Source organism: Rhododendron vialii, chromosome 11a (genome assembly GCF_030253575.1).
Source record: "Rhododendron vialii isolate Sample 1 chromosome 11a, ASM3025357v1".
NCBI lineage: Eukaryota > Viridiplantae > Streptophyta > Magnoliopsida > Ericales > Ericaceae > Rhododendron > Rhododendron vialii.
The window spans coordinates 21155209-21227142 of NC_080567.1; the positions used below are offsets into that span (position 1 = coordinate 21155209).

At 37.9% G+C, this 71934-nt stretch overlaps 5 protein-coding genes and 1 pseudogene across 5 annotated transcripts; 3 read left to right on the top strand and 3 right to left on the bottom strand.

Moving 5' to 3' along the window:
• The first annotated feature begins 13279 nt into the window (after positions 1-13279).
• Positions 13280-14380, top strand: LOC131307429 (uncharacterized). The gene has a single exon (XM_058333925.1). It carries the CDS (start codon positions 13364-13366, stop codon positions 13883-13885), a length of 522 nt encoding a protein of 173 aa, XP_058189908.1. The 5' UTR covers positions 13280-13363; the 3' UTR covers positions 13886-14380.
• Positions 14381-24587: 10207 nt separating this feature from the next.
• LOC131307430 (subtilisin-like protease SBT3.9) lies at positions 24588-28219 on the bottom strand. Its single transcript, XM_058333926.1, has 3 exons — positions 28000-28219; positions 27237-27334; positions 24588-24824 (listed from the first exon to the last, which is right to left on the bottom strand). Exons 1-3 carry the CDS (start codon positions 28170-28172, stop codon positions 24748-24750), a joined length of 348 nt encoding a protein of 115 aa, XP_058189909.1. The 5' UTR covers positions 28173-28219; the 3' UTR covers positions 24588-24747.
• Positions 28220-34679: 6460 nt separating this feature from the next.
• LOC131307434 (uncharacterized membrane protein At4g09580-like) lies at positions 34680-40501 on the top strand. Its single transcript, XM_058333931.1, has 4 exons — positions 34680-35292; positions 38239-38509; positions 38626-38796; positions 39841-40501. The coding sequence occupies exons 1-4, from the start codon at positions 35027-35029 to the stop codon at positions 39970-39972; spliced, it is 840 nt and encodes a 279-aa protein (XP_058189914.1). The 5' UTR covers positions 34680-35026; the 3' UTR covers positions 39973-40501.
• Positions 40502-41733: 1232 nt separating this feature from the next.
• On the bottom strand, positions 41734-50372 carry LOC131307435 (large ribosomal subunit protein bL21c). Its single transcript, XM_058333932.1, has 5 exons — positions 49977-50372; positions 48114-48194; positions 43518-43619; positions 43353-43427; positions 41734-42122 (listed from the first exon to the last, which is right to left on the bottom strand). Exons 1-5 carry the CDS (start codon positions 50283-50285, stop codon positions 42030-42032), a joined length of 660 nt encoding a protein of 219 aa, XP_058189915.1. The 5' UTR covers positions 50286-50372; the 3' UTR covers positions 41734-42029.
• Positions 50373-53195: 2823 nt separating this feature from the next.
• Positions 53196-59544, bottom strand: LOC131307432 (calcium-dependent protein kinase 11). Its single transcript, XM_058333929.1, has 7 exons — positions 58563-59544; positions 56229-56372; positions 55949-56101; positions 55711-55826; positions 55092-55259; positions 54743-54967; positions 53196-53755 (listed from the first exon to the last, which is right to left on the bottom strand). Exons 1-7 carry the CDS (start codon positions 59194-59196, stop codon positions 53612-53614), a joined length of 1584 nt encoding a protein of 527 aa, XP_058189912.1. The 5' UTR covers positions 59197-59544; the 3' UTR covers positions 53196-53611.
• Positions 59545-64430: 4886 nt separating this feature from the next.
• LOC131306989 (12-oxophytodienoate reductase 1-like) lies at positions 64431-71021 on the top strand (annotated as a pseudogene).
• The last annotated feature ends 913 nt before the right edge of the window (positions 71022-71934 follow it).

Consider the following 71934-nt stretch of genomic DNA (forward strand, 5'->3'; position numbering starts at 1 on the left):
CTTTTGCACACATGCAGCACAAGATGGAACCATGTCACAAGAGTCCAATAATGCTTAGCTTAGCATACACGAGCACGCAAACAAACTACTACTACTACTACTACTCCGTAGATTTGCCTTGCTTCTCGTCCAAAAAAGAAAAAGAAAAAGAAGAAGAATGGGAGTGAATTGATAAAGGGAGTATCACTTCTCTCGCTTTGTGAAATTTACTACTCCAATCATTAATGCCCATGATTATTTACTTACCAGCTACACCAGTAAACATAAAAAGGGATAAGAAAGAGCTAAGAAAAATGGGAGAAGCAGTCAATACTACCGAGAAAACAGAGCAAGAGAGATGCTGCTCTCTGGAAAGCAGGGGAAAAAGAAACGTGAAATGACGAATTTTTATCATCAACATGCCGACCATGTAATTTTCTGGTAATTTTACACCAGATGCCTCTGTGTGTGTAGCTTATGCTGTAAAAATTTCAGAATTTTCTGATAAGTGTGGAAAAAGATAAAAATCATAAACCGAGCTGCTGTCAGATTCGCTTATGTGCTGACAGCACAGACACATCTTGAAGAAACGGTCATATCTTCTAGCTCGGGTATCGGTTTTACAAACCGTTTCTTGATTCTAAAACTAGACTTACATACCTTTCTGAATATGTAAGGTTTGTGCCTTAGTTCCTTTTAGGCAAAATCAGTTTTTGTTCCGAAGTTGATGGTTTGGTAATTCTGGAATTCTGGGCAGCTTTTGGAGTTGTGTTTTTCATCAAATTTATCATAGTTGATTGTGTTACTGACTATGGGTTCACATGAGTCTTAGACATTGATCAATTGGTGATGTTTTGGTGTTGGAATCATTAGAAAATATTGAGTAGGTGATTTTTAATGAGCTTTCGACCGCAGCCTGTTCTGCTAGAAACTGTTATTTCTGCTTTAATTGTGTAACTTCTGTTGAGCGTATTTTGTCATTTGGACTCTGATTAGGGCAAATTTAATTGTGCCCGGTGATTGGCTTTTATGCTTTAAGTTATTGGCTTTGTGCCCGGTGATTGGTTTAATGCCAAAAGGCTTTTATGCTTTAAATTATTGGTTGTGTACCCGATGTTGCTTTTAATTGCTTGGTTTACTGGTTGACAAGTTGAGATTATCTTTTAGCTATACCTTTAACATGGAATTGCATCCATGTCTCATAAACACTCCCGGATTCCATTTTAGAATCTAGTTTTGCAGGCGTTTTAAATATCCACTGCTGATCGTCGTGTGGACACCCTCGCTTAGGGTAGCGCTTTGGGGAGGTTGGACTAGTTTTGGCAAAATATTGTAGATAGAGATGTAGTTGCAGCCTATGTTAATATCTAGTTTATTGTATAATTGATATTTTTTCTTAAGACTTCCGCTATGTTTGTAGGAACGATATGTTTTGCGTTATCAATAAAATGACTGTTGATTAACTTAATTTCTAGAACTTCAATCTTAGGGTTGGATTGGTAGTTGATGTTGCACCCTCACATCGGTTTGGGCTCATTTGAGTGCTGGCCGGGGTGGGGTGTGACACTTATTAAAACGTCTCTCTCGTTTGGTAACTTCAAATACTTTCTTCTTTTTTATCAGCAAAAAAAATTATTAACCAAAGGAAATGAGTCAAGTAGAATGATTAAAAGGACCATGCGAGTGGAGGACTACGTTGGCACATATGTCAAGGACATTCAGAAGCCTCTTATAATCTCAAAGGAAGAAGGATAGCAAGATACCAACCTAAAACCTAAAGAGGAGCAAAAACATTCTTGTCCAAAACATAAAAACATAACAACTTACAATCCTAAAAACATGCCAGAGTCAACACTGAGATACAAAAGCATAAGTAATAGCAGCAGCTAGCTAAAAGGATGGCCTAAGCTTGCATGATTGTTAGCACTAGCATACAAGGATGGCCTAACAACAGAAGCAAAAAAAACATACGAGATCATTGCATTCATGGTATTTCACTCTCAGAGCTCTGGCCATCTGATTCTTCTTCTTGTCTATTATTGCATAAATCATAACGGTTCTAGCTGGTTGTATTGTTATTGCAGGTTCCTAGACAGAGATTGACAAATCCACTCCCAAGTTCTTCTCACGAGGATTACTAGTTTACCAAAAAAAAAACTAGTTGCATGTAGATTGAAAGCAAAACATAAAAGTAGAAATGCAAATGTAATTCCCAGAACTAATCAAGTTAGCACTCAAAATCCAAATCTCAGTATGAAATTATCCTAGCATTATTGCTATTTTATAATCTTGAAACTCCAAAAAATCTTTAAAAACACACCTATAAATTGGCAGCTATAAAGAGCAAAGTTTCGTCCACACGCCCTAGGATCATCTATTCATGCATCTACTCTTCGAGAATCTTGACTCTATATCATCCCCTATTCATGCATCTACTCTTCGAGAATCTTGACTCTATATCATCAACGCCCTTAAATTTTAACCCAATTTCTTTTGAATCCCACATAATACTCCACGATCTTTAAACCCGTTTTAATTTTCATGTGATAGTTATCTTCTTTAATTTCACTCAATCTCAAAATGCACAATAACGAATGACTCAGGTCTCACATTTACTCTCAGAGTCACCATAACAAAAGTGAAAAAACCAAATACAGCAATAATGCATTTTCTTCTTCTCCACCTTCAACCCTCCCAGGGTTTCAATTCTTTCGAAACCCCGTTCATCCCGTCACTGCAACAAAAACACCCAACAGAGCATCGTCCGCTTCCCCAACCCAAAATTCAACCAATTTCAGCAAATGGGTCGCCGATTTTGGATCCAAATCTTGCAATTTCGCATTGAAAATTAAGGGACAAAATTAATTCACATTGAAAACGAGTTTTTTCGAGTTGAAAAGATGGAACCCTATTTACCTTATCAAAGCTCCGTTCTCGGTAGAAGGGAGAAGTTTTGATTCTCTGAACTGCACAGTAGATTTTGAATGTGAAAAATTCTATAGCCACCATTGCAATACCCATGCAGGAAACGAGAGAGAGAGAGAGAGAGAGTTAAGAGGTAGACCTGAGATGTGAAGGCACGGCCGGACTCCTCCACGCTCAAATTCACTTCTTCTTAAGGGGAGAGCCGGAGAGGGAGGCGGTGATGGCAGGGGTCAGGTGTGGAAACTGAGATGGTAATGGTGGGCGGCGAGAGAGAGCTGGGTAAATGACGAAGTGAGGCGCAGGGGGGAATGTAAGGGGGTGTTTAGATCAGGTGTGGAAAACGGTGTCGGGAAGTAAAAACCCCGCCTTTTTTTTTCGTGAAAATTGAAATCCGCGGAATTTTAATCTTCTCCGACCAAAATTGATTTGATCGGCAAATGTCTTATTCCAGAATTTAGGAAGAAATATTTAGTGTGCTCTAATTGAGTCAATATTGCATAAAAACTCTAAAATTTATCACTATGGATGTTTTTACAATGCTCAATCCGAATCGTTAGAATTTTACATCTTATCGATTATAGCATTGCCACCAAAATCGGAGATCTTTTAATATCAGCAACCACGTGATTGGAAGACTTCTGCTGCGTCGAGAATCATTAAAGTCTTATAGCACACCACCCGAGTCCCACTTGTGGTATTTCGTCGCGATCAGAAGCATCTATTTTTTATCGATTATAGGTTCAATCATTCTTACCCAAATTATAGTTGATCACTTTTCGTTAAACAATTGATCAAATGAAAAATGCTACGTTTCTAATGAGTTCATGTCTCGATAAAGGAACTTTTTTAAACTTGATCGAATCGCAAATTTACAAGAATGAGCTAACCAACAAGTACAACAATATCAACGGTATCGATCATCACGATTGTCTCACGATCATGTGGCTACTGCAACAATGAATACAACACAAGACTTAGTTGGCTATATCAAGTATATTAGAAGTTTAGATTTTAAAGCTAGATGCCAAGTCATTTTTTATATTGCTCCATCTAAACCATTAGGATTTAACGTTTTACTGATTATAGTATTACCACCAAAATCAGAGATCATTTGATACCACCCGCCGTGTCATCGAAAGACATTTAATGCATCCAGAGGCATTTCAAGTGTTACAGTGTACTTCTCAACTCCGCCTGAGGTCTTTTCTGGCAATCGAAACCATCTATCTTTGAGGTAATACAAAATAGATCATTCGTACTAAGAATGAAGTTTACCGTATATGGATAGACACTAGATCAACCAACAAAATTCTTCTTATTTTGAAATTTGTGTATCGATGAAGAGCTTTCTGAACCCGCTCGAGCCAAACTTTCATGAGAATCTTTTGATTACGAAGGGAAAAAAAAAAGAACGGTTTCGATCGAAAAGTTTGCGTAGTGCTCAATGTATTCAGAACAAATATTGATATCTTAACCGATTGGCAAAAAAATTAATTTCCTTTATTGATTTTTTTAAGGAAAATTTTTGTCCCGAACCAAATATTGCTTTGTCAAAAATCGTGGTCAATGTACCCCGACTAAATATAATTTTAGCCGGCATTTAATAGAATTTACTGACTAAAATATTTAATCGGCATATTTATTTCATTTATTGGTATTTTAAGTTTTTGGAAAAATAGATATTCCCCGACTAATTATGGTTTTAGTCGGTATTTATTAAAATTTCCCGACTAAAATATTTAGTCGGCACATTTATTTCATTTATTGGTTTTTTAAGTTTTTGGAAAAATAGATATTCCCCGACTAAATATTATTTTAGTCGGTATTTATTACATTTCCCGACTAAAATATTTAGTCGGTAAAATCATTTCATTTATTGGTTTTTAATTTCGGGGAAAAATAGATATTCCCCGACTAAATATTGTTTTAGTCGGTATTTATTACATTTCCCGACTAAAATATTTAGTCGGTAAAATCATTTCATTTATAGGTTTTTAATTTCGGGGAAAAATAGATATTCCCCGACTAATTATTGTTTTAGTCGGTATTTATTAAAATTTCCCGACTAAAATATTTAGTTGGCACATTTATTTCATTTATTGGTTTTTTAAGTTTTTGGAAAAATAGATATTCCCCGACTAAATTTTTTTTTAGTCGGAATTTATTAATATTTCCCGACTAAAATTTATTTAGTCGGTGTTAGAATTTACATTTACCAACTAAAACAAGTTTAGTCGGTAATGGTTCGACCATTTCCGACTAAATTTGATTTAGTCGGGAATGTTAGTCGGCAATTGTGTAATTTCTTGTAGTGGCTATACTAGACCGTTGAAAGTGAAAACGAAATGAAAGAGAGAAAAAGAGTGTGACAATGAGTGAAAGAGAAAGAAAATATGTTCATCCACATGATGGTTTCGAATTATTATCATGCCATTAAGAACTAATATAATGAACATAACACCACATGCTACACTCTTTGCCAAGAATTGAACTCGACCATGCCACAAGATAAGATACTTTGAGTAAAGCAATTGCCGAATTCGTTTTAAAAACTTAAGTTCCACCAAGTGCATAGCCCAAATCAAATCAATTTTCAATTTGTTGACAAAATCTACAATATAAGGATGATAAACCACAAGAAAATTGTCAATACCAAGAAAATCAATTGGTTCTATGATTGGTAACTTCTTAAGAATAGGCTTACATGCATCTTGCTTTTCTAACAAAGAGTGTGAGAAATCTACCTTGCCATCCATTTCTTTAGTGGTGAGAGGATCAAGGCACGGAGAATTCAAAGGGACAGTTGTAGCTTCCATGGGCTCTAACTCTTCAAAGATTGGTCCATAAGCATCCTGTTTAGCCAACAACGAATACAAGTAATCCACTTCGGCATCCATTTCCTTAGCGGTGAGAGGTCTTTCCAACAGATCTTCATAGTAGCCGCCCGACGTTTCAAGCATGTTCATCTCGTGAGTAAGGAGTAAGTCCTCCGGGGAAGAATCAAGATACGGGAGATCGGAAAGGATAACTTTAGCGGTGAGCCGCTTCCCCCCTGGATCATCATGTAGAGGAGGATCCGCAAGAGAAGGAAGAACCTTCTTCTCTATCGAAGGTAGTTCTTCAAACTCTTCAAATTTTGGGGTCCAAGTGTTCATAGCACAAGCTTCATCCCCGTCTTTGAGCAAGGAATACAAATAACTGACGTCAGAAGATTCGAGAAATTTAGCCTCTTCGGCTGTAAGAGCAACTTCCAAAGGATCACTATAGAGCAACTCGTCCACATGTTCTTCCACAAGAGTATCAATAAGGCTCACTTCATGTATATTCTCGTCATCCCCTATTTGACTGCCCACATTAAAAACATTGACCTCCATCTTCATGTTACCGAAAGTCATATTAAGAAGTCCGTTTCGACAGTTGATGATTGCATCCGCCGTGGCTAGAAAAGGTCTCCCAAGAATAACTGGAGTAGAAGTAGCTAAAGAGTCAGTCGGATTGGTGTCAAGAATGACAAAATCCACCGGATAAACGAATTGGCCAACTTGCACTAAAACATCTTCTACTACTCCCCTCGGTGTACGAACACTCCGATCGGCCAACTGTAGAGTGACACGAGTAGGCTTCATCTCTCCCAAACCAAGTTCTTGATAAACAGAAAACGGAAGCAGGTTGACACTTGCACCAAGATCAAGGAAAGCTTGTTCGATATGCTTCCCTCCAATGGTGACCGCGATAGTAGGGCTCCCCGGATCCTTGTACTTAGGCGCGATATTCGTCTGGATGATGGAACTCACTTGCTCAGTAAGGAATATCTTCTTTTGAACATTAAGCTTGCGCTTCCGAGTGCATAGATCTTTAAGAAACTTGGCATATGACGGAATCTGCTTAATTGCACCCATAAGAGGAATGTTAATCTTCACTTGATTGAATAACTCATGCAACTCTGCATTCAAATTTGGTTTCGCCAAAGCCCTCAAACGGTTGGGAAATGGTGCAGGTGTTAGAATAACTCGAGGATCCGGTACACTTTGTTCCTTCGCCTTACCCTTACCATTTTCCTTTGAAACCTCTTTGCTTGCCTCCTTGGGAGATTCCCCAAGGGTTGATGTTGGAATTGAACGATCGATAGGAGGAGGCAAATAAGATGGTTCCGGAGGCATCACCACTTGATTGTCAACTGTGTTTCCACTCCGAAGTGAAATAATAGCCTTTGCTTGCTCGGGGAAAGTCACCGAAGAGCTAGCAAAGTGGAGATCTTGAGAATTTGGCGGAGTAGATGTCGTTTGCGGGTTGGGTTGAGGTTGCGTTGGAAACTTCCCCTTCTCTTGCTGAAGCATACCCACGGTAGTTGTCAACTTGCCCAACTGATTTCTGATATCATTCATCATTTGAGTTTGTTGCTCATTGATTGCAGTTTGACTTTGCAAGAGAGCACTGAATTGATCTTCCCAAGAATGCTTTAGTGGTTGTTGAAACTGTGCTGGTGCTTGCTGAAATTGGTTTGGATGTGGGAACGAACCAGAAGAAGCAAATCCCGGCGGACCTTGAGCTTGAGGGAAACGGAAAGCATTTTGAGGTTGCTTCCAAGGCATTTGAGGAGCTTGCGGTGGAGCTTGAGAAGAACCCCCCTCAACAGGTTGACTCCAACGGAAAGCCGGATGTTGCCTTGTCCCCGGATTATAAGATTGAGAACAAGGGTCAAAACGTTGCACTGCATGTACTTCTTCTGGAGCAATTCCATTAATCACATTCTTCAAAGCAGAAATGTTTGGACAAGCATCGGTAGCATGGCCCACCATCTCGCAAATGACACAAACTTCCTCCATTTGGCGTACTGCTTTCACTTCTTGAGACTGAGCACTTTTAAGCTCCAACTTGTCAAGTTTTCGGGCTATCTCTTCCAATCGGGTTTCAACAGCTGTATGCTCCGCAATAGAGAATTTTCCTGAGCCCGTAGGACCTTGGGAAAACATCGCTCTATCCCCTGGATTTGTGAACTGCCAAGACTGAGTCTTCTCAGCTAAGGTCTCATAGTAATCCCAAGCATCCTCCGGTGTCTTTCCCATAAAATCACCTCCACCCATAGTATCCAGAAGTTGTTTACTCTCTTGAGAACACCCTGTGTAGACATAGTTGACTCTGAGATACAACGGAAGGTTGTGATGAGGAACCGACATAAGCAAATCTTTGTAGCGCTCCCAATACTTGTGGTAAGTCTCTCCATCCCTTTGCTTGAAACATTGAATCTGATCGATAAGTAATTTTGTCCTGCTGGCTAGAAAGAACTTAGTGGTGAAAGCATCCTAAACTTCTCTCCAGTTATGCAGAGATTGAGGCTTCAAAGAATTGAACCATTGTTTTGCCTTGTCTTTGAGAGTGAATGGGAACAACTTCAAGCGAGCTTGGTCAAGTTGCCCTGGAACTGTAACAAAAGAGTGTAGAATATTCTCAAACTCCCGGATATGCAAATAAGGATCCTCCAGTTCTCGCCCCCGAAATTCTGGAATTATCCGAAGGTATTCAGCCTTGAATTCAAATGTATTCCCAGCGGTCGGAGTCGGAATAACGATAGGAGATCCTTGAGGAGCCCGTTCTGGATTCAGATAATCACGCAGAGTACGAACTGGAACTTCTTCGGCCATTGGGCCTTTGCTATTGCGTTTTAATTTGCGAAATAATTTGCGAGGCAGAGAGTAGGCAGGATACGCCCTGGCAATGCTACAGATTCTTGGCGGTGAAGAAGAACGATGAAGCCGATTGGAAATTGGGCTTCGATAAACATGCATAAACTAAAGCAACTACTAACTAACTACCAGTAAACTACCAGACTGGAGGGGCTATGCCGCCACCTCAACTCAGCAAACAGAATATGCGAGGGGTTATGCCACCACCTCGGCTAAGCAATGCAATCAAATTTAAGCTAACTAACTAAATTAATTATGCTAAACTAACTAAGAACAAACTCGATATTTAGCCTGGCTTCGTTACACCTCAAGTTAGTAGAACTAGGTTAGAGGTATCCACCAAACTAAATACGAACTACTAACACATAAACTACTAAACTACTACCACTACTACTTAACGAAAGCGGGATACTTACAGTGGTTTGTCGAACCTCCAAGAAAGCCATAATAAGAAATCCCTGGCAACGGCGCTAAAAATGCTTCGTTTGCTCCGATATAAGAGATAATGCCCCAAGCGTAGGGCTTAATACGTCAGTTGAAGCACGATAATTCGGAAATCCGGGATCGTACCCAAGGGAATAATTATATGGCTTGGTCGGATTTGTAGATGCAAGTAAGGGCTTTCGGCCTTTAGACAACCAACTTTGTTTTACTTTAAACGGTGGAAATAAAAGGCTAAATTAAAAACGAATTAACTAGAGAAAAGATAGGCTAGGTTCAGGAATTATTAACACCCAAGACTCGAGCTAAATCACACTCTTCACCCAATTATACAATTTAAGATACTTGATTATAGTTCTCAAATCGGAAGATAAAATGATTTGAGAACCAAGCTAGCTCTAGAATTCATTTGGCAAATACCTCAAGCGACAGAGCTCTAAGCATCATGTGTGGTGGGTAGGCGATGCTCCCACCTACACATGATCAAAGAGGTTAACACCTCGGTAATTTGTCAAACAAACCCGAACCCCACATCAATTTTCAAATCAAAGTTTAAAGCTTTATTGGGTGCAAAATGTAATTTTCGCCCGAGCCATGAGAAGCTAATTATCCCATGACCTAACCCTTGAAACTACTCACCCATATCTAGAGAGATAAGAGCAAGCAAAAATCTACTTAACATAATGAAATAACAAGACTTGAAATAAACTAGAGATTAAGATAGATCGGGAGAAAATAAACAACTTTAATTAAAGAGACAATGTCAAAAATTAACAACTAAGGGCAGAAATTGAAATATTTAAAACTGAAAAATGAAGAACACTCAAGAACAATTTGAATTGCAAAGAAATTTAATCTAGATCTAGAAAATTGTACTACTTGAATCTATGCTACTTGTTTGTACAAAAAATGACATAAGCTTTTATATCCTGAAGATCCGCGCTTGGAATATTCCCAAGATGCTCAGAAAATTCGCTCTTAAGTCCCTCGGCATCGATGGCAACGGCCTTAGAGTGCTCTACTATGGGGCTCGGCATCGATGTAACACAATACATCCCATCGATGCCGAGGTGGTTAAGGGACTGGACCACTAAGGGGCTCGGCATCGATGGACCTTCTCCCTTGACATCAATGCCGAGCTCAATAGCTCGATGCTTGGCCGTCATCCTCTACCTTGGCTGCCTGCCTCTTGCTCGGGCAATTCAGCTTCTGCTCGGGCAAATCAGCTTCTACTCGGGCAATGACATGCCTTATGCCTCGAAAACTCCCCTGTTTGGCGATCCACCTATAAAACAGAACTAGAACACTATACAAGCAAACAACGTTAACAATAACTAATTAGTAATTAAATTAAACTAAAATTAAACACTAGCGCACCCTACATTACATTCTCGGGTGCGTATCAAGAGGAACAAGAACAATGTCACATTTGAAATTAATGTGTGCCTATGCTATCGATGTACATGTTTGCTTTTTTCTATTTTATCCGAATCACATTTCATTAAAGCCAAAATTGGCAAATTACAGCGAATCCATCCGAAAACAGAGAAAGGGCAAACGTGCAACAAGCCATCACAGAAGAAAAGCTAAGAAAATAGGTAACATAGGGACACCGGCAAAACCGATGTAAACTAAAGACATGCCTTAGCACGTCTCACCACCTCAAAGGGTTGGGTCACGGGGGCCCTCAGCATATCCCCTAGCTGCCCCGGCCTGAAGCACGCATCCAGTTAGAGACAAACTAAACCGAACCGATGGAAACAAGAATAAACCACAAACAAGGAAATAAACACAACCACCATGGATAACTACCACTGATGCATGTTGGCCAAACCCTGGCCGAGGAAAAACTACCCGCCACAAACGATGGAGGCATCGATTGGATCTTGAACCGAAGCAGTGGAGAAAACATCTCCGGCAAGCCCCCGCTAACACGAGCAGGCTCCGGGCACGGAGAAACGAAGAAGAAATTCGCCCGGGCTAAAACTCCGAAACACCGGCCCGCGACGCCGATGACTGTGAATCTCCCTTGCGTAGATACTCCCTAAAGCTGAAAATTGGAACGCCGGACACCCATCACCTCTACCCACCAGATTTGAGGAAGCCTCGAATTGGTAACAAAACCGAACTGGGGAAACCAGTCTATGAGAATCGGCAACGCCGGAGAAAAGAAAAAAAAATGCAGCAAACAAAAAACGCCCAACACCTCTCACCTCCTCCACCAAAAACCCCAAACCCTCACCACCCCACAACCCACATCCCAGCGCCACCACCAACACCCAGCAGATTTGAAAGGCCCGGAGGGAACCAAGCAACCGGAGGATCACTGGCATAAGCCATGACCACCACGCTGGTCACACCGGCACAAAACCCCCAAATCAAAGGGTGAAAAACAACGGCAAATAGGAGAAGAGAGGAGAGAAAGAGAGAGATGGAAGAGACGAGGAGGAGAGATAGGAGAGAAGGGGAGACCAGGGGAAGGAGGCGGAGCCTCCCCAAACCCTAACTAGAGGCATCTGTTGTTTCTAGAGAGAGAGGGAAGATTTCTAGAGAGAGGAAAAAAGAGCGGTTAAGTTTTTCCACCCATGTACATGTTTACTTAGCTCACCGACAAAATAGACCCCGGCTTGATTGGGAGTACATCACGCCAATTTGCAATTAATTATTCAAGGTAACAACGTTAGATTGGAGAAGTACAATACATAAAAAGCAGACTTATATTGTGAATCTGGACGGTTCATTTGTTTTCCTGGACAATTTCTTGAATTGGTTTCATGTATCCTAACATTTTTGTTTGGGTGTTTATTGAATTTATATAGAAATGAGTGGTTATTAGGCTACGGGAACAATAAAAATTGGAGTAGGAGACGGCTTGTCTCTAGCTATTTTTGACTTCATTTCAGTTCCGCTTTCATGGTCGGATCATTTCTGTTGTAGAACTCGTAGAGTAGAACAATCATGTTAAAGATAATATTGATTTGGTATAAATCGATAGCTCATCAAAGTACATGTATTTCGTAAAAATTGTGTTCTTGAAGTTGAAATCCATTGTGTCCAACTCAATTTTTTTTCAAAATAGCTATACTCCAATCAGGTATTGATCATTATATGATCAACAAGAATTTTTACATGATTGTTCTGCTCGATGAGTTCTATAACATGAACGAGTCCGATCATAAAAGCAAAACCGAATGAAGTCAGAAACGGCTGGACTGCATGGCTTTCAATAAAACCAAAGACAATCCGTCATCACAAATTTAGTTCATCAGAATTTGAAGCATTAGTGCTTGCAAATTTTGAAGTAACTGTCCCAAATTGTGTGAAAACTGGCAACCCTCAATTCTGAAATCCTGGTGTGAAGACTTGGAAAGCCAGACCTCTCGCTTAATTATTGGGTTCGATAGAATGTGATAATCATCTTTCTTAACTATTGGTTTCATTGTTATCAATTAATAATAACAAGAAGGTATCCATATCCCACAGCTATTATGATAGGAGAAAAAAAGTCTATTGCATACAAAAGAGAGCATCGAAAACCCGGTAATATGAATGATAATACCAAAACTATTTTTGTTCGTGCCAAAATTATGGTGCACAAAAGATTTGTACCATGTGCAATGTATAAGACTTTTAGACGCTAAAGTTTTTGCACCAACAAAAACAGTTTTGGCATTATCATTACCCTAAAACAAAGGATCGATACACCAGAGAACATTGATAAGGCAAGACCATATCGAAAATGGACATGCGAAGCATAAATGCAACAGTGCTTTCACTACCGACATTTGTTCTTTTCAAAAAAACCGACCGATAACCGACCATGTGATCTCTCTAGCTACCATGCAATAAGCATTTCCGATTTAATTATTTGGTGGACGGGTGTTGGAAACGTGGAACCACACACACAAAACCTAAACATCATAAACGAAAGTGATCTGCGGGACCTCCTCGCATGCATCTCTCTCAAACGGGTCTCTCTCTCAGTTGGGGGACCCGAGTTCAACACGAGAATAAAGAATTCCATCAAATTTGGATCAATCATAATTCGTATGAGAATAAATTTTTTACACCGCCGGTGTAAACATTTATTTTTTCAAAATCAATTGCATTGCAACACGTGTCAAAACGGTGGTCCCAATTAATAAAACATGGCGGCGTAGAGCATTGCAATTGATTTAGAAAAAACAAATGTTTACACCGGCGGTGTAAAAAATTTATTATCAATTGTGACAACACACTTTATATGCCTACGAATTCACCACTTATAACGCTTAAGCCAAGAGAATGTTAATAGTCATACAAATACTCTCTCTCTCTCTCCCACATTAGTTAACATGGCTTCCCCTGCAGCCTTCAATGTCCGTGGCAAAATTTCCCCAACTGATGAATCAGCTCCCACCTCCCTATTTCCGATGCCAATCCGGCCATCCTCTCGCCGGGCTCGCTCTCTCTCGGGCGACGATACTCCCTTATTTGCGCCTAGCACCCCTCTTCGTTTCTCAGGAATTCCCTTTTCTTGGGAAAGTCTCCCGGGAATTCCCAAGAAACAGGTTCCCAAGAAGAAGGATTATTTCCCGTCATTACCATTGCCGCCTGTACGCACTCCAAAAAATTCCCCCATGAAATCCAATTTACTACAAAGAAACTCCGAGAAGGATCCGTTTTTCAAGGCAATGGTTGAGTGTTCCAAGGACGACGTTCGTGACTCAGATTTGTACCCACTCAGTAATATTCTCAAGGGATCAAGGGTAACTCGGACACTAAGCGGCCGATTTGGATTTATAAGCGAAAAAGCTTCTTGCAAGAGGAGCTGTGCAGTCTCAGAGTCCATCATTTTCATCCCCCGGCCAGGCTGATAACAAGGCATCGCAAACTCGATCCGGCCGACCAACTCCTATCGGTAAGTGTACGTTCATCTGGACAAATTACGTAGTGCCTATGCATGGGGCACCGCGCATCATGGCGGTGTATAATCCCATGGTCCCTTTTCCACTACACATTGATATGAGACTCAAGGCTAAGAATGTGAACCTCACACCAATGTGTGGTGAAGAAGATATTTATGGCACCACATGGTGGGGGTCCAGGAACACTAAATAATCTCTCGTTTTGGATGTTTCAAATTGTACAAAGCTAGGCTTCCAAATTCGAGCCATGCTCCTTACTTTATTTGCACTCTTTTTGGCTAGTTCTATGGTGTGTCAAGACAACTCTGTTCCTCAATTCCATACATGTTTTAACTTTAGAGCACTTCTAGGTGTACAAATCCCATGTACACAACTCAACACGGACGTTTTTGTCATCTTCATGTATTGTAGGACCCACTTCTTGTAATGATTTGTATTCGAATCTGTGCACGTTGTTCAGTTTTTAAGTTTTTTTGTATTAGTGTACGTTACTTATTCACAAGTAGAGGTTAGGCTTCTTGTTTATCTAATCTTCACAAAGGATTTGGGGTAGCTGCAGTGCTCAAGAGTGCTACTGTTCTCTCGTAATCGAGCGCAACAAGTCAAACATACCATTCACTTTATAGAGCTTTTCGAGCAAAATTATGCTTCAAAAAGTCAAGTTGACCAGAGTACACTCTTAACCACACGATGTATATATTTTAGCGTATTCTGAAACTAATGCTTTATGTTCAAACAAACGTAACTTGAATATTGGGAGGGAGGGGGGTTGCTGTCCCCAAGGGGACAGCAGCGGGCTGCTGCACCTCGTTTTGGGGCCCACTTCGGTCTCGCTCCGATAATCTGAATCGTTCACTTTGTAGAGCTCGTCGAGTAGAACAACTATGCAAAAAATCAGCTTAACTAGATATCATTAAGTACCTGATCAGAACTTTTTTATCTTAAAAAGAATGCATCCGAAACACTGGATTAAATCCACTCTAACCCATGGACTGAGAGTTATATGGTCTCCGATTAAGTACTTAATGATATCCAATTAAATTGATTTTTTGCATAGTTGTTCTACTCGACGAGCTCTACAAAGTGAACGATTCAGATTATCGGAGCGAGACCGGGGTGGGTCCCAAAATTGGGACAGCAGCCCCCCCCCCCCCCCCTGAATATTGGGTTACCAAAAACTTGGATTTTTTACAAGATTGATCTAACCGATGAGTTATGCAATGAACGTACACACTGTTTTTTCAGTACGAAACGGATCCCGTTTAGACAGCACTCTAGCTAGTCCAAGGCACAACTCCTACAGGAGTCCCTTCGCAAACTCTGCGCTGAGGAAAGCCCTTTTGCACTAGGTGAGCCTTGGCGCAACAGGGAGTTTGCTGCATTTTCATTTGTACAGTCACAGGTTCACTAATCAAAAACAGCCAATTTCCAGGGTGGCAGGGCTGTGTACATTCCAACCACAAAGTTGGCCAAGTGGTGGGACATAGGTTTGCTCGCTCCTAAAGTTTGAGTGTTCGAAATCTCTCAGGTGCTATCAATTCTTTTGAGGCTAGTTCATACACAGCTTTACTCTGACTTTCATTGAGACCTCCACAAGTGGTCGGTAGGATTGGTCCTCCAGAATTAGTCGAGTTGCGTAAACTGGCACAGATGCCTGAGTTATTTATTTAGTAGTTATTTCCTCAATCCCAAGGTATTATCACAGTGATCAACGTCTAAAACTTAAGTGTGTTCTTCCTCCTATGTTCGAAACCTCCTATGTACGTTGCTACCAAATCTTATGGAACCAGTTCATACATTAATTGCATCCCGCTGGTAGACAGTGAGATTGGTCCCGTAAGAATTACTTGAGGTGCATGTCAACTAACCCGACACCACGACTCTAGGGTTGTGCAAATCGTGTTGTGTCAAGTCGGGTTTCATGTTGTATAACCCTCGACACTAATCTAAACGTGTTGAGAGTGCTGACCCTGACGGCCTACCATAAACCGTGTTTATCCGAACAAGACACGATGAACACGATTAAACAAAAAACTCTTTTTACTTTCAATAACGTACCCTCAACATTAGCCTAATCTGTTTAGCTAAATGTGTCGAGAGTGCTGACCTTGACGGACTACTATAAATCGTGTTTACCCAAACACGATTACAAAAAAAAACTCTCTTTACTTTCAATAAGCTGTTGACACCTACTAGAACTCTGGATTCCACAATGAATGCTTTTTGATAGCCGTATGATATAGGAGTATATGTTTTGGTCAACTGGGTAATTGGCTTTTGTAAAGATTCATAATTAAAGTCAATAAAAAGAGCGTGAATTGCAAAAAAGAGGAGTGTGACAATCACTTCTCATAAACAAATAAGAGTAATGTTATATAGGGTGCATTCTTGTAAACTTTTTGGTAATTTTTTTTTACTTTCCGTAATTATTTGCTGAGTTTTTTCATCGTAATTTTTGAGATGAATCATTTGTTTCGACAAAAAGAACGAGAACAATGTCACGATTGAAATAAATGTGTGGCTGTGTTATCGATGTACATGCATACTTAACTCACCGACACAATAGTCCAGCTTGATTGGTACATCACACCAATTTGCAATTAATTATCCAAGGTAACAACGTTAGATTGGAGAAGTAAAATACATAAAAACCAGTCTTGTACTGTGAATCTGGATAATTCTTTTTTTTTTTTCTTGGACAATTTCTTGAACTGGTTTCATGTATCCTAACACTTTTGTATGGGTGTTTATCGAATTTATATATAAATGAGTGGTTATTAGGCTATGGGAACAATAAAATTGGAGTAGGAGACGACTTGTCTCTTAGCTGTTTTCGACTTCATTTCAGTTCTGCTTTAATGATCGGAATCATTCCTATTGTAGAACTCATACAACAGGACAATCATGTTAAAAATAATATTGATCGGGTCAATCGATACAACTTCGAAGTACATTTATTTTGTAAAAATTGTGTTCTTGAAGTTGAAATCCATTGTGTCCAACTCATTTTTTTTTCTTTTCAAAATAGCTATAGTACTCCAATCAGGTATTGATCGTTATATGAGTTCTATAACATGAATGAGTCCAATCGTGAAAGCAGATCTGAGTGAAGTCAGAAACGGTTGGAGTGCATGGCTTACAGTAAAACCGGAGACAATCCGTCACAACGAATTTAGTTCATCGGAATTTGAAGCATAAGTGCTTGAAAATTTTAAAGTAGTTGATCCAAATTGTGTGAAAAGTGACAACCCCCAATTCTGAAATCCTTGTGTGAAGACTTGGGAAGCCAAACATCTCGCTTAGTTAACAACCCCCAATTCTGAAATCCTTGTGTGAAGATTTGGGAAGCCAAACCTCTCGCTTAGTTATTGGGTTCGATAGAATGTGATAATCATCTTCTTTTTTTTAAACTGTTGGTTTCATTGTTATCAATGAAACAAGAAGGTATCCATATCCCACAGCTATTACAATAGGAGAAAAAAAATTTATTGCATACAAAAGAGAGCATCAAAAACCCGGCAATATCGAAAAGAAGACGACGATAAAACAAAGGATACACCAGAGAACATTGATAAGGCAAGACAATATCGAAATGCACATGCAAATTAGCATAGACAGTGTCGGCTCATATATTTTGGAGGCCCGAAGCAAATTTTGTATATCTCACCCTTTACATATTCATCATTTCTTTAAAAAATGATAAAAGTATAAAAAATAAACTAAAAGAATATAATTATGACAATATAAATGTAAAAAAGATATGCTTGTAATTATGGAGATGCATGGGAGTCGAACCACACACTCACAATAGCATGACAGTATTATGTGACCACTAAACCAAGTATTTAGTTTGTGTTTTTATTTAAAAATATTCTAATATTAATACATAAGTTACATTGCAATGGGGCCTCAATTTTGGACCAAAATTCGGGGGCCGGAAGCGGTTGCTTCCCTTGCCTATCCTATAAGCCGGCCCTGAGCATAGATGAACAGTTGCAATAGTGCTTTCACTAGCGACGAATTTTTCCACAGATACCGCTGGATCACCGACCAAGTGACCTCCATTTTCCGATTTAATTATTTGGTGGGACGGGTGTTGGGAACGTAGAACCACACACACAAAACCTAAACACCACAAACGAAAGTGATCTGCGGTACCTCGCATCTCTCTCAAATGGGTCTCTCTCAATTGGGGACCCGAGAATAGAGAACATTAATCACATAAAAAATTATGTTGATTGGATGCAATTTTATACTATGTCTCTCTCAATTGGGAGACCCGAGTTCAACAGAAGAGCTAGAATAGAGAACATTGATCACATGAAAAATTATGTTGATCGATCGGATGCAATTTTATACGATTTCGAAAAACATTTAATTAGCACATCTGTAACGTGGGAGTGAAATGAAACCCATGAGAGGTGGAGGGTTTTTTCTTATTAGAATGCAATCTATTACTACAATAAAAAATAGATTTGTCTGTGTGACCATCCTAATTTATTTGTTCACTTTTCGTCTCAATATATTCATCGATTTCGAGAATTTCTTAAAATGTCAAGATTAAATGCATTTCAAAATCGTATCAAACGCTATCCCATCAACCTGATTTTTGGCGTGACTGATAATAAATTCTAAAATAATAAACGGATCAAATTATCGAAGTGGGTCCAAAAGGTACGCATGTCCCACTTTATACCCATCTTTAACTGATCATACCCATCGAAACGGAATACTTTGAGGAAATCAAAAGGTGCTATACTCCTATATTTGAAATAATAAAAATTGGAAGACATCTCGAAATAAAAAGATGGACAAACAATTTGTCACTGTTTTTTTGTATTAATCAAACAAGTGTAACTGAATTTTATAATGAATGGGTGATAGATGCATCATTTAATATTGAATAGAGCAATCAAAATTAAGTTCATGAATGTCCATAGAAGAAGCCACAACCACAAGCAAAATTGAGTTGACAGAGACAAAAAGAGACAGATAAATAGTGACTCCTTAATCCATGACACAAACCTAACCTATGACACAAGGTGTTACCTGAAAAAATGCTATGGTGCAAGTTTTATAACTATCTGAAACATGTGTAAAATGTTCTCTCCTCAAATAACAAGGCCAGATAGCAAGACTTTTTTTTTTTTTTTGCTTGTTTCCTCCCTTGAGAGATACTAGAAGTTGGGCAGACGCTATGTGCGCGCGTGTGAATGTTGGGATGTGGGAAAGGGTTTGGGGTAATTTTACCATTTTGTCCCTGTTAGTATTAACAGCACATCAAAAGAAAAGTAGTTGTAAAAACTTCATTTTTTTAGGGACAATTGAAAATTTTACTTTTGTGACGGAGCTTCAAAAGTTGTCACACCGAAAAGGATTTCTCCCTTTCTATATTATGCTAGAGACGGGACACAGACTCCGTGTGTGCATGTGTGAATACATGAGTTATGTAAGAGGGGGAATTGGTAGTTGGGCGTAACGCGGGGTATGATTGATAGTTGGGCGTAACTTAGGGTATGAAAGTCACTACAAGAAAAGTGGGCGCCACACAAGCACCATGTGGCGGCCACGTGGGTGACACGTGGCGGCCATGTGGCATTTTGTATTATATGGTATAGTTTTTCTCAGCATTTGTACAAATGCCGCAAATGAGTCCAACTATTCCCGGCATTTATTGAGACCTTTCCCGGCATTTGTACTTTTACCGACACACTCCTAGACGGCATTTGTAATAAATGCCGGTAATACCAAACAAATGCCGGTAATACTCTTTACCGGCATTTTTTAAACTTTTAGCGGCATTTATGAAATGCCGGGAAAAGCAAAATTTCTTGTAGTGAGTTAGAGTGAGAGTGATTTTACATTTATCACCGTTTTTGTTGTGGTTAAAGAGTAATAGAACTTTTTTTGCGATGTAATTCTGAAAATCACTTTTGTGATACAGCTTAACTAAAGTGCTCTTGCACAAGTGGTAACCCATTTATAATTAGAATAGATTAGAATTGCAACAGAGAGTCATGCCATTGAGTTCAAATATTTTCTCTTCTTTTCCTTCGCCTATACTCCTATATATATTGAAATAATAACAATTGCAGACATCTCGAAATAAATAGATGGACAAACAATTTGTCACTTTTTTTTTTTTGGTATCAGTCAAACAAGTGTAACTGAATTTTATAATGAATGGGTGGCCGGTGGTAGATGCATCATTTAATTAATATTGAATAGAGCTATCTAAATTAAGTTCATGAGTGTCCATAGAAGAAGCCACAACCACAAGCAAAATTGAGTTGACAGAGACAAAGAGAGACAGATAAATAGTGACTCCTTAATCCATGACACAAACCTAACCTATGACACAAGGTGTTACCGACAAAATGCCATGGTGCAAGTTTTAATGCAAAATGTTCTCTTCTCAATTAACAAGGATAGCAAGACTTTTTGGCTTGTTTCCTCTCTTGAGAGACACTAGATGCTGGGCACACATTATGTGCATGCATGTGCATGTGAATGTTGGGATGTGCATTTTGTCCCTATCAGTATTAATGGCACATAGAAAGAAAAGTAGTTGTAAGAACTTCATTTTTTTTAGGGACAATTGAAAGTTTTACTTTTGTGACAGAGCTTCAAAAGTTGTTTGAAACAAAAAGGATTTCTCCCTTTCTATATTATACTAGAGGTTGGGCTCAGACTCAGTGTGTGTGCATGTGTGAATACATGAGTTGTGTAAGTGGGGGAATTGGTAGTTGGGCGTAACGCGGGGACTAATTGATAGTTGGGCGTAAGCCGCGTAATGTAGGGTATGACAGTTAGAGTGAGAGTGATTTTACATTTATCACCGTTTTTGTTGTGGTTAAAGAGCAGTAGAACTTTTTTTCCGGGGTAATTCTGAAAATCACTTTTGTGATACAGCTTAACAAAAGTGTTCTTGCGCAAGTGGTAACCCATTTATAATTAGAATAGATTAGAATTGCAACAGGGAGTCATGCCATTGAGTTCAAATATTTTCTTTTCCTTGGCCAAAACTCACTTTCCTTCGCCTATCATTCATATGTATCGGCTTGGCTTCATCTCGAACCGAGGAGGCTGGCAGGCGCGTGCATGTAGGAAGGCTGACCGCTACGTAAGTATGAAATGTTAGTCCATTCAACAGTAGGTGCTGGAAGGGATAGATCCAAGGGCGGATCGAGGGACGTGATATCAAGTAGAATCACTTGACTCCGACTAAATTGGGAAATTTTCTTAGAATATGTATATATAACTGTTAATGGAGCATTTGACTCCACAGATAATAAGAAGAGGCAAAGACCCCATTAAGACCATACTATCTTACCTTTCTCCTCATGACGGAAAGTGTGTCGTTTCAAGTAGTTAACTCCACTCTCCGTAAAAGGTATAAATCCTTGTTTCTATTCACGGTTTCAAGTCCGTAAATCCTGATTCCGCCCCGAATAGATCAACCTATGGTCGATAGGTGTGTATAAACGTTTAAATTTAATGTCCATAAACCAAGACTCTGCCTGGAATAGTTCAACCTATGATCGACAGAGGTATAAACATGAAAGCATCTTTTTTGATCCTGTGCCTCGTCTAATTCAGGTTATTTTGATCCCAAAATCCAAAAGTTATCTTTTTATTACCTTTGTTTAGGGAAGATGTCTACATTGATACAATGTTTGGTTGCATTGTTAAATAAAAGCAGCAAATATATTTGAACCAACTTTTTTTACCAAAGTGGGTGAACTCTCTTTGTTAGCTGATGGTTCCACTTGCTTAACACATACTCCAACTAACGTGTCTAACCTTGCGTCCTAAGCTTAAATTAACCCCTATGAAAATCCAAGTTCAAACAATTAATAATTGTAATGTTCAAGAACTCAAAGTTGCTTGTAAGACATTACCATACCAAAATATATATGTTATGAAAGTGATGCATACCTTTAGGAAAATGCTTTCAGACAGAGATGTCCGGAACTCACGTGCATCGAGTGGAAACCATGTTCATCACAAGATTTCAGAAAAATCTCATGAAACTGGTGGCATTTTTATAATCCTTTGAGAGGACGAGGCGACAACTAGATTTGGCTTGATTGGGAAGCTAGCGAATCAAGTTACTCTTCTAAAATTAAAGCTTGATAGACCATTAACCAATAGAGAGTTTGCTCCTCCCTGGAAAACTAATGCCGGCCAGCACGTTCTTCACATCACCATCATGTACCATTTCATACCCTGAAAATAGGGAATTCATTCAGTGTTTCTGGGTTTATTCTACATTCTTTTTCAGCTAGACATTTGTGTTTCTTGGAAAATAGAGTTGCTTAGGCCTTTTGGTTGAAACCCCCAGAAGAAGAAGAAATAAACACAGAAGCCGGATAATTGACGTAACAAGAGAACAAATTCTCTCTCATTAGAGTTATTTCATAAGATTGGAATGTGTTCTCCCAAGAATTAGTACGTTTTTCAAGCCATTTTCTGTTTTTCCAAAATGCATGATGTTAGTTTGATCAAGACCCGAATGTGGGTATTGGCACCTAATTAAGTACGTATCCGAAATTACCTGGTTCTTTTCAGATCTTACTGAAGGATTCAGAAAGAGTAAACCGAAACAACAAAATATAGGGGGTATGCTGTTGGAAATTTTATCAAAAGGAAAAAATTGCTTAAAAGAGTACACCAAGGTACCAATAACATCTACAGAGTCTAAGTCTGTCTCGATTCAACGTGTTATATGCATTGTTTCATTTGTCGTAGTGGAGTATAGTATAAATATTTCGTCGGTTTAGATGCAGGCGAAGGACTTAAAGGAGGTAGATATCGTACTGTTTATGATGTGTATCCGCGGGAGGACACTGCATGGGTGGATGAGAGATTTTAGCGGATAGAGGCTCGCTATGCAAGAATCGCTTGCTGCATTGTAAGGGAAGGTGACCGCTCTAGCCGCTGGAACTCGGCCTAACCACACCGTTGTCTAAATTGACATCCTGGGGAGGAGGAAAAGAATGACGATGTCAAGGAAGAGAATGGTTGCCTGTTTGCTGTGAATATGACAAAGGAGGGAGGACCCGGCCCATTGCGAGCAGATTCGATGGGAGCGAGTCATGTCGCAATTTTAGAAAGAGGCAATCTAGAGTATTTAGTTTTTCGATTTGGGTTGAATTGATTTTCCTTTTCCATATTTGCATGGTAAACAAAAAAATTGTACTTCCAAGTGTGAGTGCCGATATTGCCACGATACAATTTGTTAATGCCACTACATTTTTCCTCACTCTCGATCTCGAGACCTACTTCTTTCTTCCATTCCGTTGCTCCTTTTTTCCGTTCCTCTCAATTGCTCTTATGTTCACCTTCTCAACTCCATGCTGCTTATTTCATGGACCGATTATTGGTGAGATCCCACAACATGGGGGTGATGATTTTGAAGCGGTCTCTCCTTGCAGCCGCAGGTTGCACATAACAAGATCAAACAGGGGGACTTCAAAATGATTTCGTGCTTCAATTTGCTTTAAAAATAATCAAAATCTCTCTGTCGATTATGTGCATGCATGAACAAATTGTGGGTTCGGAGAGATTTTTTCCGCAATATATTACAAATGAGAGAGGAAATCGAAGGAGACTGGCTGGGGGCAATGGGGACTGTATCGAATGATCATAGGATAGAGGTAGAGAGAAATATGAGTCTTTGTGGCGGCAGTGGAGGATGGTTTCAGAAAGACGGGAGGAGAGGAGATGAATCCGAGACTGCAAAAAAGTTTCTCGAGACCGAGGAAAGCATGTGGATTTTAAACTTCGTTGTCTTAGACAGTCCATATAGTTGTTGCATTAAGGGAGAAGGGTGATTGAAGGCAATTAAACAGAGGAGAGAGGAGAAATGATTACTGTATACTCAAGAGTAAATTTTACAAAGAGATGGCCAGAGAGACAGCGTAGCAGATGAGGGTATGATTGTGAACGAAAACATAATGTTGTGGCACTAAAAAGATTGCTCGCGGCATTATCACCACCCTTCTCGTACAATATAGTTATTATCAAGTTGAGCTGTAAGCCTTGAGAAAGTGGGTTGAGTTTTGATAACAAGTAAATTATATAATCCTAGAAAGTACTAATTTTGTTTACCAAGCAAAACTGAAAAAGGAAAATCAAATTAACCCAAATAAGGAAACTAAATACTCTAGATTGCCTATTTTTAAAATTGCATCCTTCCTAACAAAATACTAAAATCAGTTTATTTTAAATCAAATATAAAACTTCTAAACTTAAATACTGGAGTATCTTTTTAAAACCCAATCCGCATCATTATCAGTAAAGTTCCCTGCATCAACATCCCTCTCCAACTTGCAATCTTCATTCTAATCTTCCGATGGTGTTCTGCCTTCTCCCTTAAAATGTCACTATTGGCTGATGAATTTCTATTAATTTATGGTTGTTTCATTTCTGGTTCCGTTTATCAATATTACGATGTTTTCATTTGACGTTCTTTGTTGGACAAAGATTCTTTATGTTTTCTTACACTCTTATGCTTTAACGATGTTATTCTTTAAGAAATTTTGCACATGCATTGCATGTGCCACGACTTCGAGGTTAAACCATTAAACAACAGGAGTACTAGTGTGTGTGGTGGATGGGCGGGTGTGTGTGTAACATAACCATGGCATCAGGGAGAACCAGTATATACATTATATCCAAGATTTACTAATAACCAGGAATAAGTCTGCATCATGTAAATGAAATATCATCTTTTGATCAACAGTTATTAAGTTGTAGTATGTATGGCCATGACAAGAGGATCCAGTGGTTATAGAACTTCATGAGTGTTAGACATGCAACTTTCCAGTTCCAGAATGCAGCTGAACGGTCGTGCTTGGAACAACCTGAAGAACACCAGGTAGCTCTGCCAAAGAGATTATTTCAGTTAGTTTTTCATTTCCCTTGCTTTAAATTTGATTTAGCACTAAAGACATTTATCTGAGTAACATTAGAAAGGCATCACGAGAATAAAATAGAAATACATTGAAACTAGACTAAATTTGACAGCATACTATGTTTTCACATATAGGATACAGTTAAGAAAAATAATTTCTCTAGAGCATATATTACGCAGCTATCTGTTCATAGAAATATTTCTTCAAGCTTCAGATGTCATGTCAAAACAATTGGAGTCAAAGATAGTTGATACTGCATATATTCAGTTTCAGCTGACTAATCTAACTTGTGCATGTCACAACCTAAGTACCCCAATCTGGGGCATGGAGTGGACAGATCACACCCTGGAGAGTGAATTCAAGAACGTTGAGGAAATTCAAGTCAATTTTCCCGAAATGAGACGGTCAAGGTTACGAATTCAGAACGCATTCTACCCTCACCAATTATTTAGTGACTTGCGTAAAAATTATGTTCTCAATCAAAGCACCTGCATTCCTCATCTTCAGTAGACAAGGCATGAAACGCATGCCTACATGGGTACAAGCACAGTCATGCACTGCAACCATGAACCGCATGATCTATCCCAAAAGGTTGGGATTGCGCAGGTCAAGTTGGGACTTTAAAAGCAAACTGGACGACTCCGGTTTCTCATTCTGAGATGCAGAATGAGGGTAAACATAACTTGTGTGTTACATTTGATATTAAACTTCATTGTCTAACAATTTTATGCAGCTTCTGGAGATGCTCCCCCACCAGCTCCACCAATCCATGACCTGGGTCACAATAATAAGCAAATTCCGCTACCCCACGTCTACGGATGACAATCCCCAGTAGTATTCGTTTGCACTGACCCTGGTCCTGATCCCCTACGGTTTTATCTGATGTTCACCATCCCTGTGCCAACGAGGGAAAGCTACTTCCAAAGCAAACAAGCCGCCTAGAGATGGCAACAGGGCATATTGGGGTGTGATGAAGTGCAGTTATATGCCATTTCAAGTAGGAAAAAACACACTACGCTTGAGTATAGCGAGGATGATTGGGTTTGTGATGTTATTAAGTAAATTCTGCTTGACCATTTATCTGTCCTTTTCTCCACTGAAAGTCTGATGAGCCTAGATACCTTGATCCATAGGTTTTTTACCCCTCGAGGCCTACCTCACTTGAGATAAAATGCCTTGCATAATGCTTTTTCCTTTAAAAGCACTGCTTCAAAAACAAACAATAAGTACAGTACATAATGTCCTAGATGACAAGATGCCCTAAATTCTACAAAAGAGAGAGGAGAAAATGCTCCATGCCCTTAATGCATCCTGCTAAGGCATCACGTATCATGAAAGAGAGTCTCTCTTTAGAGAATCACATTCTAAATAATGGACTGTGGTTTGGTCATAAAAATTTCCCCAGAAGCGCTAGTGATAATTTGAAAAGATTTTTGAGTAAGCCAGTCTGTCCTATAATAGTCTGAACATTGGCCTTCTCATCCTCTGATGCCCTTCTTCTTGCAGCAAGTCTTGCATGACTTGCCACACCAATTTCAGAAATCCTAACGTCAACGAGTGCTTTTTTTTATAATGAAAAATTAATAACAGACCAAGAAAATCAATTGCGCTGAGGAAAACTAATGCAAAACCAAAGGACAAACAGATCCAAGCATCAAAAGAGTTGAGGATAACTAATTTGCAAAATTTGGCTTAGGTCAACAGCCCACAAGACCAACTTAAGTCCAAAACTTATTCGCACAAAAAAGAAAAAAGAAGGTCCATTCGACATTCATTAATGATCTGAAATTCACACCAAAATCCAATCCCCTCTTTGTTGTTCGGTGTGCGGCGTGTGCCTACAAATAAGAGCCTAAATTCCACAAGTCATATTCATAATTTGTAAAATTAATGACACCTACAATATGATCAGTATCTATTGTGGAGAGCATATCATTATACAATTGACAGAAATATTACCTAAGCTAGGCCCCAAACCATCAAGCATAAACAAAAGTGATCCTAACAGAAACTAAAAGAAATAAAACCCAAATCACTACGAGAAAAACCAATCAACCAATCCAATCCACATCACTCTGACGATGGACACAAGAAAACAACAAAAGAATCGGTTACCATCTTTCAACAAACGTAACAAGACAAAAACAGAAGAATCATACACCAGCTTTCAACAACTGTAATATAGAAATAGTCGGAACTGAACAAAACTAACAAAAAAAACCAACTCACTACGATAGGAACCTATCGACCAATCCAATCAACATCACACTGGAGACAGTAACAAGAGACTGACAGAAGAATCGTACAGCATCTTTCAACAAACTTAATATCAGCAATCTTAACAACTAAAAGATAATGAAAAATAACAAAGAAACCCTTACTTGACATTTGGGAGACCTGCTCTGGAGTGAGTTTGGCAGAGAAGCCACTAGCAGCATGCTTGTAACTGTACAGCATTGCCTCCTTCGCTGCCTCCTCACTAATCCACAATCAACACACGCAGCCATATTTATAACACAGCTATATGCGTCTATACCTATATACGCCCCCGCACCACCCGCACCCCCACCCCCCCCCCCCCCACACACACACACACACACACACATTAACAGTTAAGATTCCAGGATTTTGTCCAGGTAATACAATTTTTTCCGCCGAAAATCGGAGAAGTCAGAAAGAAATCAAGTCAACCTGTACTAAGTGACATTATACAGACAAAATGTGCAAATTCCAATCATTCTAGTCTACCTAGTGTTGAAAAACTAATTTAAACTGGATTTTTTTTTTTTTTTTTTTGTAAAGTTTACTAGATTAACTCCAAACTAGCAAAAAATAATAAATAACAGTTTCAACTCAACGTTACAATGAAAAGTCTAGCAAGAACCTATGTCCTCTTTTTACACCCTTTTCCCTTTTACTTAATGGGTCAAATGAAAACTTTTATCCAATACAGAGCGTCTCTCGTGGTCAGTGTTTGACAATTGATGGTGTGAATTGAACCCACAACTCTATGCAGAGCAATTCACACCACAACTCTATGCAGAGCAATTCACACCACAACTCTATGCAGAGCAACGCCACTGCACATATGTATACACACACACAAACACATATACGGAGAGAGAGAGAGAGAGAAGGGGAGACCTGCCGAGAACGGAAGCGAGGGTGGAGATGTGGAAGGAATCGGGGTCCTGATCGGAAGGCTTTTGGGTGTAGATGATGTGAACGGTTGCTTCTTCTGAAGCCGATGAGGGTAGTGGATTGGAAGTGTCCGCCATAGCTGTCGATGATCCAAGAAGAAGAAGAATGAATCTCATTCAATAATGATGATGAAACAAAAAGATGGGATTTTTTGCTGATCTTTATGGTTGTAATGAACGGTTATTATTTTCTCAAACCTTTAGACATGGACGGCTGAGATTGAAAACTAATTTGGTTCGGTTTGGTGGTAATAAGGTTTAATTTTACTGTACCGATCAAAACCGAAACCGAATCGAATCGAAAATATTTATGAATATAAAATCAAACAAAACAAAATCTGACAATGTTTATCGAACCGAACCGCATATTTCGGTTAATTTTTTGCTTAGTTAGAATAGAAAAAGGAAAAAAAAGGGGATAGATAGAGTATTTTAGAGCATCTACAGTTGAATAAGCAAAATAAAAAATTGTTAAAATTAGCAATGTTAGATAAAAAAAATGCTCATATTGGAATAACCAAATCTAGCAGCCTCTTAACAAGTCATCAAATTTTGGCTCTTCAATAATCAAAGTTAGCAATATTTAGTCAATAACCAAATTTTATCTCTCAATCAACTACACCAACATTACACAAAAACCTTCTCTCTCTCTCACAACAATGTTTTCAAAAAATAATTTTAAAAAACTGTAACTTTCAGATTTTTTTCATAAACTTTTTTTTTACAAAAAACAATTTTTTCAAAAATTTTAAAAACTATAAGTAAATAAAGTTTGTTTTTTAAAAACCTGTTTTTGAAATTTCAAAACTTTTTTTTATAGAAAACTGTTTTTTACACATAATTTATTTTTAAAAAATTGTATTTATAGTTTTTGAAATTTCAAAACTATTTGCGTAAATATAATTCTTTCAAATTTCTCAAAATTGTATTTACAGTTTTTAAGTGAACAAAGTGTGTTTTTTGAAAAACTGTTTTTTATTTCGGAAAACTAATTTTTTTAATTGTTTCTAACAAAAACTGTTTTTTTTCCCCTTCAAAAATCGTTTTTTCAAAAAATATACGTGAAATGAAGGAAAAAAGTTTGGAGGGCTCATTGGTTTTGATTATGGGCAAAAAATAACCAATATGAGATTTGACATTGCTAACTTTAACAACCTTTACATGGATAATCAAAAGCTGATGTGACATATTTTGATTATTCATACTTGCTTATTCCACTGCTGATGCTCTTACCAGGCAGGTCTAGACATTCTCTTTCTTCATAGGTAGAAGATAGACTAGCGGTGTAACATTCTTAATTTATGGGGGGGAATTCTTCTTTTTCTTTTAAAATTAAAAATTGATAAATTTTTTTAGTTAATTCTTGATTTTACTAGGTAAATTTCTTTTCTTTTCATCATTCTTTATTTAATTCATCATTATAATAACTCTGATTTTTGGTAAATACAAATTCTGTTAATTATTGAAAAATTCTTTTTAATTACTTGGATTGTTTTTAAAAATTTCTTTTTAATTTTTAATAATCTTTCATAATTAAATTCTAGACTTATAAATTAAGTTTTCTTCATATAAAATTAACTACTTATTTCCTAAGGACAAATGGACTTATTTATACACTTGCATATTTATTTGTGTCTAGAATTAATTCATTTTCTTGGTTAGAAATCGTACTTGTCAAATATAAGTTAGTTTTTAACCAATTAGTTGGAGAAACCTAATTACCATTTCAACCTAGTTACATCCTCTTAAATCCTAGATGAACCTTTTCAACCATTCTTGAACCACATGAACCTTTCAAACTTTTTTTTTTTATAAAAAAAACTTTAGTTTTTTCTAGAAAGTCTACTTTACTCATTAAAAGGCTATTTCACACATTTTGGAAACTTTTAATCATATATTTTTTTCATTAAATGGTCTCTTCAATGTAAGTCATCATCACTTCCTTTCTCCTTTCTACAAGTAACAAGTAACAAGTAACAAGTAACATTGGCATGTGTGTGTGTGTGTGTGTATATATACAATTATTTTCAAATGAGTAGGTCCTTATTTTAAAATAAGGACCTCCCCATTCCTCACATTTTTCGATCAAATTTCGATGACCCGAGCCGCTCAATGTGTTCAGAACGTGATTTTAAGGGTACCCGCGAGAAATCGACAAAAAAATGACCGGAAAGGGCTTGATTTGAGGAGTTTTTGTTTGATCCGTTTGATAAAAATATAACAAAAACTGCTTGGATGAAGTCCTTCCCGGTTTTTGTTTTTGCTGATTTCATGCGGGTACACTTAAAATCACGTTCTGAACACATTGAGTGGCTCGGATCATCAAAATTTAATCGGGAAAGGGAGGTCCTTATTTTATTAAAATGAGGTGGTCCTTAGGATCATCAAAATTATATATATATATATATATATATATATATATATATATATAATTTCCTAGAAATGCTACTTTGAAGTCTTATTCATTCTTTTTGCATTGACAAGGCATTTTCAAAAGTCAAAGGCAACCCTTTAATCACTTTTGCTTCCATAAGTAGTATTCTTACACTTGTCATGCATGCAAACCAAAAAATATTAGACTTGATCCTAATTTCTCTTCAAGAATAGCTTTCCTAAATTATTGTAGGTGTTCATGCATGCAAACCGAGACTTAGACCTAGAACAAAAAAAAAAAAGAGAAGGGAAATTTCGGCTAGGAGAGAGGGAGAGGAATGATCATTTTCTTACACATTTGAGTATAAGACAAGTAAACCATTTTAGACTATTTTAAATATAATCCTAGCCTTTTATTTTTCTTCTTTCTTGCAAGCAAACCCTCTTAGACAAGACAAGGCCAAAACCCTTTATGATAACCTAGATTTTTGACCTAAAAATAGAAATGACAAGTGAAGGAAGGCTATGGCATGTTTAGACCCCGTTCCGCTTTCTTTCTAAATATTCTTTTTCAAAAAGAAGGTAATTTTAAATTCAAATATAATAAAAATGAGAAATATTTTTTTATTTTTTTTACACTGTTTAAAAGATCTCAATGAGATCTATCAAATAAGATCCATAATGGTATGAAAATTATTTGTATAAATAAATGATTTTTGAGCTTGAAATTATCTTCCTTTTCTAAAAGTTCCTTTTTCTTGAAACCAAAACACCCCCTAAAATCAAGATTTGACAAAACAATGGAGCAAAATAAATGAGAGAAAGAGAGAGAGATGCCTGGCTAGGAAAAAAAGAGGGGGAGCTTAATTTTTGCTATAAATAGCACTCCATTATTGTCTTGAACTCACATCTTCAATTCCTCAAAATTCTCTTTAGAAAATTTTAGTGTTCTTATAGTAGTTCTTAGAGTTCTTTCCTTATTCTTGAGTTCTTCAAGAAACTCAACCAAAACTGCCACTAAATCACCACTCAATCACCCTCTCGATTCAAAAAGTTTAATAATTTAGTCAATATTTAGTTTCGAGCGAAAAAGAAAATATTTTCTTTTCTCTTTCGAAGCTATTGTAAGAAATCACGTCAATCGATAGCCACATTCGCCTTCCGTAGCCATACCATCCGCCAAGAAGAACGGTAGAATATTTCTACTCACTTTCTCTAGTAAAAAAAAATTATAGTTATTTCGTGGTGTTCAAAAAGAAATGCATGTAGTTAAAGTACTAAAAATATCTAGCAACTTGTTTTAGTAAAATTTTAAAATGAAGTATGATCATGTTGAATAACTCAACTTTTATTCCGAAAAATATATGTTGTTTTGAACTTTCAAAAAAAAAGGGAGAAAGAACAGATTTTGAAATAAATAATAGTATGATTGGTAGAATAATTACTTGATTTTTTTTTGGTTGGTTATGAGCATGTATATATGATTGTTAAGATTACTTGTTTGTATGTGTGCTAAAACATAAGTGGTTTCCATTTCAAAGGTGTCCGTCCTTATGATACTATGCTTTATGTTGTATGACTAATAATTGAATATGATTTTGCGAACTTTTGGGATAGTATAAACATGATAAAGTAATATAGAGTTGGATGATTTTGTTATTTTAATTATTTCAGTTTAGTTTTCAAGATTATGTTCAATGATGAATATTTAGTGTTCGTGAAAAGTTCAACCGCAGAGTGTTTACATGAAAACGAGACACAAAAATCGAGAAAATTAGAAACATGACACATATGGGGTTGATAACGAAAATACGTGTTTTAAAGAAAATATTTTGAAACCACAATGTGGCCGGATTTAGTATCCCATTATGTGAGTGTGTGTTGCCAATGGGACCGGACTTGGTAGTCTCATTGAAGATATGACTTGGTTATCCACGGAGAGGAGCCAATGGGAGCCCGGAACAGCGGAATTATTATGAGAATACTCGAAAACCCGAAGCGGCGGATCTGCAATTGGGTGTGTAAAAACGATTTTGAAAATATTTTTGAAACCGCAAATATTTTTTGTGCGTGTGTGTGTGCGCGCGCCAATGGGAACCCAGAACGGCAGAAGCATTGTGAGGATACTCAAGAACCCGGAGCCGCAGAATCGAGGTTGGGTGTGTAAAAACGATTTTGGAAATATTTTTGAAACCACAAATGTTTTTTTTGTGTGTGTGTGTGTGTGTGTATGTGTGCCAATGCGGATTCGGAAAGACAGAACCATTGTGAGGATACTCGAAATTTCGGAGCGGCAGAACCGAGGTTGGATATGTAAAAACGATTTTGGAAATATTTTTGAAACCATAAATGTTTTTTTTGTGTGTGTGCGCGCCAATGAAAATTCGGAACAACAGAACTATTGTGAGGATACTCGAGAACCTGGAGTGCCGGAACCGAGGTTAGGTGTAAAAAAATAATTTTTGAAATGTTAGATGAGAAATAAAAATGATGACACGATCTACAAAAAAATTGCGCAGGAGAAATTCAAATTACACAGACAATAACGCTAGTTGAATAGTGAATGTGCATGTGTTATTATAAATCTCTGTTTTGGAAGTTGTTAAATGCACATATATTATTGACATGTTATCGCGGAATATTTACCTACTATAGTATGTTGGTACTACGTCCTGTTATTTATAATTATGAGTTAGCGAGTATGAGATTATTCTTCTAAGCTTTTGTAACTCACGGTGTTACTGCTGTAACCCTGATATATTATACTGGGGGCGACGCCGGTATAATGTGTCAGACATTGTAGATGAGCAGGATGAACTCTACACCTTAAAGGCTTTCAGAGTCGAAGAGCTAACTAGGATAGAGGAGCAAGCGGAGCAGTAGATAAAAACTCTAATTTCCCTCCTTTTATTAAATAAATGTATTATTGTGAAAATTATGCTGTAATAATAAGCTAGACTTTATTTAGATTTTCAATAAAAATATTTATTTAACAATCCTAAAATTCGGGACGTTACAAGCGGGTTGAGTAAAGGGTCGGGTTTATGGGGTCGAGCTTCAACCCCTACACTAACTATGGCCCCGTCCGGTTAAAGTTAGTAGTATTATTTTAGTACTTATTTTTTGCTTTACGAGATAAAATATTTTTTTACAATACATTAACTTTAATTCAAAAAAATAATTACTTATTTTTTTTAACGGAACAACTCATCTGTTATTTGGGCCGGGGCTATCCAACACACAAGACAAATGGATCTTGAGGGAGTCGGAATCAAGTTGAGCTCGAGCAGCTTGATTTATCGATGAGCTATTGCAACATGCACTGTATGAGTTACCTCTTATCACTCAACTTAATAAAAAAATTATTAATGTTTCACTTACCCAAAAAAATTAGTATTAGAGCCCGTTCCAGAACGCGAAAAAAGTCCTTATTTTTTAAGAAGACAATTTCAAACTCAAATATTATGGATTTATTGAAATCTAAAAATATGCAATATGGATTTTGTTTGAAAGAACTCATCGAGATCTTTTATACGATGCAAAAAAAATTGAAAATATATTTTTCATTTACATTATTTTTGAGTTTGAAAATGTGAAATAAACTGCTTATTTTTTAAGAAGATTTTTGGAACGGTGCCTTAATCTCTCATTGAAGAATTCATCTCGTAATGTACACATTTGTATCTATCCGCCAAAAATTTGTACAGTTTCACACAATTTTTTGGGTTCCACAAAATGCTCGGTAAGAGAGATTTTGTACTAGAAAGATCCGATGACAAAAATTAAGTTTAAACAAAAAATTACCTATATTTTTTGTATAAATCTGTTTTGTTCACGAATTTATTGATATTTGATTAAACTAATTTTTAGCATGCATGACATACTCAATAAGCTCTACAAAATGAACGATTTCAATTGTTGTTGTGGATCCTGGAGGGCCCCACAACGGCCCAAATAAGGACCGGACTGGACCGCGTAAAAACTGGACGGGACCTAACTCCTCTTCTCGAGGAATTTTTGGGTGCCGAGCAGCACCACGTTGTACTCGAGCAGCATATTTGGGCGGTCTATTTTGATTTTGGACGGCTATGATTTAGAAAGAGAAAGAAGATTCCAATCTGAGCCGTTTAACATATTTTTAAACGGCTTGGATGGACTATTCGGATACCTTGTGAGCACTGCCACGTGACACCCACCGGACACGCAAAAATTATCCCTCCTCTCTCTCCAACATTAATGCATCGGTGACTAAAATTCGGACACGAAAGTCTACATTTGGTTCTCCATACAAAACGGAAAATTAAATTTACACGTTTGGTCACCTGCTCTGTCCCAATCCCCAAATCCAACTACACCCATCGCCATTTCTAGGGTTTTAATCCCACTCCCATTGCTCTCAATTCAATCATTCCCCCCATCTCTTTCTACCATATCGTCTACAATCGCATCAACATTCTCCAATTCGCATCAAAACCAGTACTACTGTCAACATCAATTTTGAATTTTGAATCAAACCAAACCGTATCAATGGCGTGAACAGCGCGCGATTTGGGGGTTACGGTTCTCGCGTTCTTCATTTGTGCCGGATCGCGATCCCGATGGCGGCTCCGAGGAACTCGGTGGCGGAGGGCTGCGGGGGGAGGGACGAGGAGAGCAACAATGCGGAGGACTCGCCGACGAGCAAGAAGCCGATAGGGGCGAGATCGGAGGGAAAGTTCCCGCTGACGCGGTGGGAGCTCGCCGCGGCGCTGGGCGTGTTCTTCGTCTTCTCGACGGGGCTCTTCTACGTGTACTTGACAATGCCGGATACCGAGTACGGGAAGCTTAAAATGCCGCGCACTGTCTCGGATCTCCGGGCCCTCAAGTACGTGTTTCTAGCTCCCGTTGGTGCTGTAAATTTGATGTTTTTGCGAATCTATGCCATTTTCATTGTCACACGCGGTATGTGGTTGTTTAGATGGATTGAGCTAGGGAAAAATTCCATAGCTTAACAACCAGGCAAACCATTGGTTGCTGTCTCATGCCATACGGCCAAACCCCTTTAAGTTTGAAATTATATAGAGAGTACTTTTAAGGAAATAGAGTCGCTTGGGAGTGAAATGGCTTGAAAGTGAAATGACTGATCACTTAATAACATTTGGGACATGTTCACTCGTTGCCAATTAGTTTTGAGATGGATATTAAGTTTTTACATGGTATTAGAGTAGGGCCCATTCCACCCCACATTTTAAAATTTTACAACCCACCCCCCGCGACGACAGTCCAGCAAACAAGGCTGCACTATGATAGGACCCAAAAAGTAGCCACACGTGACAGACCTCAAACGTTGCTGCACGTGAGGGGATGTTAAGGAAATAGAGTCTCAATCACTTAATAACATTTGGGATCTCTCCACTCATTGCCAATTGATTTTGAGATGGATATAAAGTTTCTACAGCTTCAGCATCATATAAAATTGCACCCATTTGAAAATTTTCCTCTTTAGCATCATTAAAAACTGCTGCACCAATCTGTAAATTTCCCACGTCGACATCATTAACAACTGCACCAATCTGTCTATTTTCATTGCCATCATCTCCACCGCCATCATTAGCATGATCATCACTGTCAAGATCACCTGGAATACGAAAATCACACTGTGCAATTAGCTCAAGAAAATTTATTCCTTGAGCTCTCCTCAAGTAACTCAACACCAGTCTGGAGGGCTGCCTTCGCAGCAACGTAATCCCCCAGTTGGCCAGTTGGAAAAGCACGGAACCTCTTCTGAAGTGCGACTTCATTAGAGTTGGATCCAACTCTAACGATCTCTCAGCATCACCTAGAGCCTCGTTAAATCTACTCAGCTTCATGAATGCCTGAGCACGATCTGAGAATACAACAGCGAGCGCGAGTGAGTATATACTGGCAATCGCCAAAACTTCTTCTTCACGCTCGATAATTCTCTCTCTCTCATGGACCTTCTCGCCCAAGCTTCCTAGCGTTACCTGGAAGACGATTTCGCAGGCGCCGCCAGTATCTACTCAGTTGCGCTCGCTGTTGTATTCTCAGATCGTGCTCATGCATTCATGAAGCTGAGCAGATTTAATGAGGCTCTAGGTGATGCTGAGAGATTGTTAGAGTTGGATCCAACTCTAACGAAGTCGCACTTCAGAAGAGGTTCTGTGCTTTTCCAGCTGGGGGATTAAGTCGCTGCGAAGGCAGCCCTCCAAAATGGCACTGAGTTTGTTGAGGAGAGCTCGAGGAATAAATTTCCTTGAGCTGATTGCACCGTGCGATTTACGTATTCCAGGAGATCTTGATGGTGATGATCATGCCAATGATGGCGGTGGAGATGATGGCAATGAAAATATACAGATTGGTGCAGTTGTTAATGATGTCGGCGTTGGAAATTTACAGATTGGTGCAACAGTTTTTAATGATGCTGAAGAGGGGAAATTTTCAAATGGGTGCAGTTTTTAATGATGCTGAAGAGAGAAATTTTCATATTGGTGCATTGTTTAATGCTGTTAAATGAAGTAGACCCTGCTAGAGATCTTGGTGGTAATTTTCAGATGCACCTGACCTGACTCCCCAAGAACATTTCTTCAAAAAAAACTCTCTCGGACAATCTGTTCTGGCCCCTCCTCTTGACGGGAGGAGTGGACCGCATCGATGATGTTGTCACACAGCGATTGGGTGTCTCTTTCTACTATATCGTATACAATCGCATCAGCATTCTCCAATTCGCATCAAAACCAATACTACTTTCAACATCAATTTTTAATCAAATCGAACCCTATCAATGGCGTGAGCTGCGCGTGATTAGGGGGTTACGGTTCTTGCTTTCTTCATTTGTGCTGGATCGCAATCCCGATGACGGCGCTGAGGAACTCGGTGGCGGAGGGCGGGGGGAGGGACGAGGAGAGCAACAATGCGGAGGACTCGCCGACGAGCAAGAAGCCGATCAGGCCAAACCATTGGTTGCTGTCTCATTCCATTCGGCCAAACCCCTTTAGGTTTAAAATACCATAGAGAGTATATATAACTAGGTGCCTAGCAAACTTTCCACTGGCCCAAGGTTTGGAACCTTTGGCCTTCTTGAGATTCGACCTTGCGACTTCTTGGGGCAAGCCTCTGGTTGCTGTCTCATGCCACCCGGCCGAGCCCCTTTAGGTTTGAAATAGTATGGAGAGTATATATAATATCCCGTAGAATGAGTAATTACATTGAACTAGTAGGGAGGGATTACTAGTAGCACTTTTCAAGGTATTGTGTATCACATCTTTAGTGGGATTGGTTGTCCAATGGATATGTAAGCCCTTCACTAATCAGTGGTTTAAAGTGCCGGCAATGGGTTATATAATCCATTGCCCAATGGAACTGGCCCTTAAAAGCATTGACAACTGTGTTTAGTTGGGCCTTGATCTCTTTTCAGGCCACAATTGCAAGGAGTTGTCCACTATTATTCTATTTGTTTTCCACTATCCTTTTGTTCCTTCTGTTCTTTAAAGGATTAGTGTCTTCTCATCTGATTACTCAACAGGGTAATCCAACTAAGGGCATTACCTCTTTTTGGTTGTTTTTGCAATATTGAGGTCTTAGATATCTTAAGAACTTAAGTGGAGTTGATAGAGTGGTCAACATTGCAACAAGAAGATGCCAGATGAGTTGTTTACCCCCCAATGTTGGTTCTGTCTAAGCCAAGAAAATTTCAGCTAAACAATGATTATTACATATTTTTCACTTCCTCTCTTCTACTACTTTTCATGATAATAATGTTGAATTTCCCACATGCTTTCTCTAATTTTTGTTCTTTTGGATTTTGTTTCAGAGATGACCTTTCAAGATATGCGAAGGCATACCCTGCAAAATTCATTCTGGGTTACTGCTCAACTTACATATTCATGCAGACATTCATGATTCCTGGCACCATATTCATGTCATTGTTGGCTGGAGCACTTTTTGGTGTTCTTAAAGGCCTTTTCCTAGTTGTTTTTAATGCCACTGCTGGAGCATCATCCTGCTATTTTCTGTCAAAGTTAATTGGAAGGCCTCTAGTTAACTGGTTGTGGCCTGAAAGGTTGAAGTATTTCCAGGCAGAGGTACTCGAATTGCACCTTCTTTGCAAGGAACTTCTACCTTATGTTCCCTTTAGTAGGTTATTGTATGATGCCTTTGATTTCTGGTACCATACTAACCTGAACCTTTGTATGCTCAGATTGCCAAGCGAAGGGACAAGCTGCTGAATTACATGCTTTTTTTGAGGATAACTCCGTCGTTGCCCAACCTTTTCATCAATTTGGCATCTCCAATTGTGGATATACCATTTCATGTTTTCTTTTTGGCAACTGTAGTTGGTCTTATTCCAGCCTCCTACATCACTGTTAGAGTAAGTTGAATCATACATTTAATCGTTCCTATTTAGTATTTACTATTAACCTACACCAGACCACTTTCACCATCTCTGTTTTTACATGATACGAAAATCATCAACTTGCTATGGTTTTTGTTTGTGCAGAATCATTCTTCCTCCGACCTGCCTTTGTAGAGTGCATGGTTCAAAACACTTTTCCTTCCATCTCTAAGATAGGGAGTGACACTAAATGTTGTATATAGTGGTTGTATTTAAAAAAATTGATAGACAACGTAATCTGGTTGACAGAGTACTCACTGAGCCTAATTAAACTCTTCAATAAGTTTTGCGCAATTTTACTGTCTAGGATATCCCCAACTTGAAGCTAGACTCCTTTTTTAGGATGTCAATTGGTGGTTGTGGGGGCCAATTTGATTAGTTCTTGGAGATCACTGGGGATGGTACGGTGGTTTGATATCCATGCTATGTAAAGATATAGACAAGGAAATTTTCACGAAATTAACTTTTGAGCTGCAAAACACATTGTTGCTCTTGGATTGAAACTGTTAGTTTAAGAAATTCAGAGCCTTGTCAAATAAAGTTCAGAACCTTGCTAGTTCTTTGTACTTTAGCTGCTATAGGTCATCGACATAGAAGTGTGAATTCAAAACATGCACCCCTTCCTAACCGAGGATGGAATTGCTCAAAGCTAGTCAGACCGCCCAAAACATTTAATCCTATGTAAATACTCAACTCTAAAATGCTTGATAAAGTATCCCATACTTGTTTTACACCAGGTTTGAACCGACCAATAGGATGTGAGGAATGTATTGAAGTATTTTCCAAGCTTTACAAAGTAGAAACAGTAGAACTGTAGACTGTAGAGTGCAGAACGGAAAAACCATGTCAGCTTGCATTAAAGTTTAGCATTTTTTAATGGCACTTCTGCATTGTTTGTGTATTTGCAATGGGGATTCTGCATTGCTGGTGATATCTTTAATCTGTAATTATTAAACGAACTTTGGTTTTGCCGCTGTCACCTAATTGTTGTTGTTGCTGCTGCTGCTTTGTTGTAACCAGGCTGGCCTTGCTCTTGGGGATCTAAAGTCGGTGAAAGATCTTTATGATTTTAAAACATTGTCTGTTCTTTTCCTGATCGGATCTGTTGTCATAATTCCTACTCTCTTGAAGAGGAAGCGAGTATATGAGTAAAGCTATAGTTGAGTTCCCTTGGATGCCAAACTGGAGGGATGATGGCGACTCCCTTGATGGTTATGCTTCCGTTGCAAGACCTGAGGAGGAACTGAGGTGCAACAATTACTCTTGGTTGATACAATGTAGCAGCAGGCCATTAACAGGTTCTTATTAGTGCTTTCAAAAGCACGGAATATAGGAGTGGTTACTCTCTTTTTTCTCTATATGTTCACAATCATCCCTACTAGTAATTTCTTCCAACTTGGGATCGGGGCACAAATACTCGGATTGGAAGTCTAGTATAGAAAATATTAGACTGTAGCAGTTATGCGAAATGGTTTCTGATTGAATTTCTGATCTGATAATCACATCAGTCATTGCTCTTGGCAAAAAGGGTTAACTAGTAGTATACGCCTATGTTAGAGTTGATAGTGATACACTGTTTTGCACTTTTATTACATGTCTTGGTTGGAGAAGATCCCTATGTACTTATTTGAAGAGAATTTGTGCATCTCTTTGCTGAAAGAACTGTCTATGTTTGTTCTTATTTTTCGTCTCTTGGCATAGTGCTATTTGGATCTTTTGTGAATTCCGGTTTGAGTTGGAAATTCTCTCTTCCTCTTTTCACACTGCAGACGAGGGTAGGAGAAAAATTTCATGGATTATTACTAGCTTATCACGATACTCGGATTAATAGCTACCCGTAAAATAAGCTTCAGTACCCACCCTACTTTCTCAAGTGTGTTAGTTGATCGAAGACTGGATTAGTTAAATTTTCTTTGACTTGGAAAGGGCCGGAATTTGCTTAGGGTAACCAAGCTAAACAACTGTATTCTCTTTTTTTTTTTTTGATGAGTGCCAACAACTGTATTCTTTGGAACTCTGTTTTTCCATAAACTCTTGGTCTGCTACTTTCTCAGTATTCTTATTGTTTAGCTTTTCGCAATAATGTTTGAAATTAATCATTCTGTTTGATGGGAGGAATCAGTATGGACGGAAGTTGGAAAAAGTTAATATAAGGCAACATTAAAGACAAATAATACCTTTTTTTAAAACTTTTTTTTTGTCATAGCTTTGATGGGAGGAATCAGTATGGACCGAAGTTGGAAAAAGTTAATATAAGACAACATTAAAGACAAATAATACCTTTTTTTAAAACTTTTTTTTGTCATAGCTTTTATTTTTTAGACTCTTCTCGTCAAAGACTAATGTCTAATTCAAAAAACACAATGTGAATCTAATAAAAATTCATAAAAATATCCAAATGGATCCATTTCATTTTGGTTTCCTTATCCAACGAAATAATAAATGGTATGCATTTTCTTTTACCACCTTTTTTTTTCCAATCCCGTCCACAAATACAAATATATCATCAGTGAGGTAGAAATTGCAATGAAACAATGCTCAAACCATCAACATATATGCTGGAAACTACAAGGCAAAATAGAGATAAAGAAAAAGAAAGAACAAGTAAAAGGGAAACCCATGGAGAAAACCCACTGGCATAATCAAATCGCTGCAAATAATGTTTCATGGAAGATTACGTACCATAAATCTTTCAGCAGAACAAACTTGAGACTACCTAGTACATATATAAAGCTACATACTGCTCGGCGCTATATAATAAGTCTAGGTATGCGCAAGCTGGTTAGGACATCCAGTTATTAAAAAAAATGTAAACATATACATATGTACACACTTTACTTCATCTGTCCCATTTTTCAGTCCACTACCATAGTCGGGTAAATCATTTTCCTATTTTGAACAAGAGCCTAAACATCACGCAATTTGATTCTGTATTCCAAACACACTTGGGCGCAATAGCACGCCCAAGGGCCATCCATCTGCAACAATATTTAGTACTGAAAAAGGAAAAAAGATTCATACAACCTCTAAACATTGACCAATAGCCTTGGAGGTTTGATAATAGTGCCATAAAAGAGATACAATGGTACTCAAGATTGTGAAACCGACCCAATACCACTTCCAGAACATGTTGGAGATTACACATCCTCCCAAGAAACATGAAAGAAGAAAAAACCTCACGAGGAATGCATCCCACGGCCAACACAAAGTCAGACTTTTTGGGGTATCATATGTTCTGGAAGCGACAGGTACGGTTCATTTTCATACCCCGTGATGCCAATTATCCTTAACCGCGTATTTGGCTGCACAATTCATGAAAAGGATATCACACAGTCACAATGAGCATAGGAACAACAGAACATGTTTTCTGATTCTTTAATGCCATCTTAGGGTTCCAAAATTCTTCAAGGAAGTTATTAAGTTCTTGATGTGAATAATATCCATGAAACTCCACTCAGTTAAGTACATCGGCATCAAAAAAACAAATCAAACTATGAGAGGATCAAATGTAACCGGAGTAAGATGTGCAGAAATTACTTGAAGATGCATCAAATAATAGGAACTTACTCGGTCTTACATTGTTAAGAATGCGCTAATTTGCATATTTTATGAGACAAGCAGAGCGTATATCATATATTATCATATGAAGTAAACATGGCAGTGAAATGGATAACTCAGCAATCAAAAGAAAGGAGCAATTGTACCGGGAGCACAATCATTCACGCAAAGGCTAGAAGTGCAAAATATTCAAGAGATGGGCTCTAAACTTTTCAATAGCAATGTAGAGCAAGAGTGGAAGGGGAACAAGAATGATACTAGAAGTGGGGCAGCTATTGTAGTGCTTCCAGCTAATAAGCAAGGATACCAGACTCAGCAATTCAAAGAAAATGGGGACACAAAGAACATATGGATATTTATTGTTTTGTGCAGTTATGATTCCTATGCATTATCTAGAGACCATCAGTGTTATAATTTGAAATTCTTACTTTTCAACTTTTAGAATATTCTAAATTAACAAGGCTTTCACCAAGTTGAATTTCCAATAATTACCTTCTACTCATGAAATACTACAATCTAACCGACGAAATATGTTACTAAATCATTATGTTGACTCCTGCCATTTCCCCATATGTTTCTAACTTGAGACAGGTGTACCCAACATGCCAAGTGTGTCTTGCTTCAAAATAAGTGCCCTTTGCGTGTCCACACAAATATGGGAACTTGTTAGGGGTGTTGGTTCATAGGCTTCCAATATCCTCTGATATTTAAAGAAGGAAATTATGGTTTATAAAAAATAAAAATAAAAAAGCCTACATGGTTCGCGTTTATGTCCCTTGGGTCCCTCATCCTCATGGCACCTCTTGGAAATTGTAATCTACATGCCACATTGCATAATCTACTATAGTGGTGACATGCAGTGTATGCAACCACCGAGCATATATGACCACCGCCGTTAAGATATTCCAAGAAGACTAACTGAGATTGCAAAAAATCAATTCAGTGGAAACTGTACTCGTGAAACCAACTAATACCTGTCGGTGCCCGATCTTTCTTCTATAGTTCTTCTTCCTCTTGTACTTTTGGACAATGACTTTGTCATTCAACCCCTACAAGGAAACGGTACATATCATGAATGAGTAAGATTAAAAAAAAAAATCTAAACTAATTGATTGAACTAAATATTCATAAAGTGACACCTGCTCCTCAATAACAGCATGTACAACTGTATTAGGTACCAGCGGCAGTCCGAGCCAAGTCTTTGTTTTTGAACTTACCAACAAAACCTTGTTCAGAATTACCTGCAGAAAATCAAAACACGAATATATCGATTGAGAAAGCAATAACAGAAGAGAGAAAACAAATACAAAAGAATTTGCCTCATAAAAATCTATATTGCTGCACCAGAAATATTCATCAGGCAGCTCAAGCAAACTACTGACACAAGCCTAGAAGTGACAAACTAAATACAGATCCCTCTGAACGTCATGGTTTTGAAAATAGCTATTGCTCAAAACTGCTGGGGTACAAGGTCATGTACCATTGTACCTACTTACCAATTACCACTGTACAACGTCATGGGGGAGTTATCATGTGGCAAGCTCCACCCTGCCCCACTTCCTTAGATAGTTCCACTAGTACGATGCAATATTTTCAAAGGCTTTTTCTGGGCTCACCTCGGGGCATTGGGGCGGTGAGGCAATGCCAAAACGCCTCAGGCGTGAAAATTTAGGCGGTGAACCACAAAGGCAATCGCCTAATTTCCTTAGGCGCACTGAGGCGTACGCCTCAGTCGCCTTTTATGCCCCGATAGGTAAGGCGTAAGCCTTAGGAGATAAATTTTCCTAATCTAATTTTTGTAATTTCGTAATTCAAACCTCTCTCTCTCTCTCTCTCTCTGCTGCCTTGTTGAAGTCGATTATCATCTACAATCGTGCTCTGTTTTTCTTTAAACAGTTTTGCTCTGTTTTCCTTAACTAAATGACGAACTGATGTGATCTGTTAATAACTTATAAAGTGATAAGTTAATAAGATAAAAATTTAATAACTGATAAAGTGATGTTACAGGGTTTCTCAATTAGTTATTAACTGATAAGGTAATAATAAGTCATTAACTGATAATCTACTTTATGCTATCTTTATTTTTTGTATTCTAAGTTATTTTATTAATTTAATAATTTAAAAAATCAAAAATCAAAAGGCTTACGCCTCAATGCCTCGAGGCGTACACCTTGCCCCATGGAGGGTCAAGTGCCTCGCCTTGCGCTTTCGCCTCTGAAAACTTTGGTACGATGGCATGTGCAACAAAACGTTTCTGGTCAAATCCTTACACATAAGGGCCTGTTTGTTCGACAGGACTAGCAGTGAAGGGTATACAACCCCACAGCAAATGTAATTCCATGGGAGTAATCCCACACCCTCCTTTATAATGTATATCCCATACTTCAGGGGGTTGTATATCTGATGGTTGTTTAATCCAGATCATATACATTTTAACCAAAGATCGCATATGTGATCTCCTTAGATATGTAGTCCAATCCAATGCTCTTATTCGGTCAAACAAACAGTCCCTAAGTACGAAAACAGAGCAAGATTCACCAAGACAATGCAAATGGATCTCACAACAGTCAACAGCAAGTTTGTAAGGCATTCTTTTGCATGGGGGCTTTTGGGTTAAAACACTTAATGCATCTCAATACAAAGCAGAAAGGACATGGAATTTAGTCTCGACAACGCAAATTTTTGGCAATATACAATGAGCAAATAAACTAGTCATGCTCAAGTGTCAGAAAAATTATTCACGCGTCGCAATGCTCTCCTGTATTTCGTAACCATTAGGTATCACAGTAGACGCACCATATGCTTTGATATACGCGCTGTAAATCCTTAACATGCCTAGTATGGGTATTTTTATGCATTGATCAAGAATGCTCAATAACATGTATCATGTAACCATCAAACATAGATATACGTATTTCTTGGGTTGTTTATATTTAGCATAAATTTTTCTTAAATCTGTTTTTACTCAAACAGCAGGATTTAACAGCACATAGAGTTTCATCAGGTTAATTATTTAAAAGGAATCAGTATTTTTGTTGGTGAAGGAGGGATTTGCAGCTGAGGCTTCCTAACACTAGATGTATTGCTTCTACACCAAAATAAATGTAAAAATATTCTTGACATTGTATGTTAACTTAACAGCCTCCCTCCTGCCCTTTAGCCTCTCTTACATCTGTAAAGCTCATGTGTCCCATTAGCTATTATTTCCTCTTTGAAAAGCAATTTATGAGCTCACATTGTCTCAACTGTTATTTACCTGGATAATATCTCGTTCTTCCCGGAACAAGGGAGTGCATGATTTTAGTCCTGGTAGGGGCATGGGTGCATGTATGCTACCAGAAAACAAAGAAATTAATATAGTGTTCCATGTTACTGTTTGGCGATTTACCTAGACAAAACATTGGTTATGCTTTCTAGGTTGTTAGGACAGGCTTTTTGTGATCATGAGTCACTGAGTGAGAAAAGCTGTGCCATTGTGGATCCACGCTGCAGGTATACTTGCATTAGATCACACTGCATTAGTCCAGGACACTATGTCATGGATAAACTCACCTCAATTAAGCTATATTTGGTAATGCTTGCTGTTAGGTTTTAATTCTCGGAGAATCAAGGGTGATAGGAAAAAAAGAAAGTCCTGCCAATACGTGCTTGGAGGACGCTTGCGGAGACCTACGTAGCTCCACACAGAAGTACAGAGAGCCCTACTCAAAGGGCACTTGATGAACACTCAAGCAGGCTCTGCCTAAATCTATAAGATGCATAGAGGGCCGCAAAGCTTGGTTGTAGAGCGGTCAAGCATCACAATAATATTCATTGATTCAAGCAAATTATTTTCTTCCAAAAACTAGAATAGGACAACTCATTTACCATACTAAATATGCTGATAAAACTACTCTGCTGTAATAGACACTAAAAAATCTTATTCCTACATCAAAATTGTAGCATATAACTGTGAAGCGAAGTCTCACATCACTTGGGTACCAAAGTAATATGAAGAATATAAGCATGAGGCATGAGGCATGAGGGCACCCTCACTTCAATAGCTAGCTTTTGGGGTTGAGTTCTACCCAAGACCGTGTAACATGGTATCAGAGCCGGAAATGCCAAGGATGGGTAGGGTGCATGTCCCTGGCTTGCACACGGCAGGCGAGTGAGCACGCTGGGCGTGAGGGAGGGTGTGAAGCAAAGTCCCACATCACTTGGGTACCAAAGTAATATGAAGAATAAGCGTGAGGGCACCCTCACTTCAATAGCTAGCTTTTGGGGTTGAGTTCTACCCAAGATCGTGTAACAATAACCACCTAGAGAACACCACTGATTTACACACACACTGCTCTAGAAAACCGATTTTGGATTGTGATTTTGAACAGCCACAAACGACTGAACTTGAGCACCCTGTCTTTAGCCTGCGGCCCTGTAGTGACTAGACGAGGTGTCAGGGAATAAACCCAAAATTCCAATCCAGGAGAGAGGCATAGAAGTACAAATTTCAATTGTTCAGAGAATCAGATCTCTCTACTTGTAATGTCAAAGTCTGCAGTCGACCAAGTTCAAAGGACTAGGCTTGCAGATAACTCATCCCTCATTGAAAGAGAACTAACTTCCCATATTCGATAGAAAGATTCTACACAAACAGGATAATTTAGTAGGAAAAGGGCCCTTTAGAGAATTGTTGTCTTCAGGAAATTCCTGGAAAATTGATGCGCTTGATCAGATAGTTGATTAACATAGATTGGCAAATTGGTATTTTTTAGGGAATTGACTTCTACACTCCCTTTTTTGATATCCACACTCTCTTTTTTGTCTCTTACCCAAAAAAAAATACAAACACTTTCAACACTAAAATCCAAAAAAGGGAGTGTGGTTATCAAAAAAGGGAGTGTAGAAATCATTTCTCTATTTTTACTGCATTTTAAATTTCAAATATCGAATGTCCTCAAGTTTTTCAAATCACCACCTACTAGGCACAAACAAGGTCAGAAACGAAGAAGAAAGCAAAACCCCGGAAAGAAAGAAAAGGTGGTTCTAATAAAGGTAGAGGAATATGAACGACCATTCGGGAAAAAAAATAAAGCGAGAGGAATAAAATTGGCCATTCTCATGAAGGCGATTTTGACAGGTCGACGACAAATAAAATAATGCATATAGCAAAAAAAATACCCTTCCATAGTGTTCAGGCCTTAATTCATCACTGGGGAGGGAAAAGTAAGATCTCCCCATTCCAGGTCTAACTTTCTTAAAAGGATGAACAGGTGGAAGAATTGGACAGCAGCATTTTCTGAAATGCATCGTTGATTACATATGGATTTGCTAAATACGATAAAACTCTCCACAGGTCAAAAGGGAAATAATGAGGAACAGTCCAGAAAATCAAAATCACAAAAACATTGTACATAAACATGGTAGAGCCAGGAATTGAACTCGAGGGGGCCAAATCAGTGAAGCGAATTTTTGTAAGACGATATTCTAAAAATTAACTTTGATTCTTTTAGTTTTTATAAGATGGTATTTTTTGCAAGACATCATTTAGAGTTCTGAACAAGCTCTAACCCAACTTAACTTGGATAGCAGAATTAAAATCTGTCCAGAGTCCAGACAGAAAACAATTCAAAGACCAAACTCAAGGCCATTCTCATAAAAACTAAATCTCTACCCATATGAAAGAACTGCAATAGATAGCCAAATAAATTGTGAACGAAGGTAAGAATAAGAAAGAGTTTACGGATAAGGGTTACCTTATCATTAACCTTTGCACCTTTGAACCTCTGAGTGTAGATATACCGCCCGGGAATCACGAAAAATTGTCGACCTCCAACCTACTCAACAACCGAAAAATGACACGAAAGAGCATAAGCTATACATAAATATGATAAAACTTCATCTTGTAAGTATCGATGTAATACTACAAGTCACAAAAGAAACAATTGGCTAACATTAGACAATCTTAGAAACAAAGGCAGAAAGGACTGACAATAGTGCGATAACAACATACTAACTCCAAAACACAAGCAACCAAAGCTTAACACATGGGTTGTGATAAAATCACGCCAGACTGCGTTTGGATCATCAATTGTCAACGGATCTGAGGAGGAAACGGAAAACTACAATAAACTTGAGAAACAGATGACGCGAATAAGCTAAATATGTTCTCCTTTGTTTCCCTTTCAACCTCCTTTTCGCCTGACAAATCCTAACATCCAAACACAGCTTAAAACCTACTCTAAGAAGAAAAAAACACGGTAAAAAACTAATGCTATTTGGGCATCCCCTAAACTTCTCCAGAAGCATAAGTAACTTAAACCAATATGGGATATAACTATTTAATAATAAGTAACTTGTCCTCCAGGAGGTCACATGTTCGAATCTTATGAGGCCAAACATTCCAAACCTTGGGGCCACCGGAGGGTTTGCCCGATCATTAACTTCAAGGCCCCGGAATTAGTCGAGGTGCGTGCAAGCTGGCCCGGATACAGTGGCGGAGCCAATGTAGGCCCACTGGGGGCACGGGCCCCCACTGCATTTTTTTTTGTTACTTGAATCCAATCAGCTATTACTTTTTATATAGTTCATTCAACTCGCCCAAATACGCACACATAAAGGATTTTCTGTTCAATAATTCAAAAATAGGGTGAACATGATAGCATTATCTACTTTATTTAGGATTCGTAATAGGTGGGTGAACAAAACATTGCTCCAAAATCTGAAAAACTCCCATTTGTTTCTCGTGATGTAACACGCCGCAAGCTACTGTCTTTTTGCCAAAAAGCATCAAGTCATGAGTCGGTGGGATGTGTGAGATTCGGAGTCACCAGAATTTTTATTTCATAGTGCCCCACTGATGCATATTTCTAGCTACACTGCCATTGCCCGGACATCCGGTTAGCAAGAAAAAAAGAGACGCATAATGCCCATAATGCTAAATTGTAAAAACTTCACAGATATGAGTATGCTTTCTTAGATTTTGATACACATCAAAGTGTATTTTTCACATTCATCAGTCCTTAAGGTGGCTGTTAGCATTTTCACACACACACACACATCTATTTTGCATTACTATTATTACTATTATAAAGGAAACCCTTTGGTTTGAACATCACTATGGAAAAGGGAACGTAAATTTTGAAGCTGAACCCATGGAAAGGAAAGGAAAAGAAAATTTAAGGAAAATGGAAGGAAAAGTTTACTATTTACTACACTTAAATTCTTATTTTCTTCGCTCTTTTTCTTCCAACCAAACAATAGAAGGGAAAATTTTTTAATTTTCCTTTCTTTTCCTTTCCTTAACATGGGTTCCAAACAGATTTTACCCAAACCATCCCTTTAACTACCTAAAGAAACTCTTAAGAACAAAAAAAATTTGTCACCCCAAATTTCTTCTCTCCTCTTCTCCACTTTCACATCCTAGACTTCTTTAATCTCAATTCAAGATTTTCCTCGTTCCATCTTTTACATACCAATGTTATATAGATAGATAGATAGATATATATATATAGATATATATATATATATATATATATATATATAGAGAGAGAGAGAGAGAGAGAGAGAGAGAGAGAGAGAGAGAGAGAGAGAGAGAGAGAGAGAGAGAGAGAACCTACCTGAACAACCCCAAAGATCTCCTCGCGACTGGCTTCTTTAAGGGCGGACTCCACCTGCTCCTTCGGTAGGGTTTCGATATCCGGTTCGGATTCTAAGACGGCGGGTTCGGTTTCTGAGGATTTAGGGACAAATGACAATGTGGGTAATCTTGGAGACGAGGAGGAGATGAGCCTGTGGGAAGAGAGAGAGGGAGTAAGAGAGAGAAAGTTAAAGTGGATTTTGGTGAAAGGTAAAGAGGTAAGGGATTGTTCGAGGGAAAGAGGTCTGGGGACGAGCGAAGAGCACAAGGAAGAAAGAGGAGTCGCCATGTTCGGCGGAGCTGAGCTTGCTCCACTCGCTCTATCCTCTCTATCTATATTATCCTATCCGTTTACACTTACAGGGTAAAAAAAAAAAAAAAAAAGAAGAAAAGCCTCCCAGGCTAAATAAAGCAACTAAATTATTTTTTTGTTTTTATTTAAATTTTTTTATTTTTTGTCAATTTTTCTGAAATTATTACATCGTTATCATGACAAGATGAATCTAAAAAGTAAAAAATTACGATCGAAACATTTTTTTAATAAAGACAAAAATAAGTCAATAAGTCAATTTTTTGTCTTTATTCAAAAAAAATAGATTTCGATCATAACGTTTTACTTTTTAGATTTTTCTCATCATGACGATACAATAATCACCAAAAAATTGATGAAAAAATAACAAATACGAAAAAAATTGAATAAGGACAAAAATAAGCCAGTTGACTTATTTAGCCGAACGGGGCAAGTTACCAACACAATTTATTTATTTATTTACCGAATAAGTCGTCCAGGTTATGTTAATGTGAACACAAATTTAGCACACAACGATAAAAACTTCGGATCATTGCATGCATGTGAACTCATGTGCATCAAATCTCTTTGAAAACAATAGTGTCCGGGATTGTGTTTTAAAGATGTGTTTGTAGCGTTGCTCTTACAGATACCCTAGCTCCCATTGTCAATTTTTTGTTTAGTTAAAACAAAAATATATTTAGAAGATGCCGTTGTCAATTTTTGTTTTTGAATACTGGAGTAGTTGTCAATTTTTGGTTTAGTTAAAACAAAAATATTTTTTAGAAGATGCTTTCAGCTAGCTCCCTCTCGTGCTCCTACTCACTTACGCACTTATGTGCATTTTAAGTTAATACTGTATTTGGTCATAATTTGAATCCACGAGCAGAATTTAAAAAGTTAGCAAAATTTTTAGCCAAAAGTTGAAAAATATCCACTAAAGATTATCAGGAATTTTTTCCGAATTAGGAGGTCCTTAGTATTTGTTTTTTTATGTAAATGAAATGAAATGCTTGCTTGAATGTTCTCTGATCCGCATGCCCTGGTCCAAGAGACTGATTTCTCAAATGAAAAATGAAATGTTTGCTTGGATTCCGTCGTCATTGAGTTCGATTTTGCCGCTGCAGCCGCCGTCGTGGAGTTTGATTTTTCCATCGTCAAGCCGTCGTGGAGTTTGATTTTTCCATCGTCAAGCTTGTTTCCGCCATCGATCCGAACCCAAGTTCGATTTTGCCGTTGTCGAAACCGATTCCGCCAATCAGACGCGCTGCAAGAAACACAAAGGAAATGGTAAAATAATCCGGCTTGAGTGAACAGTACCTCGCTGGTCCAGACGAGGTATTGTAGCAATATGGCAAGAGGCGAGCCTTTTCTTGAGGCTGTTGGGCTTGATTTTGGGTTTCATCCTATTCAAAATAGATAAAAGGAGGATTTGCTTAGCCTATTGGAGATGCTCTTAGGAGTAGGTTTTGGCTTTGCCCCTTTATATGTTATTAGTAAAGCGCTAACGCCCTATCTATAGTAAGGGGCCTTTTCAATAAGGCTCGCATAGGGGCGCTCACCTTTTTCGGCTCTCTTCTCTCCTACGCTCTTCGATAGCAGCTTGGCTTACAGGAACAACCATTCAACTAGCTACGAGTGATTGATCAATTGTTAGTTAGTATTTGCCTTCACCAATAGAATATTTCGATTTCTAAGAAGAGACAGGATTGTTAGCTCCGCCCTTTCTCATTATCATTTACCACCCTTTCTTTCCTCCCGGCTATTCACGCATGAAGATCGACGTATGTATGCTCGACTTCGGTTGCTGGTGCTATAGGCAGGAGTACATTATGGCAGGATCAGTGTCCTGGCATGAAAGAAATGCCAGATTGCAGACACAGCAGCTGCAAGCATAAGTTTAGCTACCAAAAAGACTGACCTTTGAAAGGAGAGGCCATAGCCTGAATAAGATCCAACAAAATCCCACTAATCCCAGGCAAGTTACATCTATCCCAATCCCATAACTTCATTGTTAAGAATGCTGGATTCCTATGATAGTGTCTGGTTCTGATGGCAGACTAGTGATAGCTATACTCCGTGGCATAGGAAAGGACAGGATGAGACTAACTACTCCTAGCCAGAGACTTGAATTCATTCCTTACCTTACCTTCCATTGCATTCAATCAAATAATACTACATGGCTCTTTTCATGCTATATAGCCGGCTCTCCCTTCAGCCTATATACCTCTTTTTATACTAGCAGAAACTCTAGCTGTTGGCTGGCAAGACGACAACCGGGATACTATCATCACCTTTCTATTCTTTCTGATAGCTGTAGCTAGTAGCTCTCTTCTTTCCTATTAGCTCGTAGTTCCCTTCCTCTAGTAGCTAGTGGGAATAACCGGAGTTCATAAAGGGAAAGATTGTTACTATTCATGCCGAAGATGACTCGGCCATCTACAAAGCTCCAGCCATTCCATTTATTGAACCAGCAGAGCCTTCAAGTTTCCAAGCTTTGGAGTACGTACGTGTCTGTTATAAAATAAAAAAAAACTAAATTGTTTAGCTACCATTAGTTTATTTGCTTATTAATTTATTCTTGTGTCGGGTGATTCAGAATGCACAAAAAACAAATAACTCGCAAAACTAACTTATTTGCAAAAAAGTTTTGTTGTCCCCAACTGCAGTAGGTATGTCAACGGACTCATTTGGTTCTATACTTACGGGGCTAGTCCAAACGGGCTGTGCCCCGACTCTAACTGGACTTCCCTAGTTGACGGTGGAATTGAGTCACAAGAATTAGACAAGGTGTGCATATGCTGGTCTGGACACGAGTTAAAAAAAAAAATTACAATATATTTAGTTCGCGGCCTTATTTGCATGCAACACTACTGGTATGATTACGAATTGGTACTAACATGCAGTTACTTGGGAAAAAATAAACACGACAATAAATTTCAATCAAAAGCTGAATATATCATTGCTTTGCTTGTACAAAATAGAAAGGGGAATGTTACTCATCCCTTGCACAACCGAACTACTACAACTATAATTGCTTAAACCCTTCTGCTTTCCACATACTTGCTCTGCAACAAAACCAACTTTTTGGCCTCTTCTAACCCAAGTTTTGGCATTTTTGTTCTGTCAAAATTGCATTTTGGAGAAGGAAACAGGCAAGATCAGTAAGAGAACTATGAAAAAGATTAGTCTTGAGGAAACCTCACCATCTAAGACTGCAAAAAGTGTACTTATCAATGAAACCAACAAAATTTTTAGAAATCATCAGAGCAGCAGAATTTAACCATTCCATTTCTTAAGCAGCCGCAAGTTTCAACAAACACAGTCTAGTGTTGATCTGCCAAGTCGGTTTTTCCAGCAAAGGCATCTGCCAAGCTAAAGTTTAAGTTTCCTCTAATGGTTCTGCTGCCAATTTCTGCGTCTCCCTTCCTCATCATCGTTGCGAATTCCCCATAGTCTATACGTCCATCCTGTAAAATGCCATAGCAGAGTGCCACCATTCGATCAGTATTTTGCTTATCATATTAATTTGTACACAAATCCTAACAAGAATGGAAAGTGGGGTTGAATTTCAGGCAATGTTAACAGCGGCGTGCCCACATATTTCACACGGGGGACACTTCTTAGATGAACAGCCAAGAAGAATCCCAGAATCAAGACAACCAGAATCAAGCACAAGTCAAATGGTGACGTGTTAAAAAATCCAGGACACGACACCCTTGTGACATGTTGAAAATATAGTAAGATTTTACAAGTTAATCAAACAACATGTACATGAATCGTTTAATCAAGTAAGGAGAAATATGTGAGGATAAAAAAGAAAAGCAGAAATATGTAAAATACACTAACAAAACTAAAAATCTGTATATTCCATAATATAAACAAAAATATCACTCAACCGACAATTGCATTTCAATGAGTGTCAATATCATTGCCATACAGTGTCAATATAATTGCCATACACGTAATGTTTCCATCTTTTCAATAATCCAATACATATTTATAGTACGTAAGTTTTGTTCCAGAGAATGTAGAAGTCAGAACATTATTGCAATGGATAGTTCATTACAGAGGACAAGTTTAGAGGGTTCAAGAAAAGTTGCTGAAGTTTCTGCAAAGTGTCTGAAGTATCCACTATTAGCAATTTAATTTCTCTATTTTTTTTGATTAACTTCATTAAGACATGTTAAAGAAGATTTGAACACGCTTTTACTAGTGTCCAAGAAGTTCTTGTGTCCAACACCATGTGCCATCTCTTTAGGTGCTTCTTAGGAAAAACCAAATCCATAACTGATACAATTTGTACTCAACTTAATGTCTAGGACCATAACTTCTCAATCTTTGATAGTTCTAGGAAATTGAGATACACTGGCAGTCAGTAGGGCCATGTAAGCTAAAATGAATAACAAACAAAAGGATTTTAAAAAGCTGAGTATGACATAACCAGAGTGACATACATTGTCTTGATCAATTTCTTTGATCATCTCATCCAAATTAAAATCAGCGAGACCGAAGTCTCTGCAAGCTTGTTGAAGTTCGTCGATGGTCAAGTAACCGCTACCATCCTTGTCAAAGAAAGAGAAGGCTGCAAGCAAATTCTCCTCTTTCTCCATCTTATTCATGTGCAATGTGGCAGCAATAAATTCACCATAGTCAATTGTCCCGCTCTTATCGATGTCAGCCTGTCAAAAAGTAAGCCAACTCAACTCAGCCTTCATACACGAGTACGACAAGGGGAAAAAAAAAAAACAGTCCATCATTTGAAAATGCTAAACTTTTAACTTATGCCAATGTCCATTAATTTACCGCATCCATAAGGGCCTTGATCTCAGACTCCATTAGCTCGGAACCTACTCTTTTCAAACCCGCTTTTAGCTCCTCAAATGTTATAGTTCCACTGTTGTCTGTGTCAATCATCTTAAACAACTGTTTTAAACCACCAATTTCTTCTTCTGACAGTCTTTCCGCTATAACCTGCAGAAAAACTTCCAATTGTAAGAAATCTATGCTTTGTCTTAATTGATGCCTTCGACATTACCTTGTTTTTCTCCTGTAGTATAAAGGAAATAACATGGTGGTGCAGATTACCATTATCATTCCATGAATTACACTTCATTGCCAAAACATAGCAACTGCTGATGAATACTTGATCAAGTACTTTTAGGTCAATTTTGTGTGACTGGACTAGTAGTTAAGCAATAAAATACATAATCCCGAAGAAAAAGCAATGCACTGGATTAACACTAACACATCTCCCATGGCATTGCCGATGGTATGATTCGTGGGATTTCATACTTATGGATAAGTAATCCTGAATGCAACTTTCAGGTATAGTATGTCAAGTGATGATCAAGTAATTTATGGAAACATAGCCTACAGTTGCAAAGATTTCATAAGCAAACAGTAAACAGATGAAAAAACATACACGCAGAGCCATTTTCTTGAGTTTGTTCATAGCTGAAAACTTCTTCAGGCGGGACAAGACTGCAGAATCCAAGGGCTTGTCAGGGGCCACTCTGTCATCCACGATCCATGGGTGACCTATTGGAAATTCCAATTATTAACTCAAATGGCATGAAAAATAAACATATGCAAGAAATATGCCTCACTACATTCCTAGCTTCAAAGAACTATCCTGGCTTAATACCAAGATATGGACTCACATAGGACTTCATGGGCAGTTATTCTTTTCCTTGGATCCCTACAAAGCATCTTTTGTATCAAATCTTTAGCACTCTCTGAAATGAGAGGCCATGGATCAGATTCAAAGTCTAATTTGCCTTTTAAAATCTGCCGGAAGATACCCGTGTCAGTTTCTGCAACGCGAAACAAGAAGATAAAACGTACTTAGTCCAAGAACATGATGAAGAAAAAAACACATTTTACAGTAAAATGTAGTTGCAACTGTAGGAGCAGAAAACTCAAAATCATCAATAAGGCCACCTGCCCAAAATGGGGGAGCCCCAGATAACAAGATGTATAGGATAACACCAGCACTCCAGACATCTATTTCAGGTCCATAATATTTGTGCAACACTTCTGGTGCAACATAATACGGACTTCCAACAACATCGGAAAAATATTGGCCTGGATGGAAAAGAAAAGGAATTCAGCAGTTGATAAATGAGACAAAAGTAGAGGATGCGAATTAACAAAGAAACAAAGCAGATAGGGCGCGTTCCATCCTCCCATGAATCTGACATACACTATCACGTCTTACATTTGCAACATAAAAGGTATAAGGTCCTTCAAGAGCATTTGATTACCTAACAATTTGGAAAATGGCATATAGAAGTAAATCAAATTGGCGCATTGCATATTGAAGAAACCCAATCATGCTAGCTCATTAACATTGTGTTTTTCTTCAATTATCTGCCTACTGTGTCACATGAAAACCACAGCATTTCCCAATAATCCAATGTGCTCCATGCTCTTCGTGAGTTTAGCATTGAAACAGACATAGAACAAGTCATTGCACTCGTGCAAGAAACTCTTTACGGCTGTCCATCATGTGTTACAAGTTTTGACGAAGGAAAGATAAATCATTAGGTCTCAAGCCCATGGCCGTGGAAATTAACCAATGTGTAAAAGGTAGATGACTAAGCGAAGATTTTGAGTTTGGATTATAACGTTCTTTGGGTTTAAGAGAAAACAACATGGAACACAATATGCCAGAGGTTACCTGTATCAACTAACAAATTGGACAATATACAGACGGTTCTAAATAAGCAGTACCATGGCATCAACTTTGCATAACTGGTGAGGTGATTTAAGAAATTACTTCGTCTAGGGGCCTTATATCACTGAACTTCTCTTCATCAATACAACCTTATCGGAATGCCTTGGGTTTAACAAGCTCTCCCTAGAAGTTTCTACTATTCATGACAAGATCTTTTTCAAATAGTTCCATCAAAATGCTGTTTCAAGTTCCAAAGCAGTAATTGCACTTCAAAACAGCACTGATTGGGCCTCCAATGCTTTTCATTTCCCCGCTTCCAACAGTTAGCTTAGGGACACCCTTTCCAATTTTTACAAGACATGCTTCATTTATTGGTGAAGCACTCAATGTTCATAGATGTGCTATGCTTCTAAGTCCATGGCTCCTACTAAATGATCATGCTCTTTTGCTTTCCCTTCTTCCTTTTGCTTCCCTAATTCCAACTACCTACCATATAATTCTGTACCATTCCACGTGTTTTCTGCAAAAAAATGTAAGTACGTTACAAGTCCATGGTCAAGCTATCAGGCTAATCAATTTCCAGAAACACAGACATCCCCACATGAAGATATTCCAAAGTGAGAAAAATATACATTGCTCTGTGCCCTTCCAGGCATGAGAAACACAACCGAGTACCTTTACAACCTGAGCCTCTTCGAGGACATAAGCTCTAGAGCTACTAGTAAGGTCCTTTCCGCTTATGCCTCCCTCGTTTGGCTCCACTATATACAGGCATCCTCCTCCTTCATCTCCAAGAGAATCGTTAGCTGTTTGGAGACTCATTTTTACAATTTCCAAGTCTACAATGCCTGCTTAACTCACCTCCAAAGCTCGAACGGTTCTACACCAGCAGCTAACGATTCTCTTGGAGATAAAACATGTGTATTATACAAGATAATAAGCTATCGCGGTATCTTTAAGCATAATGAGATGAATTCCGTTAGAAAGTCTATTAAACAATAGCTTAGACATCAAAATTAATTTCACAATAAAGTGAAGGTACCTGGGACAACGATTGAGCAACAAACCATAAAGGCCATAATTTAGTAACATATCCAGGAAAGAAAGAAACCATAAAGGAGAGGAATCTTGAAACAGGAACCAGTTGGTCAATAATTCAAGATACGGCCAAAATTAAATTATTCATGACCCACAAAATTCATGACGATCAAAAGAAATATCGACCAAACTCAAGAAAAGGACATGAACCAAGACCACCCTAGCCATCAAGCATATGGAACAACGATCCCCAACCAATAAGCTTCAAATCAAACAAGAATATCTCACAAACTCGTAATCAAAAGATCAACAACTACATTTTCACAAAGAAGCTAGGCCAAGAATCAGAGGGGGCAAAAACCACAAAATAAACAAGAATTTCTATCCATACCAAAAACAAGATCAGAACCCACGAACTAAACAAAACAAAGCCAATTATGCACTTTCGAACCATAATAAATGAAAAATCAACAAACCCAGATAATAAAAAATCACAAATCAAACTAACATCTAAGCATATCAAAAACAAGATCAAATGGGTACCAAACCAAAAAACTAACCAGGCTTGTAAAAAATCGAGAGCCCGAAATCGGTGGTCTTGAGCTTGGCATCCTCGTCAGAACTATCAAACAAGAAATTCTCAGGCTTCAAATCCCTATGCATAACCCCAAGCGAATGGCACGCCTCCACAACCCCGACAATGGTCTTGATCAACCCCGCAGCCTTTCTCTCACTGTAATGCCCCTTCTGCACGATCCTGTCGAACAGCTCCCCGCCGGCGCAGAGCTCCATCACGATGTGCACGAACACGTTATCCTCGTAGGTGCCTTTTATGCGCACCACGTGGGGGTGCTCGGAGAGGTGGTGCATGATCTGGATCTCCCGCCAGACGTCATCGTAGTCCTCGCGGCAGAGGAGCTTGCGCTTGGGGATGGACTTGCAGGCGTACTGGGCGCCGGTGGCCTTGTCGGTGGAGAGGTATGTGGTGCCGAACTGGCCCTGGCCGAGCTTCTTGCCGAGGTTGTAGTGGTCGCGGAGCCGAGGGGTTTGGTACGGGAGGACGGCCGTGAAGGGCTTGGTTGATGACGCTGTTGTGGTGGTGGTGGTGGTTGTGGTGGTGGTTGTTGTGGTGGTCGTTGTTGAGGTTTCGGTTGGTTTCTTGACGGGTTCTTGATGGGTGTTCTCGGATTCCATTTCTCTCTCCCTCTCTCTCCTACCTTTTCTCGATGGGTTCTTTCCTATTCTTTGATTCTCTCTCTCTCTCTCTCTCTCTCTCTCTCTCGATGGTATGTGGGTTTCTCCTGGTACTGGATGTTTTCTTCAGATGTGGTCTCTCTCTTCACCTAAATGCTGGTTTGAATCTCTGGTTCTCTCTTTCTCTCTCTCTCAACATTCTCTCTCGTGGTCGTGGGATGGATCCCATCACTTTTTTAGAAGATTGTAAAAGTCGTTGCAGAGGTGGTTTGTCTGGTCATACTAGTAGGCCGGGAGAGTGGAAGGATGGCCGGGTTAACCTCCGGTTCAGCCATTGCGAAAATGGTTCGGATCGTTCGATAACAATTGGAAGTTTCCGAAGCAAAAAACAAAAGTAAATTAATAGTAGTTGCACGTGCTGGTCACATTTATGGCTTTTCTTTTCTTCTGCTTTTTTTTTTAGTTTTTTTTTTCAGTTTTTGTGTGTGCTTTATAGTTCATACTAGGTTCCTTTAAAAAATTGGGATCCAGGTATGCTGTAGGGCAACCCGCATTACAGCCGTGTAGTGCGACTGATCCGATCGTTCAAATTCAACAATGGACGGCTTGAATTTTAATATGAGCAATAAACGATTTAGATCAATAAGATTGCTAATGCTACTTATTGAAGAATTAGGATTTCTTGTAGTGAACAGCCACAATCAACTCGGCCGTATATTTTTGACACGGACAACTTGAATTTAATCCAATCTCTTATTGGTCTAAACTGTTCATTGCTCGGATTAAAATCTGAGTTATCCATTGCCGAAATGAACGGTCAGATCGGCCGCACTACAGGCTATAAGGCGAGCAGCCCTACGGCATCCCGAGTCCTTATTAAATCTTTTCCTTAGAGCATCTCCAACCCATGCTCTATTCCTCCATTTGAGAGTATAGAATTCCTCCAACCCATCCTCTCAAGCCTCCTCTATTTGAGAGGATGAGATTTTGATCATCCATATTTAGAGGATAGGAGAAAATATGGAGGATCTCCTCTAAAATTACTTTATGAATAAATAGAGAATTTGTGGTTGGAGTAAATATGAATAGTAATTTTCTCTAAAATCACTTTATGAATAAAATAGAGTATTTTGATATTCTCAAATATAGTATTGGATTGGAGATGCTCTTAGTCCTGATTGAAAAATTATAAGGTGGTCCAATGTCAAGTGCAATGCATGATTTCTTCTTTTGCTTTTGATAAAAATATGTGATAATTTAGTAATAATCGAAAATGCCAGCAAATGAGGACGGACATAATGAAATTCGAAACCTAGCATTTATTTATAATAAAAGAAAAACAGACCTATAAATTTTTATTTAAATAAGAAGCTACCCAATTAGTATTGGTTAATGGTTATCCAGGAGGAGAACTCCATCTTTCTACACTTGGTTATCCAGGAGGAGAACTCCATCTTTCTAAACCCGATGCTTCAAATCTTATGTCTTGCTCCTCAATAACCACATCTATTGGTGCTAAAAATGGAGTTGAGTTAAGAGCATCTCCAGTAGTCACGAGGTATTTTGCTTCGAAGAACACCATTCTCTATTTTCGCTAATTTCTAATGTAATTTCCAAACGTCTAGGCATTTAAGTTATCCAATACAATAACAAACGTATCCAAACTCCAACCGGATTAATTTGTTTCTTCTTCTTCTTTTTTCAAACCAAACCCAAATTAGTTATGATTTTTTCCAAACAAACCCCAAATCAAATTCCCCTGCCGACAAATCAAACTCACCTGCCGGAGGTGTCGCCGAACCTCCTTGTCCAAGTCAAGGCACTTAAGTGATGCATAGGTTGGAAGACACCTATATATATCCAAAGAGCGTGACGTTGGTATTTCAATTGAACATCAATGACCGGATGTTAGTGTGATCTAATTTCGTTGTGTCTATTTTATATAACTTTATTGCAAATTATGCTATGGTGGTAGTGACAATGATAACAATAGCTATCCCAATGGGTTCACTTTGTGCTAGCCCATTCCGTAATGTTAGTCCCAAGGAATTGGCCTAATAGTCAAGATAAGAGATTCGGAGATTTATTTCTCTTAGGTCTCATGTTGGAAATATGCTAGGTGTAATCAATTATTGTGAGGTCCTTTCATACAAGACTTTGATCCAATGATCCAATTTTAAGTCAACAGGATTGGTTCCTCATGGTTTTTCGGGGGCGTTCCGCTTTTCCAAAAAAGTACTTTTTGAAAAAATAAGGTAATTTCAAACTTAAATATAAGGAAAATAAAAAATATTTTTTCAAATTTTTTTGCACCATTTAAAAGATCTTAATGAGATCTATCAAACAAGATCCATATTGATAGAAAAATTATTTGCATAAGCACATGATTTTTGAGCTTAAAATTACCTTCTTTTTCAAAAAGTAACTTTTCCAAGTTACTGGAACGCCCTCGAAGTCCCCTTTGGGATTTGGGTGCATAAATTTCCCTAATTTTTCAATTCAGTATTTTTTTGTCCTTGATGAGGTTTTCTTATTTTCTTTGTCAACTTTTGTAAATTTTGAGCTTGCCCATACGAGAGAAATCAAATTTATTATTCATTCTTTCTCCCTCCAATTGAGAGTATCCACAATGCTATAATCAAAAGTAAAAAGTTTTTAAAGTTAACAATATTTATACAAAATATGGCTCACAATACTATAATTAAACTTAACAACCTCCTTAGAAATAATCAAATTTTGGATTTTGGATAGCCAAAACTAGCAACCTTTTGACAATAATCAAATTTAATAGACCCTACATATTCTCAATCAAATACACCAATTATTATACAAAAATGTTCTATCTCTCCTCCCTTTTCCTTTCTCTCTTTCTTTTCAAATAATATTTTTGAAATTTTTTTTTTTAGAAAACAGTTTTGTAAAATTAGTTTTTTTCCAAAAAAAAGTTTCAAAAACTATATTCTATTTTTAGTAAATAGTTTTTATTAGTTTCAAAATTATTTTTAGAAAAACTATTTTCTACTATTCACAGTTTTTAGTTTTTTGTAGTTTGAAAAGATAACGTGGATGACAAGTTTTGGTTATCCAATTTTAATTTTGCTATTGTAGACATCTATATTGCTAATCTTAGCAATCTCTTAAATGAATAATCGAAAGTTGATGTGATAATTTTTGATTATCAATTTTTTATTATAGCATTGTGGATATCCTGAGTATCCCAATTTTTCGCGGACTTTTTAGATTGGAATAGCTTATTTATTTATGTGAGATCTCAATTTGGTAACTGCGGAAAACATCACCGTCAAATAGGGCAAGTGGTCTTAGGCTGGATAGTCCTTTGGAAATAAAGGAGGTCTAGCATGGTAAAATCTTTCATGAATGCAAATTAAACGAATTAAGTTAAGGGTTCAAGAACCCTTGTTCTATCAAGAGTCCCTTGACCACTGACAAGCCAATAGCCCACTTTTTGCTACGATCAGTCTAGTCTAGTGGGCTCTCTCTCGCAAGTGAGTTCGACTTCTCATTCATTTCAAATGAAAAGAAAGAGCTTCTCGTTTCTCATACCCAAAAGAGGTGGAAGAATGCCTAAAGTCCTCATTTCAATCTCAATCAAGAAGAGCTGTTCTTAAAACTTAAAAATGCCTAAAGCCCCGTTTTTGCTATCTTTTTCATCTATAATTTATTGTCAAAAGTAAAGTCGTTTCTCCTATACTAATTTTTTTTCACATCCGTTATGCCTTTGACATTTCCTCTATACCATCTTTAAACTATAGTTTAATTAGTAGAAATAATTTGACTACAAAGTGTCGTTCATAACTTTTTGCTGAGCGGAAACACCCCTTTAATTTCTAAAAAGAATCTAGACACGGATAATTTGCTTTTTTTTTGAATGAAGGTAGACTCAATTTTGTCTAAATTCATCCAAGAAATAAGAAAATTAATTAATTACCCCCTCCTATAATTTTTACGCATCTTTTTTGAAGAATCTAAGTATTTAAGGAGACAAAATTATTGCACATCACGAAACACGACATTCCAAAATTATCTTTTATTTTGAATAATAAGAGCTATTACTCTACTTCAAAAGAGGACAAAAATGAAATTTATCAACTTTTTCATATTGACTTGGCAAAATGAACATCTATTATTACGCAACATTTTCAAGTAGAAAAGTAGACTAAAATTATAAATAATTATTGACTGCTCATCGAGCATGACCAAGTGACACTCCAATGCTCTTAATCACCACACAATTATTCAGAATTTATACACACATTTAATTGTGAGTCTCATTTGATTTTGTGGTGGTTAGGACCCTAGAGTGCCACTTGGTCATGTTCCAGCATCAATCAATAACCATTCAGTTATAAGAGGGAGAGAAAATATTAGGAGTATCGATTACCCAAAGGGAACTTACCTAGTGTCCCAACCTAAGGACTTCTTCTTAAGATCTCAGGTTCGAAAGATCGGGTCATTGAAGTTTTATCTGGTCATTAATTTCAGGACGTTGAAATTAGCAAGACAGTTGGTTATAAAAATAAAATAAAACCCTTACCTTTTTAATTTGTTCCCCACGTATGTACGGTCCATCGCACTAATGTAAGGTTGATTTAGTGGTTGGAAATTTGTTGGATAATACCCAAGTTCAAGTCCTTATAATCTTTTATCAGGACCAAATATATTCCTAACACTATCTTCATGTTGGACTTGAGGTTCAATACATATGTAGGATGAGATCCCCTATAAAATAGTTGTGTGGTGACACCGGCCAATACTTTTCGGCGAAAATGACTAAATACAATATATGCCTGCCCTTCCATTTTAGCACTCATAAAAAAATTGTGTCCGTCACCGATTAGATTCGTCACGAATGAGGTATTTGTCCCCAACCCACCTTTGGGACCCAAGCTCCCAAATTTTGGAAACTATTATTCAATGCTCCCAAGGCATGATAGGACAATGTCCCAATCTCCCTCCTCGCCACGCATTTGTGTGGAGGCGATAACGAAATGTGTAAACCAATACAAATGTGTGGTACAAAGGGAGTTGAGGCACCCGCCTAACATACCCGAGGGACAACGCACAATCACTCCAAATTTTGACCAACATCAGCCATCATTATAGGACATGCACACCCTGTAGTCTCTCTATTTATACCACCCCAGTTCGTGCCAAATGGAAAAAATCATATTCCTTAATTCCAACCACTTTTCCAATTGTCCGATACAATAAAAATGGAAGGACAAGCAGGGGAAGCACGAGAGGAAGATGGTACCCTCCTCCCAGGGACGGAACCAGGATTTTGTAAACGCGGGGACCGAACTATGGACAAGATTTTGAAATTTCAAGGTTCGGAAATCTAATAGTTTGTTTGGTTTAGATTTTGAAGGAGGTTTTTTGAGTAGTATGTAGAGAGGGATAGAAAGAGGAATGAAATAAATAATTGAAGGAAAAACTTACGGGAGACTGTGACGCAAAAAGAAAAATTGGGTTTTGGATCCAAAACGAACACATTTTTAAAGAATTTAAATATCTAAATAGCACTTAATACAAAATACAATATTTAGGTGTTACTATTAACAAAAAAAATGCTAATATTAATATTAAAATTTAAAAAAAAAAAACTCACCCAAAAGGACTCGGGGGCGTGGCCCCCATATGACCACACATAGATCCCCCTTCTCACTCCCCACAAAATCGGAAACTTCCAACTTTCTCATAGGTATTGTCATTTGATTTCCCTTCTGTTTCATTTTTGCAGTGCTATGGCCCGGATAATCTTTGAAATTCTGCTGGGCAATCTTTGAAATTTCATTGTGATATTGAAAATAAATTCGTTTCGACCGTTGTTCTTCAAGGAGTTAGCCCAGTTATTTTAGTTAGTGCCAGAGTCTCTTTCGTTAATCACCTTGGATAATCCCAAGTACTAGATGGTTGTTGTCTTTCATCCTTTGATTTTCCTTTGATTTTGACTCTTCCGTTGTTGTCTGGATTTATTATCTTCCACGTTTTTATGGACTTAACTTAAACTTAACTTAAATTTGATAATTTTGTCTTTATTTGAATTTTTTTTGCATTTATTAGTTTTGCGCCAAACTTTTGTGGGTTATTAATTTGTATCGACGAGACAAATCAGAAAAGTAAAAATTTTCACTTTTACCCAATTATTTTGAGAAATAACCACTTTTTAACGCAAAAAGTCACTTTTTGCTCTAAAAATGGTTATTCCTTAAAATACATGTGTAAAAGTAAATAAATTTTATTTTTCTGATTCCTCTCGTCGAGACGAATCAATAGTCGTCAAAATTTTGGCGCAAAACTAACAAATGAAAAAAAAAATTCAAATAAAGATAAAATTCTCAAATTTAAGTTAAGTTCATAAAAAGGTGGACTTTAGTCACCATAGGAGACTGAAAAAGTCCCAAATGAGAGCATTCATTATCGAGAGTGTCTTTTTCACGGAGCTGTTAAATCTCGCGCGTCCAGTTCGATTTTGGACGGTCCAAATTTTAATGAAACACTTTGGATGAATAATTAATTATTACTGATCATAATTAATTTTTAATCTTAATCGTCAAAAAGCCTTTTTATTCTTGGAGTAAAAACAGCACTCCTTTGAGTTCAGTTGTCACTTTTCTTTCAGTTAATGAATATTTTACGGTAAATTTCACTGACCTCCCCTCAGGTTTTTGACAAAAACAAAAACCTCCCCTCACGTTTCTGAAATTGCACTGTCCTCCCCTCTGCTTCTATTGTCTGTTGCACTTTACCCCAACCGTTTGTTGACGTTACGGAAAGCAACTAACGGTGATGAGGTCAGCATATATGGAACATATAAACTTAAGGTTGAAAAATTAAGTGTTTCAAATTTCAATCCGTTTGAATGTGTGAGAAGATTTTATTTTTTTTATCATTTAATTCTAAAGGGTCATAATTAAATTTTGACTATAAGACTCTCGTTGATTAGTCCTAAAAAAGTCGTAGAATCAAATATCTCTTAGGACTAACCAACGAGAGTCATAGAGTCAAAATTTAATTATGACCCTTTAGAATTAAATGATCAGAAAAATAAAATCTTCTCACCCATTCAAACGGATTGAAATTTGGAACAATTAATTTTTCAACCTTTATTTTATATATTAAAAAATATGGTTAAAAAATTAAATGCTCCAAATTTCAATCCGTTTGAACCGATAGAAAGATTTTATTTTTCTGATCATTTTATCCAAAATGGCCATAATTAAATTTTGACTTTAGGACTCTCGTTGATTAGCCCTAAGAAAGTCGTACAACCAAATATTTTAGGACTAACCAACGAGAATCCTAGAGTCAAAGTTTAACTATGACCATTTTGGATAAAATGATCAGAAAACTAAAATCTTTCTATCGGTTTCAACTGATTGAAATTTGGAGCACTTAATTTTTTAACCATATTTTTTAATATATAAACTAAAGGTTGAAAAATTAAGTGTTCCAAATTTCAATCCGTTTGAATGGGTGAGAAGATTTTATTTTTCTGATCATTTAATTCTAAAGGGTCATAATTAAATTTTGACTCTATGGCTCTCGTTGGTTAGTCCTAAGAGATATTTGATTCTACAACTTTCTTAGGGCTAATCAACGAGAATTTTATAGTCAAAATTTAATTATGACCCTTTAGAATTAAATGATAAAAAAAATAAAATCTTCTCACCCATTCAAACGGATTGAAATTTGGAACGAGAGGAGGGTGTGTGGAGAGAAGAATGTGTGTCAGTGAATTTAATGCGATTTAATGCGTCAACGGGACTAGACTTTCTGACAATTTACCCAGAAGGCAAATTTTTATTGGTGGGAGGTATCACTAGGGAAAGTAGACGTGTTGCCCTTGGGGCAACCAATAATTTCTCAGTCCTTTTTAGCTTTTTCCCTTTTACTTATTTATTTTATTCATTACAAGTACGTGGGCATAAAAGTAAAATCAAGTTTCCCGTTAACAAGCGTTACCCGACAAGAGGCAGAGGGGAGGACAGTGCAATTTCAAGAATGTGGGGGGAGGTTTCTGTCTTTGTCAGAAACCTGAGGGGAGGTCAGTGAAATTTACCCAATATTTTATGATTGTGACGTGACGTTAATTTTTGTTATTCAATCGTAAAGTTGATTGGAACAAAAGTCTTTTTATTCTTACGAGTTGAGTAGGTAAAGATTATAATTTTCTTTCTTTTTCTTTTGTTTTATTTTTTTTTGATAAAGAAAAATTTTATTATAAAAAATAAAGCACGGAATACAAGAAAATACGGGGCATACCCCAGAGGAAAACGAAACCAACAAACTGGAGCAACTAGAAGATAAACTAAACCAACTGCATCAGAACCTAACTACCAGCTAGCTACAAAATTCTCTCTGAAATATTCCAAGCTCTACAAAGAGCTAGATTCCCAGCACTAGCTTTTGTTGTTTGCTTGTACGTGATATAGGAGTATCTCTCGCCTTTATTTTAGACGAACGTGCGTTGGCAAGTAGTATTTGTTTATATCGGGATTATTCAATGCTCTTGGGTGGGGTTTAAGACAAGTGTCGGTCTCGCTTCAACGTGTGGTGAAAAAAGAGTGAATATTATGTGATAGTGATCCAAAAGCACAGAATAATCTCTTTGGTATCATTCGTAAGATGTATTTATCTCTTGTGATTATGTGAATCACTTTGAGTTAATATTGGACCAATAACCTCAATTTTGCTGAATATCTTAGGAAAAATAGGCCTAGCAAAAAAATCTTAGGCAAAATAGGAAGATCCTATCTCCTTTGTAGAGGTACTCACAATTCACAAATACAGTATAAGTCTACAAAACTACAATGGAATTCTCTAAAGCCCCGTTTGATAACATGATAGATGGTTGGGATTCGTAAGGAGATGAGATTAAGATTGAGATTGGTAATGAGAAGGGCTTGGTATGGAGATGTGATTGGTGATGAGTATGTTTGTTTGAGATGAGATTAGATAATATGATTATTAATATCATGTTTGTTTCACATGAGATAGAATTGGATTGATAGTGCACATTTTCATTTTTGCCCTTTACATGGGATAGGATTGGTAAGGAGATGAAATTGGTGAAGACTATTTTCGTATTTGTGCATTGGCGATGAGGGGATTGGATTGTTAATACCAAGTGGGAGAGGCCCTTCTCAATACCCATAATACCCACCTTACTAGTTCTAAGGACTAATAATTCCAACTCATTTTGGATTACCAAACATAGTATTAGTAGTCCCGTGTAATCCAATCCTAAGTGCTAATATGATTATCAAATGGGGCCTTAATTTCCTATCTCCTTTCAAATAAAGTCTGCAAAACTACACAATGGAATTCTCTTTTTCACCTATGGCTTCCCCTTTTTAACTTTTGGAGATTTTATTTGAAAGGAGATAGCGACTTTTTTTACCTGATATTGTCGGGTTTTTTCACATTTCGTTTTGGAGTTATATCCATCTCATTTTTGCCTTCTAGACTCGTCGAAGCACAAGATTTTTGAAGCTGTTTCTTGTTTTGTCATTATTAAAAAAAATTCTCTTTTGCTAGTTTTGATTTGAGCCTAGTTTTTGTGGATTATTAATTTACTCTGAAGGGAGGAATTGAAAAAGTAAAAAATTATAACTTTTACCTAAATGTTTTTGAAAATATCTAAGAAAAAAAATCCCAAAAGCCAATTTTTTGGGCTTTATCTTAGATATTTTTAAAAAAATTTGGATAAAAGTCATAATTTTTTACATTTCCATGATTTTTCTTAACGAACCGAATTAATAATCCACAAAAGTTAGGCGCAAAATTAATAAAAGCGAAAACGATTTGAATAAGAAAAAAATAAGAAAAAGCCCAAAAAATCTTAGCGGAACTTAGCCTTAGTACTGAATTAGTAGCTTATAATTAACACACTAGAACCCGTCTTTAAGTTAGTGTTGATTGTGAATACTTTACGCTCTTAGTATTGAATTATGATCATTCGTTTGAATTCTTTAGTTTTCTGGGTAATTTTGTTTACTCTTGTTTCAGTTTTGCTTTGTGCTGTTTAATATCGGTAGAAGCCATGTACTAATTGTTTTTTTTTTTGGTAAACAGGGATTATATAAATAGTAGAGTACATGAGTCTAGGGTATATAACCCTCTGGGCATCCGTCCTTAATTGAATAGAAATACAATTAGGCATATCATCTAAGACATTAAACCCCACATCTTCCAGACTTGTAGTCCCAAATCTGTCAGCCGGTCCGCACATGCATTACCCTCTCGAAAGTTATGATTCACTTCTCTCACCCTTAATTGCTGCAAAAGGTACCTGCAATAATTTAATAGAGCACTCAGTTGGTGTTTTTCCTCCTAATGTGTAGCATGTAATTGGATCATGACTATGGAGTCCGATTCAACTTGAAGACTAGTTGTTAATTATAATCTGTCACGTAGCCCCCAAATTTCCGCGGCTAGACTTGTAGCTGCTCCGATGTAGGCATCAAGATTCCGAGGAATTTGAATAGCCTTTAGCATGACTTGTAAATATTACGTAATCTCTCGTTTCAAACTTACGTCTAGAGACTGATCATTAGTCATTGTTTATCTTTTGTATTGGCCTCTTCTTCTAGATCAAGACACTAAGGCCCCGTAGCACTTCGGTTTCTATTGACTTATCTGTGTTTATACCGCGTAAAGATTTCCAGCCAAACGGCCAGGCTCCAATCTCTTCCACAGACAAGAAATTGTCTCTTCAAATAGGATTTAAGGATGTTTATGTAGCAGAATTTTCACCTCCACGATGGCTTAGAACTGATGAATTTTCACCTCCAGTTTGGTTTCTATTAACTTGCTGCTAAGAATGCTATGGAAGCTGGTACGTTTGGGGCTTATTCACTTCATACCGTGATATCAAGTCTCTGTTAATCAAAATCAATGCCTGTCTGTAAACATCATATGTATCTCGTAGAAACCTTTTAGTATGTTGTCAGAAAATGATAGTTAATCCATAATAGTGCTCGCTAAACAAGATCACTATTACGCAGCCAGCTCTTTCTCGACTTGCCTAATGATTAGAAGTCTTGTTTCGATGTAAAGTTGTTCGATCGATCTTAAGCAGGTTCAAATATTTTGGATTCAAAACGTGCAATAAGAATTTTCCCTCAAGTTGGTACTGATCCCTGCTACTGTAGTATGCTATGTTTCTTGAGTTACAATGTCTTTTTAACGTGCAGGTTTTGATGGGATTGAGATCCATGGAGCCCATGGTTACCTAATAGACCAGCTCCTAAAAGACCAAGTCAATGACCGAACAGATAATTACGGAGGCTCTTTGGAGAACCGTTGCCAGTTTGCACTAGATCGAAGTTGTTGAAGCTATTGTCAATGAGATAGGAGCAGATGAAGTTGGAATCAGGCTGTCTCCCTTCGCCGATTACATGGAATCAGGCAACTTGAATCCAAATGCTCTAGGTCTTTACATGCATGGCGGAATCCTTGAGTAAATTCGGCATACTATACTGTGACATGGTTGAGCCTAGAATGAAGATGGTCGGAGAAAAATGTGAATGCCCCCAATATAGTCTTGTGCCCATGAGGAAGGCTTTAACGGCGCTTTCATTTACGCAGGCGGTTATGATAGAGAAGATGGTAACCAAGCTGTCGCGGAGAATCGCACGGATGTTGTTGCGTACGGTCATTTGTTCTTGGCCAACCCAGATTTGCCTCGTAGGTTTGAGCTGATCAACGTACCGCTCAAGAAGTACAATAGAGAAACTATTTACATTCCTGATCTTGTTGTTGGCTACACTGATTATCCATTTCTTGAAACCAATGCTTAAATTCTCAATAGGAGGATCTATAACACTTGTTGTTTTCGGGATCTTTGGTTGTATTGTTATGTCTCTAATAAATTGTTTCTGCCAGTGGTTTTTCACTATATGTAATTTGCCCGGAGGGATCATAGTTACTACAGAAATGCTACTGTACAGCACTACTACTACTATATATTATGTTTCTAATAAATTGCCTCTTCCTGTTGGTTTTCTACTATATGTAACTTGCCCAGAGGGAATGTGACGTAATGCTAGGGCAGCTCCAGAATTTTTGATCAGCGGTGGCGAAAATGAATTACAATACTTTATATCCGAAGCACTACACAAAATAATGATATTTGTTTTGGTTGAAAATAAAGAATTTTATTTCAGTCCACTCCCTGGAGGTTTTTTATAATTAAAAAAAAATCAGCACTCCTTTGAGTTCAGCTGTCACTTTTCTTTTAGGCAATAAATATTTTATGATTGACGTAAGGTTAATTTTTTATATCCAATCGTAAAGCTGATTGGAACAAAAGTCTTTTATTATTCTTCACACGTTGAATGAAATATTAGATCGGATTTTCTTTCTCGAAAAAGATATAGGTACCGACCAAACCGTAAGGAAATCGTATCGACGGCCGCACCGAATCGTCTCCGGCCACCAGACGGCTGATCTGAGCCGTCAAAAATTCTAAAAAAAAACCCGAGGGGGCCTTATGCGGGAATCAATGACATCCGATGTGTGTAGGGTGCTTGATCTAAACACTCATATACACACGAAAAATAGAGTGTTTAGATCAAGCACCCTACACATATCAGATGCCATTGATTCCCGCGCGGGCCCCCTCGTGTTTTTTTTTAGAATTTTTGGACAGCTCGGATCGGCCGTCCGGGGCCGGAGACGGCCCAGCGTGGCCGTCGGTACGATTTTCCTACG

Bases quoted from the DNA above. Each gene is read 5' to 3' on its own strand.
- LOC131307429 (XM_058333925.1), top strand. From the start codon at position 13,364: ATGGCTTCCCCTGCAGCCTTCAATGTCCGTGGCAAAATTTCCCCAACT.
- LOC131307430 (XM_058333926.1), bottom strand. From the start codon at position 28,172: ATGAGATTCATTCTTCTTCTTCTTGGATCATCGACAGCTATGGCGGAC. The intron at 27,335-27,999 runs GTCTCCCCTTCT...ATTGTGGATTAG, and splicing joins CTCGCTTCCGTTCTCGGCAG to TGAGGAGGCAGCGAAGGAGG. The intron at 24,825-27,236 runs GTAAGGGTTTCT...TCTCTTTGGCAG, and splicing joins GCAGGTCTCCCAAATGTCAA to AGCTACCTGGTGTTCTTCAG.
- LOC131307434 (XM_058333931.1), top strand. From the start codon at position 35,027: ATGGCGGCTCCGAGGAACTCGGTGGCGGAGGGCTGCGGGGGGAGGGAC. The intron at 35,293-38,238 runs GTACGTGTTTCT...ATTTTGTTTCAG, and splicing joins TCGGATCTCCGGGCCCTCAA to AGATGACCTTTCAAGATATG. The intron at 38,510-38,625 runs GTACTCGAATTG...TTGTATGCTCAG, and splicing joins TGAAGTATTTCCAGGCAGAG to ATTGCCAAGCGAAGGGACAA.
- LOC131307435 (XM_058333932.1), bottom strand. From the start codon at position 50,285: ATGGCGACTCCTCTTTCTTCCTTGTGCTCTTCGCTCGTCCCCAGACCT. The intron at 43,620-48,113 runs GTAACCCTTATC...GATTTTCTGCAG, and splicing joins GTGCAAAGGTTAATGATAAG to GTAATTCTGAACAAGGTTTT. The intron at 43,428-43,517 runs GTGTCACTTTAT...GTTTCCTTGTAG, and splicing joins ATGCTGTTATTGAGGAGCAG to GGGTTGAATGACAAAGTCAT.
- LOC131307432 (XM_058333929.1), bottom strand. From the start codon at position 59,196: ATGGAATCCGAGAACACCCATCAAGAACCCGTCAAGAAACCAACCGAA. The intron at 55,827-55,948 runs GTGAGTCCATAT...AATTTCCAATAG, and splicing joins AACTGCCCATGAAGTCCTAT to GTCACCCATGGATCGTGGAT. The intron at 54,968-55,091 runs GTAAATTAATGG...ACTTTTTGACAG, and splicing joins TCAAGGCCCTTATGGATGCG to GCTGACATCGATAAGAGCGG.